Genomic DNA, 69,192 nt, shown 5'->3' with positions numbered 1-69,192 from the left:
CTAAATCTCTCGGGATCGTAACCCAGCTAGAGTCTAACCTTAGAAAAACCGAAACCCTCTGACTGGTGGCGCTGGTCCTCCTTTTATACTCAAGGGGATACCACAGGTGCCACGGTCTGCATGGAGACGCGCTTTTGGACATGCGCCGAACAAGGACCCTAGGCAGCTTGCCCTTGCTGCGCTGGCATGCATGCACGGTACCAAGCACTGTAGCTAGGGCTATACGTGCCCTAGATTCGCTGCAAGCTACTCGCAGTAGGTTGGCTAGACAGGAAACCACTCCCTTGTCGGAGCATTTAATGCTCGGCTTGGGCCACACTCCATGCTCCGACCAGCTCTGCGCAAAAGGAGCCTGCCGGGCGGCCACGTGGCGTCGATACTCTGCCTGCACTGGGCACCGGCCCTGTTGTAAGCGCCTGCGTCAGGAGACACCCTCCCTGACAAGTGAGCTTCCCGCAGGGTGTCCTGACGGGGATCTTCACGCTGTCATCCGGGGTAACACTCGCAGCCCGGCAAGTCCTGCTCCAGGACAACCCCTTCCCAGGCTCCTGCCGGGCTGGTGGCTTCCCGGACAGCTCGCGCTGTGCTGCCCAGGGTGCCGTCCTTGCGGGGAGCAAATGAGGCAAACCACGCGTTGAGCAACGGTGATACCCCGGGTGCCACTGGTGCGACAAGTTTCCAGCAATGGCCTCTTCGTCCCGTGACGTCGCCGCCGTCGACCCTGTTTCTCAGCACACCGAGGAGGAGATGGGACCGGAGCGAGCTGGCTGGGAAGGCTCTGATGTCTCCCCGGCGGACATCGAGTGGCTTCGCCGCTCCAGGCGGATCCCGGAGGAGGTGGAGTGCCGGATCCCCAATGATGAAACCGTGCCGACACCTGAACCTGGTGAGCGTGTCGTCTTCCTCGCTCATTTCGAACGCGACTTTACTCTGCTGGCTAGTGATTTCACTAGGAAATTTCTAGACTTCTTTGGCCTCCAGCCACACCACCTTCCGGCAAATGCCATCCTCACTCTCTCTGCATTTCTTACTTGCTATGAGGCCTATCTCGGCCTCTGGCCTTCCACCGACTTGTGGGCCAAATACTTCATGTTTCGGCCCCAAGTTCTTCCCGACAAGGACAATCCCGGCACCGCCAAGCCTATGAACCAATGTGGCGCTGCCACTGTCATACCCCACCGGGGTTCAGCCTTCCCTAGGGTAGAAGGTCTCGAGTCCTGTAAAAAGTGGCTCAAGACCTTTTTCTATGTCAAGAACTCCTTTGAAACCGACAAGATCAACTTGCCGGGATTCGTAGTTGGCCTCCCGGAGGGGAAGAAGAATTGGAAGTGATCCGAAGGACACGCTTCCCGAGATAAACGAGATTCATGCCGGCCTCCTCGAGCTCAAGGCAGAAGGGATGACGGCTGATGATTTGCTGGCAACCTTTGTGTACCGGCGATTGTGCCCGCTCCAAACCCGGACACACAAGATGTGTTTTTACGGTGGGCAGTTCGACCCGAACCGGGTGTCAACCGTCCGGCTTGAGTGGCTGAAGTCCGGCGCCGGGTTCAGGCAATCGCGAAGACCAGTATGCCGGAGCGTTGGGACTGGGGTATGCCGGCATACAGCCGGAAGCACCGTCCGCCCCCGGTAAGTTTTTGTTTATATATGTCTTCTGTTCTTATCCGACATATGGTTATGCCGGCTTTTATCTGACAAAGAGTTATCTCGGCGCAACTTGATTCCTTTGGGAGCCAATGCATAACCATCGACCATGAGGATCCAGACTCAGAGGATCACATGCCGATCGCCCATGCCGGCCCCCGTCGCACTGAAGGTAACAATCCCCGACATCTTCTCTTAGTCAGTATAACACTTAGTATTAGATTGCTCACGCCTGCATTTCTCCGGTAACAGCCGACTAGGCTGATCTTGCTACTGCTGCCGAGGCTTCGGATCCAGTTGCAGCTACAGTGCCGGTCCGTGAAAAGTGTGGAGCCGAGAAAGATCTTCCGAGAACTGTGAAGCGGAAGAAAACCGCCTGTCGTGGACCCAAGCCGAAGCCCATGACGGTTGGGTAAGGCTCACGACACTTCAATCCTTGACGTCGGTTTTCTTCTTTACTGTCATGAAAATAATCAACTTTCATTTCTGCAGGGCGGCTCTGACGGCCACACAATCTCAGACATGCATCGCGTCTGAGATCCCGGCGGCTCCATCTCCCCGTGCCGAGCCTCGCAACTCAGGCCACGGGTGAGACCAAGACTGCTGCAGATCTGACATCTCCCGTCTGGGATGTCGGCCCGAGCATCGACGTTTCGAGCGTCGCCCAAGCCGGGACATCCACGGCCGGGGCTGCTCCTTCGTCGGCGGCAGCCAAGACGCAAACGGAGCCGCTGACCACGGAGACTCCACAGCAGCCGGCTACGGGGCCCCAAGAACCCCAAGGACCGCAGACGACTCCGACACCGCCATCATCACCGCCGCAGCCGCAGCCGCAAGCTACTCAACTTGCGGCTGCGCAATCTATGGGATTGTTGTTTGAACCAAGAGCACATGCTCCCAAGCATCACTTTAAATTTCTGAGTTACAATGTACTAATTAAATTTTCATTGGCAGGTCTTGCAGTTATGCAGCCTGCCCATCTGGGTTTATTGGGTGTGGCACCTTCACATCTATGTGTGCTCAATGCTAAACCATGTGTCCGGCATGTCTGCAGAGGTATAAGATAAATTTTAAAATTATTCGGGGAACCTTCTTTCTTGTTTAGTATTTTCGGCAGGGTGTGTTATGTATTTGAATGTGCGTGGGTATGAGCTTAAATCTCAGAGAAATAAAAAGCAAAAACTCACCCGAGCATTGACTCTACCCCGCGGGCCTCTGGCCGGTGAGCAACCCCCGCGAGAGCACGTGTCGGCGGGCGCCAAATCAGGTGCGCGGATCTAGGTCAATGGCGAGCCAGCACGCGTTGGCGGGCGCCGGATTTGGCGTGCAGATATAGGTCAATGGCGGCGTGAGCCAAGGAGAAGGGTGGCGTAGCGGCACGAGGGTTAGTTGGGAGGAGAGGTGAGGGCGACGGCGAGGAGAGTGGGTAGGGACAGGATGCATGTGGGGAGGAGAAGGAAGATAGGAGTATAGCTGGCCAACGGACCAGGATTTTTCAGGGTCGGCCCGGCACGGACTCAAACGGGCCCGTGACCCGCCTTGGGCCATGCCTAGACCTCGGACTCCAGCCCACAAGCCGGCCCAGCCCGTTTAATTTTTTTCTTTTTTTTTTACTCCTCCACACCAGGAAGAGGTAAATATACTCGCGGTCCTACTTTTATTGCCGCGGTGTTAGTTTGGTTCTAAAACTAAAAATGAACACTTAAGTCCTAATTTTATTATAACTAGCTTTGTGCCCGTGCTTTGCTATGGGATCATCAAAAAAAGAAAATTTACAACTTAAGAAAAACATGATAGTCAGCTTATGAACCGTCATGAAGCCTAATGATAGGTTTTGCTGAATTTGAACTCTGAACTCAAACTCATGGAGATTGGAGAGGAGAGGAAGCAGCAGAGACTATGTACGGAAGGATTATGACTTGAAGTTTTAACTAGTGGGTTTCACAATCTACTTGTCATGACAAGAGAAAGGTTAGGAAGAAGTGAACTGACGACCACCAACTCCAAACTTTATAAGTAGGAAAGATTGGTTCACGCGAGGTCCTAAGCGCGCTCTGGCCAATTTGACCCCTCTACGCGGCAGGTTGACCGTGCACACATCGGATGAGGGGCGTTTGGCGGGAGTTTTGCCACCGCGGATGGGAAGTTTTGCAAAAAAAAAAAAACCTATAAAAACCTGGTCATCTTCCTCTCTTCTCAGTCGGGAGTTTTCTGTTCTTTATGTTTCCTCGTCTTCTCTTCTTAGTCGCCGCTGCCGCCATGACAACGAGGTCGATGGCCAACTCCTCCGCGTCAGGGAAAGGGAAGAAGGCGAATTCAGCCCCTCTTGCATCAGATTCGAGGCCTTCTGCCCTTCCTCTGGTGAAGTGCCTGTGCTGCCATTCGACGACGGTGGTTGCCACTCTAGGGGTTTTCTGGAAAAATTTCCAACCACCGCGGCGGCAGAACTCCCGCCAAACTCCCCTCATCCGACATGTACGCGATCAACCTGTCACGTAGGCGGGTCAAACCGGCCAGAGCGCGCTTAGGACCTCGCATGAACCAATTATAGTTAAATTAGGACTTAAGTGTTTAGTTTTCATAGTTTTATACTAAACTGACACCGGGACAATAAAAATAGGACCGCAGGTGTATTTACACCCACCAGGAAATAGCACGGCCCATGTAAAAATACTCCCTCTGTTTTTAAAATTAAGGCATATATTGTTTCCTTTAACCGAGCCTTTGGCCAAGAATTAGTTTATTACTCCCTCCGTCCTGAATTAACTGACGTGGTTTTGCATAAGAATTTATACAAATCCACGTCAGTTAATTCAGAACGGTGGGAGCAATATATAACTTTTATGAAATAAAATTGATATCATTGTATTCGTATTCAAAAGTATTGCTTATTATTATGATTTGTATCACATAAGTCACCCGTTGATGAAGTAATCTTGATCAAAAGTTTGTTAAAAAACAATATACGTCCTAATTTAATATGAACGGAGTGAGCACGGAGGAGTCAAACTCCTGACATCCAGCACACGGACAGGACCTGACCATCTGATCCATTGAGTATTTGTGTCTAACACTGTTCGGTTGCTCTTTTGTCTCGACCTCCGATGGATAAAATAAGAAAAAGGCTCACCTGGGTTGCTTCTGCCGGTGAGGCCTGTCAGGCTAACGGGTTCGAGCCGGCCTGGCTGGGTTCGTGTGCTGTGGCTGGGCCTGGGGTTCATCGGAGTGAGCCGGCACGGGTAGGTGGGCCATGCTGTGCCGGGCCCGGGCCGCTCCGTTGGCCAAAGAGAGGGATGACACGGCACGGGTGACTGCCAAAGAGGGATTTTTCCTAAACATGCCTCCCAGGATGAGAGAGATAGATTAATATTCTCTTGCATCTCCTGGTTTTGAGCTCTACTGTTTACCTCTTTCTACCCCATATTCTTGTGTGATCTATTCAGAGAGAGAGAGAGATTTTGAGTGGATTTGGTTAATCGCCTCCCAAAGCTGATATCAAGTCCTGTTACTCCCGGAGGTTGGCGCCTCCTATATAGTTAAGCATCACTTGAAAGTCTTCGAGGTTGTAAAAGAGGGAGTCTTTTGTTTTTCCCACTGGAAGTGAAGGTTTCTTGAAAAAACAAATTGATGGTTTTACGCAATTTATTCTTGGCTACTGTCTTAAAAACTTTACTTTTGCACTCTTTGAAACCTTCACCTACCGTACATAGCAGAACCATAACTAGGGACATACTTCTTCTCTCAAACTTGTTAGCACACAAGACTAGTTGGCACATGTATAATGTATTGCTACTGCTCACTTGGTTCCATAATTATTGTCGTGATTTTAGTTTAAATTTAAGCTAAAACCACGATAAGAATTATGACACGAAGAGATTACATATGTACTGAGTTAATACTCTTGGCCACTGAAATTAAGAAAAAAGGTCATTCAGACTTGGGCATGGGATATGTCCATCCGAGGTTACTACCAAAATACGTACTCACAGACGGTCGTTGGCCGCTTCGTTCAAGTATGTATATGAATTAGGTTACATGCACTAGAATTTTTTACTGCCACGTGGTATAGTATGACGTTGGAGGGAGGCTTGTCCCTACTGCTATGTTCAAATGTAAGGTGCGTCGTGGCATTCAAAAGTGGTTAACATACGCCATGAGATAAGATCCATATACGTGGGAAGCAAAGGAGTGACATGTCCGAGGGTTTGTTCGGTTTACAGGATTTTGAAATCTCTGAAATAGAAAAGGTAGAAGATTAAACTGTCCTGCACATTTCAATCTTTAGAAAATTTCCATGATGTCTCTCGCCTAATGCTAAGAGAATCTTTAGGAATTAGATCGATTTGGACATAATTCTTAGAAACGAGCATATATATTCTTGTGAAATTAATGGTACGGATAGGAAAAAATTCATAAGAGTTAAAATCCTGTAAAGATTCTGCAAATTGAATGAGTGCTGAGCAAGCCCGAGTGCATTTTACTCTGTGTACGACAACCAGCACAAGCCTAGGTCTGCATAATTGTCTGAAGTAGAAAACCAATTGACAGAAGGCCACACACTGTGTTTCCAAACTCTGTAAAGGACTCCGTACAACACATGCCGGTGCATTGCCAGCTCCCTCATAAGTTGAGGACAATTTATACAAGAGTAAAAAGGTCCTAAGCCTCCCAATTAGCACAAGACAATAATGAATGTTCTGGACTGAAATAAGGGACAATGGCCGATACAAGCTATGAAATACAAGATATGCATAATAAGCACGAGCGATCTCAAGTGCAGGTCGTGCAGAATTTGGGTGAAATATGGGGCAGCTAATTAGATTCTAATTCCAAGGTGTTCTGTTAAAACACTTTCCTCTTCAGTCTGTTTTCTGAATGCAGCTGTTCGTCTGCACTTGAATCAGCATCCGAGTCATCGTCAGGGTCTTCCAAACCAAGGTTCAAATTTAGCTCAGTGCTGCCACTTTTCTTGGTAGGATTTTGTGGCACGCCTGAAGCCTGAAAGAGGATATGTGTCTTATCACTCCGCAAGGATTGTATTAATAAACAGAAAGTTGAAATGATGTTGCAATAGAAGAAGAAGAAGAAATTAAGAGACACATTCTGTTTTTATTTACGGAAATGACAAATGGGATCTTTTCTCAGTTAATTGGCACAAGGGTTTACCACAATAGATATAAGAATGAATGTAACTGTATGCTGTGGCTAGGAGCTTCCAATTGAAATGATTGAAGAACTAAAACTTTATGTATCAACTCAGTTCAGCATCTGTTAGGTCTGTTCATGGTTCGGGGTCGAACCTGCTAAACCTGCTGAACTTACCTGGCTAACCCGAGCAGGCAGTGGCTGGTTTGGGTTAATGTGAGCACACACCTTGTGGAAAAATCAGATTGATCTTTGATAGGAAGCAACACGAATGATTCAGCTGATGGTAGCGGCCTACACTTTGTAGATCGCTCTGGAGGAATTTCCAAGCCAATGCCACCTGACTCAAGCTCAAAAGCGGGAGCATTGTAACCTCATCTTCAATGCAGTAGCCTTCTGGCAACCACACCGCTCGCATTTGTTGGAATTTAGTGTCCCTTTCTTGGCGGTGATGGGCTGCCGTTGCTTCAGAGTGCCAGTACTGGCGACAGACAAGGACAGCGAGGCAGAGCTCCTGCTCCTACTTGGCTTGCCACAATGCGTTCTAAACCAGCTAAACCAAACCGCTGTAAACCTTACATGTGTGGGCTCTGTAGGGCTTTAGTCTTTAGACTTAAACTGGCTAAACCCAGCAATGACCTTCTTAGGGTGAGTTTGGCATTGAGGTGGATTATGATAATCCAGCTTTTCCAACCAGCTTTTGTCTATTTTCGTTTTTGACTAACCAACTTCTCCCTACTTTCGTGTTTATTTTTCCAAAATAGATTATAAAATAAGTTCAGCGCAGCACAGTTCAGCAATGCCAAACTGAGCCTTAATACTTGTCCCCCAAATAAAATCCTAACTAATCCAATGTAGCTGAAATGACTGAAATTGTATATTATTTTGGCTCTGTCAGGTTAATTTTCATGCCAACATCAGCTCTTTAGGCTATATGCATCCTAGATGCAGAGGCCTGGGGTAATAAACCTTCCATTTTCTATAGAAAAAACTAGCATCAGCTCTAAGCCACTACCTAGATTGTCCAGGCTCGTCCATTATTTTTGCAATTTTGTGCACCTACAATGAAAGGCATAAACATAACATAGGGCTATATTGATTGCCTAATCTTTTTAGTGACACACACTTCTGGGAAAATTGAGTGCAACATACCTGATTACAGGTGACGAACTATGTATAAAAAGAGCATTTGGTAACCAATAGCCCAGATATTCAGTCTAACCATCAATTCAACTACTAAATGTTTAATATAGCCTCGAGGTAGATGCGGAAAACTGGCAATCCCTTGAGATTTCCACAATCCATGAACCACGACGACTCATCTTGAACGAGTTTTACTAAAATTGCATGGCATAGTACTACCATCAACTCAAATCTAGCAAACCACACAATGATTAAGCAGCAAAACCCTAGCGCAACCCAGGTGGAAGCAGAAGGCCAAATGTTTTGCATTTGCCATGTGCCAGACCCTACTTGCTGAGATTAACATCAAATTCATTCAAGAAGAACCTGCAAGACCCTATTTCCTGCTACATTGTGCCCAAAATTATGACCAGGAAGAAGGCATGAACGGCAAAATGTCCGACCTCTGAAGTAAATCGAGCCCGCCAGAGCGTAACAAAGAAACCACAGAAGGGAGGAAACCCAATGTTTGGAGCCAAGAGGCCTTACAGGAACGAAACGCCGCCTGCCGGCGGCCGCGGGCACCTGCTTGCCGTTGCCGTCGCCGTCACCTGCCCCTCGAGCGGCGCCATTCACCGGCGCCCACTTGAGCAGCACCACCTTGTTCCCCCTGGGGCACCCCATGGGACCCATACCGGCGGAGGCGGATCCCGCGCCGCCGTTGCCGCCGCCGGCGAGGGGAGCCCAGGCCTTGCGCCACTTCCTGACGGGCCCGCTGAAGGAAGCGTTGCTGCTGCTGGATGGGCCGTACCGCGTGGAGGAGCGGCTCAGACGGGCTCCCACGGTGTCCATGTTCCGGGCGCGAGCGGCGAGGGCGGCTGTCCTCCGGCGAGGCGGGCGAAGAGTGGGGAGTCTGCAGGGGACGAGGGGAGTGGGAACTGGGGAGTGCGTACGCCGGCCGACTCGTGGTCTGTCTAGTGCTGCGTTGCTGTTTCTTTTTTCTTTAGATTACGAACTGTCTGCATTTATTAGTTTCACTGTTAAATCCAAAACACTTAATACATCTCTCCGAAAAAAGATGTTTTAAGTTTGTCGAAATTTAGACGTATGTAGAAATGACTTTTAATATATAAATACATTCAAGTTTAATTAAAATTAAGACATCTTTTGTTGGACAGAGAAAATAACAATATTATAGATCGGACTGAGTACTATCTTGTTTTTCTAATGAAATTAGTCAAACTTTTGTTGACATCGATTTTGACCAAAATTAATATGAGTATCGAAACTACGTCGAAAATCATAATAAACTACTTTGAGCCGCAGAATCCCTTTGTAGCAATAATAATAATTGAAATAATTTATAATGGGTATCGTCTGAAATATATGTTTATTAATCCACAAATATCAGTTCACGATGAAGTGCGAATCAAATACTTTCCTCGCGCACGAAACCTTTCATAGAAATTTAGTATACAGAAATAAAATTACTTTTATTAGACAATAGTAAGCAAAAATTATATATACAAATATTTCCATCCGACGAAGATAAACACACGCATATGTGCAAGTATAAACTCTTGCTTGCAATAATTGAACAAAATATTTAAATAATAATAATCACCATGGTTGTGCACACGTACAAAGCTGAGCATGTACATGCCACTTCAAATCAGATCGTGTAGTACTAAAGGCTGGCCCATGCATGTGGTTAGAGACTAATTAGAAAGTGTTAAGCTAATACAAGGCCCATGCATGCATTTAGGGACTGATTAAAAGGCCCATGACCAAAGAAAATCCACGCAGACAAGTCCACAGGCGGAAACTTGGAGCACGCTCTGCTGCAACCGGCCACGCGCCCACGTCCTGTGCACGTCGCGGGAGTTGGCGCAAAATCGCCGGAGAAGCAACGCCCTGCCCAGCTCTATAAATAGGAGACCAGGCAGAAGCAGCCCCAGACTCATATACGACAAACCTGCCCGGCTCTCTCATACGCGCAAACCTTCCCCTATTCTCCTAAGCATAGACCCTCAACACATACACACATACTGCTGCTGCTTCCCTCGGTAAGTTCACAAAAGCAGGAACATCCGTGAGAGAGAGTAGAAGAGGGAAATCAAGGAGTAGCTCGGTGCTTCAAGAGGGGAGAAGGTAGAAAATCATGCCGTCCTTTTGCCCTTAGGCTCGGCCTTTTGGTTCAAGTAAAGGAGCATCCTCATCTTTTTCATGTCATGCCCTTCGTTTCGGTCTTTTGGTTCGAATAAGGAATATGTTATTGTCTCTTCATGATACCATGCCCTTAGGTTCGGCCTTTTGGTTCGGATCAAGGAAATTTGCATAGTCCCATGTCATATATTGTGCATGCCTTCTTTTTGGCCTTCGCGGTTCAGGACAAGGATCATATATTTTGCACCCCTTCGTTTTGGCCTTCGCGGTTCAGAACAAAGATCATATATTTGCACACCTTCGTTTTGGCCTTCGTGGTTCAGAACAAGGATCATATATTTTGCATACTTTCGTTTTGGCATTCGCGGTTCACGACAAGGACAATGTTCGGGGAAACACCTAAAATTGATATGTTAATAACAAAAATCTTAATATACGCTCCGCGCATGGGTTCTTCGCGAATTCCATGATATGAGCCGTTAAAAATCTTGAAATCATAAATCGAAGCTCCGTTCATGAGTTCTTCGCGAATTCCATGATATGAGCCATGAAAATCCCAAAATTATAACTTGACGCTCTGCGCATGGGTTCTCAATAAGAATTCCATGATATGAGTTTATTTCGCCAAAATAATAAGTCATGTTTTTATGGTCAAGGATAGTCAAATTATCTTCGGCTTCAAATCTGCATTTGCATCTCGTCCAAAATAAATTGTATGCATCTTTCATATGGGTGCACATATGATAAGTAAAAAATGAATGGCGATTAGGAACATAGCATGTGTCGCTTGTACCACAATCATATAGTGCATTTAAATATTTTATTCACATAGTTTGAGCCGTAAAAATGCTAAAATGATAATAGATGCCCTGCGCATGGGTTCCCATCGGAATTCCATGATATAAGGCTGATGCTAAATTATAAGTTACGCTCCACACGTGGCTTTTCCAAAATAATAAAATGAATCAGGCATATTAGCAAAATATATTACAAGATACCAAATATAATGATGAAAATATAACTCATAAAACATCATTTTGATTATGATGCTTATAGGCATCATAGTCATACATGTGCCACTAAACTATGTCAAATTAATATACATGCCCAATATATAAATATGGAGTCTGTTTAGAGATTCGACTGCATGAGGTAGTCGGCGGCCAAAAGAGTCAACATCGTGAGCTCCACGCATAGCCAAAACTATATATTCGCACTTGATATCATACTAGTGCAAATCAAATCTAGAAATCTAATCCACAATGCGAATATACGCTCCAAAATTCTAAACACAATTACATGAACAAACTTCAAGTTCCCTGAGCAGGCGTCCGTCGTCATCGACAAGCGAGGAGGACTTCATTTTATTTTTATCTTTTGTAATAGTCATAGGCATATGTTGTAATCCTTTAGAGATGTTGGAATTCTTAATCAGGAGTTTTCTCGTGAGAGATGTAATTAACAGAGTTTTTATGTAAATGTAAGAATTCTGGAAGTGAAGAGCCTGCAATGTTTGATGTTATTTGTCTCATTTACATTCATGCACTTTACATTTTATTTAATTTAATCTGTATCTATGATGTGGACGTGTAGTGTATTTGCTCGCCCCATTTTCCCGTCATCAACTTTTGACTTAGGACAAAGTTAAATGTATACTACTCCATCCGACCTGTATTATTTGTCTCAAATTTGCCCAAATACGGGTGTATCTATGTGTAAAAAGTGTCTAGATACATGTAATATTTTGACAAATAATTCCGGCCGGAAGGAGTAACTATTTTGAAACAGCCTGTAAATACTCACTCTGTAAATGTTCCATCTTTATAAATACAAAATGATGCAGTAAGGACCTTTCCTACTTTTTTTCGAAAAAAAGACTATTTTGAAACAGAGGAACCACTTAACAGTGAGACTGTCCAAGTTTTACTTAACCGTACTCTTTCATTCATACTTGTACCGTTCTAAAATATAAGTTTTATGATGTATCATAAATTTATCCAAACTTGATCAAGTTTGTTAAAAAATAATCAATGTCTACTATGCTAAATCAAACCACTACATCCATTAAAAATATTCGATGCTACATTAATTTGGTATAATAGATGTCAATATCTGTTTGCTATAAGCTCGGTCATGTTTCAAAAAGTTTGACAGGTAACATTATTTTATGCACCATGTATTTGTGCGTCATGTATTGTGGAACAGATACATTAATAAAGTGTAGTCCAACAAATCACACATGTCAGACCAAGGCTCAAGCCTAGAGTAGTTTTAGCTTAGTTGTGATCCTATAAAAAAGAGTAAATTACAAAAAAAAAACACCACATGAGAGGCTATAATTTCATTTCGGTACCAATTTACGTTTTCGTTACTAAAAACCACCGGATTTACATAGCCGCTCTGTCGCTAGCTTCTAAATCCGAAACTGATAGCGATGGCCCACTGTCGGGCCAATGTAGCTTGCCACCGTGTCTCCAGCGTGGCTAGTGCGCCCCGGTGCCACAGCGTTCTTCTCCAAGTCCGGCCCTCGACGGCGTCACGGCGCGGAGGAAGTGGAGTCCTGCGGTGATGTCGAAGAAGCACAAGGCCATCGAGGGCGTCGGAGCGCATCCTTGCTCGATCTAAAGGCACAGCTCTATCGCACCCAGGAGGAAGCTCGCACTTCCGCGGCCCACAACACCACCGGCGAGTTCCGCCGCACCAAGAAGTGCTCCGGCCCCGCTGACCCACTAGGCGCCAAGAACTCCGGTCTCTCCTCCCCTGTCCAAGCCCAGCGCAGCAGTCCTCCTTCCCTCCTGAGCGCCGCTGCATCTCCCTTGCACCATGCACTTATCTCGAATCGATCTCATGGCGACTTCATCTTGTCGGCGAAGCAGGAGGTGGCGCGCTTGCAGGAGAGGAGAGGTCGTAGGGGTCGGCGCCGGACCTGCAGAGGAGCGAGGGCGGGAGCGGGAGGGGCTTCTTGCCGCCGCTGCCGGCCTCGGAGGAGGAGCGGACGGGGATCTTGGGGATGCCCGGGCGTTGCTTCCAGGAGAAGGGCACGGAGGAGAAACAGAGTGGGGAGGGGACAAAGCGGTGGAAGGGGGACGGGGAACGGGGGACTGCGAGCGGCGGCGGCAGGTCGCGGGCGCGTGCGTAGCGACAGCCGCGGCGCAGCGATGCCTCGCGCGCCGGACGGAACGGCAGCAACGGGCGCGTGCAGAGGCGGTGCTGCGTGCGTGCGGTGGGACCTCGTGGACGAGCGGCATCTGGCTGGCCGGGGCGAACGCATCTGGGGCGTCGTTGCCCAGGGAGAGGAGCGTGACGGCGGCCATGGACGGGGAGAGGCGGAGGCGGGCGGCTAGGCGGGAGACGGCTGGGGAGAAGTGGGCGCCCCCGAGTTGTAGAACTTGTCGCTCTGCGATGTCTTCCCGCCGGAGATGGAAACGAAGACCCCCGCGCAGTGGTGTCCAGGCGGAGCGGCTGCAGCCTCGCGCGGGCTTCGTCGCGTGGGCAGCCAGGGCGGCGGTGCGGTCGTCGTCTCTGGTGGCGAGGACGCCGGTTCATGGCCAGACGAGGAGCTCGCTGGCTAACGAACGATGATAATGGCCACACTGGCGATCCAGCTGGCAAGACAGGTAGGGCTGACAGTGGGCCATCCTTGTCAGTTTTGATCTTAGACGGTAGATACCGAGTGATTAAGAAAATCCGGTGGTTTTCAGTAAAGAAATCGTATAGTGGTACCGAACTGAAACTCTAGCCACTAATGTGGTGGTTTTTTTAATTTACTCCCTAAAAAAACTGTAATTCTCGTCTCTCGTATTTGGTTGCCTGCATCACCGACAAATCTGATCCACTAAATGTAGAATTAGGTGTTTGGATGCTTGCATGTGACCTCAGGCCAAGCTAATTAATAACACACAGCTTTAAGAACCACTTTCTTGGGTCCGCTAGAAACGCTCGATTCATCCATTCTCACAACATCAAGGCCCACTCGGGCACAAAGAAAACCAAGGTTGCATGCATTGAGAAGAGCGGGAGACACCGCATCCCTTTGAAAACACACACCATTTATATCGTCACGGTCTCTCCCACCCTTTGTTCTCTCTCACCTCCCCCTCATGCCACAATGATCACTTGAATGAATTGCTCGCCTCCCTCTCAGCAAGAAGTTGTTCAGGTAGGCTACGATGGCCCTGGATGGCGACCCGATGCCGGCAACCCAAGCGGGCCTAAAATGAGTGCCGTGCAACATTGCCCCCTCCCCCTTGCGTCCCTCTCCCCTCCCCCTTGCGCCGGCAGCCACCTTCCTCTGCTCCCCGGTCACCCTTCCCCACGGACTCCCTCCCTGTTCGTCTGCTAGCAGGGTTGCTCTGAGCGCCTCGTCAGATGGGGACTCTCGTTCCTATTCGGAGGTCGCGAGAGAAGTGGGGTGCTCGCCGGCTTCCGTTGGCCAACCGGCTGTTGTGCGCCTCGCTTCTGTGGTCGTCGCGCCTCCTCGTGCGGCGGTTCCTCCGCCGCCGGTCCGCCCCGCGGTCTCGCATCGTCTGGGCCCCCGAGTCGCGCCGGACGAAGAGAGCTGGTGCCCGGGAGGTAGGAAACGGCCGCGCTGTCAGCGGCTTAGCCTCAGCCCGATCTTCCCCTCTCTCCACGTTGCGAAGGATATCCTTAAGGCTATGGCGGGCAGGTGCTTCAACTGCCTGGAGGATGACCATGTGGCTGCCCTCTACCCCAACGAGAGGCGCTGCCGCAGGTGTGGACAAGAGGGACACGTCGCCAGGGCTTGCCGCGCGGCGAGCTCGGTGGATTTGGCGACGGTTGTGCCGTCCCGCTCCCGTTCGCCGCTGACTTCCCGCCCGGCCTTACGCCCCCTCCTCTTTGCCGGGTCTTCTCCCTCGTCCTTCCACGCGCCGGCTGTCGTCCCCGCGCAGCCGCCTTCTCCTGGTTTTGCGCCCCCTCACACTGCGCCAACCCCCCCCCCCCCCCCGGTTGCGTCGGTCACTTCTCCGACTCTGGCCGTCCGGGTGCCTGAGATTCTCTTTTTGGTGCGGCCTTCGGTGGAACGCGTCATTATCACCCGTTCGCGCGCCATCCAAGAGGCGGAGGACTCCTTTGTCTGGAGCCTGACGGTCTCAGTGGTTGGAGAGCGCTGTCGGGTTCCTGTTTTTGAGGCACGAGGAGTGATCTGCAGGCTATGCCCGGCGGTGACGGACCACTTTGTTCTTCGCCTGTTCTGGCCGACAGACTTCCAGTGCGTGCTTAACTCTCGCGTCCGGATGGCAATGGGTACCCGATACCCGCATACCCGACGGGTATGTACTCGTTTAAAATACGGGTATGGTAAAAAAAATACTCGCGGGTATGTAAATGGTAAAATTCTGTACCCGACGGGTATGGCGGGTACGGGTATCGTATTGGGGTACCCGACCCGTATACCCGCACCTGTGGCAGCCCATTACAAAAGCCCTGCAAATCTTGCCTTGGCCCAGTAACTTTGGTATATATTTCCGGAATCTCTCCAAACCTAACCCTAATCAATTCACCCCATCCATCCGCATCCTCCACCAGCCGCCCTGGGGTCGCGCCGCCGCCTCCTCCCTCGGTCCCTCCCACTCCCTCCGCCCCGCTCCACCTCCTTCATCCCCGGCTCCCTCCGCCAGTCCGCCGACGCCCCGCACATCCTCCCTCCTCCACTGCTCCCTGACGCCCCGACGCCTCGCCTCCTTCCTCCTCCACTGCTCCGGTCCTCCTCCAGTCCGCGCCGGCCAACGCCCCCGCCTCCTCCACCCTCCACTCCGTCTTGCGCCCCTGCCTCCTCCTAGCCTCCAGCAGCGGCGGCGCATCAGGACGAGGGAAGCGGTGGCAATGCACCCGATGCCGTGGCCTGTGGGATCCGGCCGATGGTGCCCCCGCCACTGCCGGATCGGGACCCGACGCCATGGGATCCGGCCGACCCTACCCCCGCTGCCATCGGATCAAGCCCCGCCGCCGTGGATACAGCACGCCGCCGCCTTTCCTATCGCGGCATGGAGACGATGAGGGGTTTCGAGGATTTTTTTTCTGCGATTTCCTCCTGTGCTTTTTTTCTGTGTTTTTTTCGCGACTTACTGTTGGTGGCGGGTCGGGTAAAAATACCCGCGGGTTAACTGTACCCATGACGGGTGGCGGGTGTGGTAAAGTTTCATACCCGACCACGGGTACGGGTAGCGGTTGAGGGTCGGGTTGTCGGGTACGGGTATGGTAGAGATGTACCCGTACCCGAACCCGTCGGGTGCCATCCGGACTCTCGCGGGGCACGGGACGCCCTTCTTGCCGCCGGGCAGCTTGATGGTTGCAACTTTTCCCTCCGCTTCGGCATCTGGAACCGGCAGCTTCAAGCCCGTCTTCGTCGTCTCCGTTTCCGGGTGGAAATGGACGGGGTCCCGCCTCACACCTGGGACAAGGAGACGGCAGCCGCCATCCTCGGCCCTGCTTGCTGGATCGAGCGCCTAGGGACGAAGACGGCCCGGAAGGAGGATCTTGGCCGTTTCTCGGCCTATGTCTGGACCGACGACCCAGGCCTGATCGCTAAAGAGAAGATCTTGGGGATCCCGGAGCCCCCTTCCCCCCTGGATCAGGAGATCAACCCTGCTCTCTGTCACACCGTGGAAGACCTCATTCCCGAGGAAGTTCAGATTCTCGACTGCCCCGTCTTCATCCACGTGCTTTGCATTGAAGATCAGGAGTTGTCTATGGACAGATCCGAAGGCGGCCTTCCGGATCACTCGACGACAGTGATGACTTCGACATCGATCCGTGCAGTGGCCCCTCTCGCCGCGGTCCCAAGAGTCGTTTCTTCGCCTGTCGCCGGGGCGTTGCGGACGATGACACTGTCCACGGCGGCTCGCCTAAGTAGTCCAGTGGCGGCGTCGCTCCGGCAAGGGGCTTAGAGTGGCGTGCCCGGTCAGCGATTCAAATTCCTAAGCCGGTGGGACCGGGTACCGCGCTGACGTCCAAAAGGGCGATTCCGTCTGCCCCTGCTGCTGCTTTGTCGGTCAAAAGCGACAATCCAGTGCTTTTGGACTTGTCGCCACATGGTTCTTCCTGCCCTTCGGTGCACCCTGGAGAGAAGGCTGCAGATCCCATGTGGTTGGAGGCCAGCCTGGGTTGCTCCTTGATCCTTTCCTGAGGCAGGGTGTGGGGCCGGTGCTTGACTCAGCCCTAGAGCTGGCTCCTTCTCCACCTGTCGAACCCTGCGCTCTCTCTTTGGCGACGGTCTTGGGCCCAGACTCGCATTCGGCCCAGGGACCCGGAAAGGGCTTCGGCTCCCCAGCCTCGGCGATCCCTTCGCCGGCCCAATCCCAGGAGGCTTCCTTCGGCCCAGAGATGCATTTCTTCAGAGTGAGTCTCTCTCCACGCGGAAGTTACCTCTCAACCGACGCAGAGCCTTTCACTCCGAGGCGTCCCAGCTCGCCGACCCCTTCGCCGGTGGATTCCTTCCGCTCGCGTCTCCGCAAGAAAACGTTGTCGCTTCTCCCTCTCCCTGCTCCACGCCCTAAACGTGGATGCGGCGGCCCGGTACATCGCAGCCAACGAATCGCCCAGAGGAAGCGGCCTGGTTCTTCCATCAAGCGTCAGCAACAATTCCTGATCTCTCGGCTAGGGATTGCCCACGAAGGAGAGCGCATAGGGGAGGACGTGTTACAGGCATACCTCAAGGTCTTTGAGAAGCCGCTCTCACAGGAACATATTTCCGCCATTCTTGCACTCTTCGGTTGGGACACCGGTGCCATCCCGCTTTTGGATGACGCTCAGGCGGGCGTCGGGTTTTAAGCCCTCGTGTCTGAGGTGAACGGTGTTTTGTCCCATGTCGCAAAACACTAAGATTCCCGTGTGGAAAGTGCGAGGCTTGAACTCCCTGGCCAAGCGCGCAGCTGTTCTCCAAGTTGTCTTAGGTTGTGCTCCATCTATAGTCTGTTTCCAAGAAACAAAACTTGAAGTTGTGGATCAAATTGTAGTCATTGACTGCCTCGGCAATAACTTTAACGATTTTGCCTATCTTCCTGCTGCGGGTACTCGAGGGGGCATTCTTGTGGCCTGGAACTCTCTCCGTGTCAATTTGTCTAACGCCCATTTTGCTGATCACTCTATAACCCTCTACGTGGACTCCTCCGAGGGGAATTGGTGGATTACCTCTGTCTACGGACCTCACCGACATCAAGATCGGCCTTCTTTCTTCCAAGAGCTCCGGGACGTGCGAGATTTACATGCAGGTCCTTGGGCAATCATGGGCGATTTCAATGCCATTGTTAATGCGGCGGATAAAAGCAACGCCCGTCTCCACCGTGCTTCCATGTCTCGCTTCAGATGTCTGCTCACGGATCTCAATCTTAAGGAAATTTATCTCGCGGGGCGACGATACACGTGGTTGAGAGAGATTCCCCTACACTTGAGAAACTCGACCGCCTCTTCACCTCCGTGGACTGGGATGCTTCTCGTCCCAACTCTTTCCTTTCTGCCCTCGCCACTACGGTATCAGACCACGCTCCTCTTTTGCTAGACCTGGACGCCAATCTTCGCCTGGGCAGAAGGTTTCATTTTGAAGCACACTGGGTCAAAATCGACGGGTTTTACAATGTGGTTCAGGAGGCCTGGTAATCCATTGTCAACGTGGCTAATCCCTTTATACGATTCTCGGCTAAGTTGAGGGCATGCGCGAAGGCGTTGCGGAGCTGGAGCGACAAGAGGATCGGCAATATCAAACTCCAAATCTTGGTTTGCTCTGAGATCATCCTCCGTCTTGACGTGGCTATGGAGCACCGCTCTCTCTCGGTCGACGAACGCTTGCTCGGTAGGCAGCTGAAGCATAAATTCCTTGGGCTCTCTTCTCTGGAGAGAACCATCGCTCGGCAGCGTTCAAGGCTCCTGTGGCTATCGGAGGGTGATGCCAACACTCGATTCTTCCATTCCCATGCTAGTTTCAGACGGCGCAAGAACTTCATTGCTAAGCTTGAAGATGAGGGTCGCTTCGTTTCTGATCACGTGGACAAAGCTCATGTGGCCGAGAAATTCTTCCAGTCTATGATCGGATCAGCAGCACACAGAGACTTCTCGTTAGACTTGGATTTTCTCAACATCCAGGCCAGGGATTTCTCCGATTTGGAGAGCCCTTTCTCCGACGAAGAGATTCTCACGGCGATACGCACCTCCCCCCACGACAAAATCCCAGGCCCAGACGGCTTCTCGTGCATTTTCTTCTCGAGTTGCTGGCCCATCATCAAACAAGATATGGTCGAATGCTTTAACTTTTTCCATCAAATGCGATTCCGTGGTCCGGAATCGGTCAATCAAGCCTATCTGTGCCTTCTCCCAAAGAAGGAGGACGCAAGGACCATCAGGGATTACAGGCCCATCACCCTAAATCACGCCTTGGGGAAATTCATCGCTAAGGTCCTTGCGAATAGATTGGCCTCTCGCCTGCCGGATATCGTGGGCATCCAACAAAGCGCGTTTATTAAAGGACGCTGTCTCCACGACAATTTCTCTCTGGTTCAAAATTCTGTTCGGAAACTTCATTCCGCAGGCCGCGCCTCGATCCTTCTTAAGCTTGACATCTCTAAAGCTTTCGACTCTCTTCATTGGTCCTTACTTTTTGACGTTCTCGTCCAACGTGGTTTCAGAAGAAGAGGGATCACCTGGATTGGTGGACTGTTGGGTACTGCCATGACTAAAATTCTTCTCAACGGCATTCCAGGGGAGTCGATCGCCCATCTTCGCAGCCTTTGCCAGGGAGATCCCCTCTCTCCTATGCTTTTCATCATAGCAATGGACATCTTCAATTCTTTGCTTCTGCAAGCCCATGAGGAGGGTGTCTTGACGGACTGTGGCCTACGTCATCGCACTTCCATTTTTGCGGCTGATATCGTCACGTTCCTGGCACCCAATGCAGGAGACTTTCTTGCTTGTTCTTCCATTTTGGAAGACTTTGGCGAAGCCTCTGGTTCTGAAAGTCAACCTATCCAGATCTTCTGCTCACGCTATACGTTGCACCGAGGAACAGGTCAATCTCCTTGAAGAACAGCTTTGTTGCAATGACGGCTTCCCTTGCACATATTTGGGCCTTCCCCTCCATACCCGCAAGATCTCCCCCACCCAGCTGCCTTTGCTGGATAGGATTGGCTCCAAGCTCCAGAGTTGGCGGGCTTCTATGCTCTCTATGGGCGGTCGTCTCACCCTGATCAAATCTACCCTCTCCGCTATCCCAGTGTATGCTATGCTTTCCCTCGATCTCCCTTCCAAAGCCATTTCTAGCATTGAGAGGATTTGCCGAGGGTTCCTATGGAAAGGGAAGAAGGAAGTTAGCGGTGGTAACTGCTTGGTTGCTTGGAATGTGGTCTGCGCTCCTTGCAAGTTCGGTGGCCTTGGCATCCCTAATCTGCGATTTCTCAACATGGCGCTGCAGACTAAATGGCTTTGGCTTCAAAGAACCTACAGGAACTCGCCTTGGCAGGATCTCTCTCTGCGTCTTCCGCCTCTAGCTGTTGATATATTTGAAGCTGCTACCTCTGCTCTGGCTTTGGATGGGAACACCACGGCGTTTTGGACCGATCCGTGGTTCTTCTGCTCACGCTTCAAAGACCTTGCCCCTAACATCTTTGCTGCTGCTCATAGAGGCGAGAGGCGGCTCTCTGTCAAGGATGCCCTCATCGACAATCGATGGGCTCGCTTCCTCAACCTAGACACTGTCGCTAATCATTGGCAGGAGTTTCTTCTAATGTGGGACTGCGTCAACAACGTTGTCCTGCCTGGCGAAAGAGGCGATCTTTTCTTCTGGAACTGGTCTGCTTCTGGTAGATACTCTACGAAATCTGCCTACGGTGCTTTCTTCGGGGGCCGAGAAGTTATGCCAGGATACGACCTCATCTAGAAATCGAAAGCTCCCAATAAATGCAAGATCTTCATGTGGCTTGTCGGACGACAGTGCTGCTGGACTGCCGATCGTCTGGCAAGGAGAGGCCTGGATCACCCTGCCTACTGTCCACTCTGCGATCAAGAAGGGGAAACCATCAACCATTTGCTGATGGGGTGTTCTTTTTCCAGGTCCATATGGTTTGACATCTTCTCTTCCTGGCATAAGGCGGATTGGACTCCGTCTCAGAACTCGACACTCGTCGACTGGTGGGACAGTCTTCTAATCGCAGGTAACGAAATGAGGGACTTGGCCACAGGCATCAGTGTCGTTTGCTGTTCTATATGGAAGCACAGAAATGGCATCGTTTTCGACAGCAAACGCCCCTGTAAACCCTCCCTCATTGCTGAAATTTCTTCTGAATGGCGGAACTGGAGAGATGCCAAACTCTTCTGTAATCCCTTTTTCTTTTTTCCCTTCGAGAGAGACTCAGGTATTCCGTGGAGAGACACGGGCTAAAGACGATTGTAATTTTTTATTCTGCTTCTTAGCAGCTTCTATCTATAAACGATGATACGCCTACCTAGGCGTATTCTAGAAAAAAAAACATTGCCCAACATTCTACGTTCTCTCAATGGATGGTGTTGTAGTTACAAGAACTAGCAATGGATATTGTTAACGAAGCCTTGACAATCTAAAGCAACCACAGACCTGTCAAGGAGAACATAGCTAGCTAAAGCTAAGGTTTTCAACATGACATGGCCTCCAAGCAAGTTAGATGTAAGCTGCTAATTCATTATGCCCTTTTTGCTTAATCTATTCCTATCTACTCCCTCCGTTCCATAATTCTTGTCTCAAATTTACCCAAAAATGGATGTATCTATTCTTAAAAAACGTCTAGATACATGTAATATTCCAACAAGAATTATGGAACGGAGAGAGTATTAAATTGCAGTTGGTGGTGAGAACCGTGTGCGTTGCCTGTGCATCGTCTCTATGGCCCAAAATCTTGCCCCCTCTCTGCCTCCTCACATCCCATCCAAGTCAAACACGAACTACCCCCTCTCTGCCTCCTCACATCCCATCCAAGTCAAACACGAACTACCCCCTCTCTGCCTCCTCACATCCCATCTCCAACACGAACTCGAGCATCGCCTCCCTGGCCCAAAATCCCGCCCCTCTCTGCCTCCTCACATCTCATCCAAGTCAAACACGAACTACCCCCTCTCTGCCTCCTCACATCCCATCTCCAAAACGAACTCTAGCAATGGGATCCAAATCCAAATTCCCGATCTCTTCCCCACCCCGCCTCCTCATCCTCGTCGCCCGCCCCGATCCACCTCCTCCTCACACACGGCACTTGCCCCGATCCGCCTCATCACCGATCGTAGCACCCCGTCCCCCGCTTCGGATCCAAATCAAGAGAGCGAGAGAACCAAATCTCGCGATGGTCGTGCTACTCCTCTATCCCCCCATCTTCATCCTGACCGACTCCGCTCTGGCCGCCACAATTTTTCCATGGCTGCTGCTACTCCTCCCATGCTCCCCACCTCTGTCCCGACCGCCAACGTTGACAGCCGGCGGCGCTGCATGACATCGACGGCGTCTTCAGGCCCACCGAGTTGTAACAACAGCATCTTGCCAGTGCCATCTGCACACACGCCTAGAGCTCTTTGCCGGCGCAACATTGACCATTGGGGCGGAGGACGAAGTAGAGCAAGGTAGGACTTTTGCCCCGGTTACGAGTCGGGGGAGATTCATAAATCGGAAAAATTAAGGAGATGAAACTTGGAATTAAAAGTCAGACTCGGTTTGTGGGGTGATGAGGGATAATTCGGAGGCTTCAATTTTAGGAGAAACATCCAGACGAGAGAGAATCGAAGGCGAGATCAACGGGCGCTGCGGCGGGCGTTACTGGAGTCCACCATGCGCAGCGAGGAAGACGAGGCTGGGTCGATTGGCAGGAAGATGGGCAAGGAAAAAAAATGGTGCTAACCAGGAAGAAAAAAGAAAATACAGAGGTGGGCTGAAAAGGGAGGGGAGGAAAGAAAATGAAAAAGAATATATGATAAAGAACCCAAGAATAGCGATGCAGAATGAATATAGAGAGAAAATGAAAATTGTGGGCATATTTTTCTGTACATTAGCATGATTTGTACTTACATTTTATTATTTCTCTCCCGTAACAACGCACGGGTTTTCAACTAGTGTTTTCCCGTGAAACAAAGGGGCCCTGAAAACGTTTGGTGTGTTCAAGAAAAAAGGTTTTGACTCCGAAGTTACTTTACAAAAAGTTCAAAAGGGTTTCAAAACAATATACAGTTGTACGTACACGTGATAACATGTTGCACACCTGGTTTTCTTCGAAGGGTCAATATAATAATGTACACGTGAGAACATATATATCCTGAATTTGTTCTTTTTTTTTAATCTACATGTGCAGTTACATATACATCTACATGTACGCTTGTGAAGTTCTCCGATCTCATTGAACGTGTAAAAAGAAAGAAAATGGGGGAGTACGATATGAACCATCAAGCTATGGACGTAGGGTGTGAGATCGACGGCCGCACAAAGCATGCAAACATAGTGCTACAGATGTTGGTCCCAGCCTTTGAAACAGGGTTCAACTAACTGAAAATCATTAGGCTGAGCTGTTCGAACGCATTGCTACAAGTATCATCTCAACCCCAAACTCAACCAAGTGCTCTCATGAAAAATTACAAGCTACAACATAAGAGCTGGCAAAGAGTCAGATCTCGTCTTTCTCAGAAAAAAGAGTCAGATCTCGTCTATAGGAGTATAGGGTACAACACTTCCCCAACTTGGCAACCGTTGCACATTTTCAGAACAGCTTCAATCATGATACCATACAATATGCTTTCTTGACAGTTTCACGCAAACACGAAAACTACAAAATTTCCTACAACTCCAGTGCAACAACAGATTAACTCAAGGTACACATTTTGCATACCATTTTACATTCTAGCAAATGGATTTCCTGGGGATGAAGAGACTGGTATCAAAATTTTACATCATGTGCCCAGAGGCTTCATCTACACCACTCCCTTTACAGAGGCATTTTCTCAAAAGCTCAAATTGGAGCTAATTTGGGAGGCAGTGGATACCGACATCAACTTCATTACAAAAAATCGACCTGGATGGGCACATAACAACCAATTTATACATCCCGAAAGCACCTCTTGGCTAGTCTCTTGTAAAGCCTGAGATCATCTCATCTACCAGCATGGTATGCCTGCAATACCTATCTGCCAGTACTCAGGAGCATGGAAGAGCAGGGTATCACACGTCATGTCTGCACTGTCAAAGAAAGTAATCTGGCGCAGGCCTCTTTGCAGGAACGCCTCTTGATTCCTACAGGCACAAACGGACAAATTAGGCACCAGGTGTAACATATTACAAAGGTAATGGTATAGCTCATGAGCACAAACATGTGGAGCAGCTTCAAATACGCGGAACTGCTTATTCAGGTTCTCGTCAAGCTCTAGAATTGCAGCGACGTTGCCACACCTATAATTCAGATAATGGAAAGAGGTAAGAACTTTGTTTAGTGAAAAATACAGCATACATATCATAATATGCTGACCATGGAAAATATTCAAAGTAATATATCTCTCTTACATAAATTCTGGAATCCAAAACCATGGCAATAATTTTATATATAGATAATACACTGGAGCTACTAGAAGATTTTTAAATTTCATTACTTGTACTAAATATACAGTGTACAGGGTTAGTTGAACATAATTTGCATACAAAGCAGCACCATGATCAGTTGATAACAGAAAATAAATAGCTGTGCTAAAAGGAACTAAGGTTCGAACTAGTGGGAAAATGTAGAACGTCTTATGCTATCAATATTTTATGGCTTCAATACAGGCCCTACACCCAGTGGCGGTGCTTGGTGTCACACCATGTGCGGTCAAAGCAATACATATATGTTACATATCCATGGAAACCCATTATATACATAGCTAGGGGCCCTTTGTTTTGCCAAATCCTGCAATGTCATCACAGCTACTGTGTAGCTTCACCACTGCCTACACCCACTTCCATTCCCTCAGTTCCCACTTCCCCCAGTCAATCTTATTCCAGCCCATTTGGGTAGTAACAGCAATACTCTACACAAGAACCATCTCAATACTGCCAACAGCTAAAATCTAAAGATCATTACATAAGTTGAACCTTCAAGTACCTGTAGCAATAATTAGGAGCGGACCATACAGTAACAATCTTGTTATTGAACATCCACTTGAATCCTTCCATGACTAGTTGGTGAGCACGACAAATATAATCTATGTTGTTCGAGTGGTTAAATGAAGTAACAATATTTCCGCCAAAGAGATATCCAGCACCCCGAGGACTTAAACCCCAACCATCTACAGCATCCTCTGGATCAGACCAAAGAAGGTCACACATGGCCCCATCATGAGGTACTTCTTGCTTGCGATCTATTACTCTTATCTGTTGAGGGCACATTATAATCAACAATAGAAATGGAATATTTTGAACTACAAAAGTAACAGTGGAAAATGAGTTGCCTGATCCAGTGTCGAAATAGCAGGGGAAAGGCCTCCATGGACACTGAAGATTTTGTTCTCAATAAGTGCAGACAAACTGAAAAGGACAAATCGAGGTAACAACAGCTTTCAGATCTTTGTATATTTTATTTAATTCAAAGAAACACATAGCAGCCAGGTTGTACAACCATGTGCAAACAAAAACAAAAATATTACCTTAAGTAGTCAAATATTTCTGTGCAATATCTCCAGACATTCACCGAGCCATATTTACGAAGACACTCATCATAGAAGCCATAAACCTGGAGCAATGCATGAGACCAAAGAATAAATGGCAATTTTCATAACATCAATGTAGGATATCCGGTTTGAAAAGGTTCCTCACTTGTGTGATCTGCCTGCTCTCATGATTTCCTCGTATTAGCGTTATACGATCAGGATACCTAACCTTTAGACATTTTGATCATAACAGTTAGCATGGTCAATGAAATTGCACGGAATAAAACTTAAAAGATACGAACTCCAAATATTTTAACTACTGAAGCGGGATTAGGAAATTAGAATGCAAGGGAGAAGATAAACAGCATGAGAAATCACGAATGGGCATATGGCCTCTCAAAAAAAAACAAATAAAGGGTTTATTGAAGATGCACAATTCCCGTATTAACCATCTCAGTCATCCAGTAAGATGTAGTGTTATTGTTCTTGACGTTAGTAGTTTGCATGTGGCCGGCTGGCCGGCAAAACACCACGTTGATCCTATTGCAGCAGTGGTGGTCATATGTTTGGCAAGGACTTGAAGCAGCAACACACAGCAAGGAGGAGAGTCTTTTTGGAAAGTATAGGATTAGGAAAGAGTCCTATTATATAAGGAAAGGTCTAATAAAGCCAATCCTATTAGGAGATGTCAAGAACCTGAGCATCCACTATATAAGGATTCCGTGTATTCATGTGTGAAGAATCAATCTATACCAAAGTTATTGTCATGTCTATACCAAAGTTTTTAAAGCGGTATGGCGAGCTGTGGCGACCGCACACCTTCACAACACTAAAACGCTTAAGGCAAGTGGCGAGACGACTTCATGGACACATACTAACTTAGTGTGACAGGCAAATTAAATCACAACAGTACAACACCAACTAGTATGATGGCATATTAGATGACATCACACACCCACTACCAAATTAAGTCACGACACACAACTTGGCCTAGTATACCCCGTGCAATACAGAGAAAACAGCCACAGAAAATCTCAGCCTCGCACGAAATGGAAAAAAAGAAAAAAAGAGGATGATGCAAAGCACAGCCCAGTGAACTCATCCTCACTGTAATAATATTATCACATGCCTTCCTTTCTTTCTTCTCCACCAGCACTTCACTTCCCTTCTCTGCCTGCACGCTGCATTTATTGAGAGAGGGGGGGGGGATACAGAACAGAGCTGCTCATGGGGGTGGCGACGCTGCAGGCAAAACAAAACAGAGAGAAGAGGAGAAGCTGCGTGTAGGTGGAACAGGAATATCTGCTGCTGAGGGGGCCAGCTTCGCCACACTCGCTGGCGCTGGAGCAGTGGGAGAAGGTGCCGCTGGCTTGTTTTGCCATGTAAAAAAAAACTTTTCTTAATTAATGAATCAACACAAATCTGTTGCCTCAATTTCAAAAATAATGTTTGGTAGCATTAATGGCTATGATGTCAACTTGGAGGACAGCGAAAAGGCATGGCTTTAAGAAGGATATACCCAGGCGGCAACTTTCAGGAGAGAAGACTAAATTATCGTTCTAATACTTCCATACTAGCTTTAAAATTAACTTCCTATTCCTTCTCGACTCTCCTAACAAATTCTCCCAGGACTACAACTTAGATGGCAATTTCCCAGGGTTCAAAAAAGCGTCGCGTAAGCGGGGAAAAGCTCTGATCAATGAGAAAACGCCTTGCTTAGGCCCTAAGTGCCTACTTAAGCGCTGATAAGGCCCATTAGCAAAATTCTCTTCTGCAGGGCGGCTTCTCTATCTCTCCCGCCTGATTCCCACCAAGGATCCCTCAATTTCTCCAATTCCCCTTGATTTCCTCCAAGGATCCCGCTAATTTCTCCTGGGCGAACAACAGAATCCTGCCAAATTCTCCAATTCCACTAGATTTCCTCCAAGAATCCCGCCAATTTCTCAAAAACAGAGTCCGTACGGAACGCTTAAGCTTCAAATCCTCTGAGCGGTGCCTCGCCGCTCGCGTAACGCTTAGCACTTTTTTGAACCATGCAATTTCCTCTGAACGCGTCGCTGGCCAGCCAGCAATATTTGTCTCATCTTGCCCAACACATGAGTGCCTATGTTCACAATGGGCTAACTAGGAGTTCAAAATTAACAACAGCAAGCTGGTAGTTTACCACTCTGTAAACAAATCAGATGCAAAATAACTTGTTGAAATGTGCTACCAATTCTAGCTAGGAGTCGTTGAAAAATGGCGAGTCATGTATACTCATGTGCAATAAAATCCAACAAAAAAGGGTATATAGACACCATTAATGTGAATTAGTTCATGGTATTAAGCTGTCCATTGTTATACAAGTTCCATAGAATCGAATGCATGTACACATCATGACAGAAAGCTAAGCACCAGCCATTGACTACTGTTCATATACAGGGCTGTACACAAGGATCAGGTACCTTCCTCATACCCGTAAAATCGGCCAGTTAGGCAATATAATCAAAGTCACTGCTAGGTTGGTCAACAGAACAAATCATGGTTACCGTTTTCGGAACAAAGTTATCAGTATCCAAACATTGAAAGATATACATTAGCAGATATGTCAAAATAATCTTAATGTTATGAAAAGCATTTACCTTTAAGGCCAAAAGAAGCAAAAATGTTTCGACAGAATAAAATCCTCGGTCAACAAAATCCCCAAGGAACAAGTAGTTTGTCTTTGGGCAGTCACCTCCAACTTTAAATAGTTCTTTCATATCGTAGAACTGACCATGAATGTCTCCACATATCTGAGTGCAAAAGGCAAACTTTATTTTCTGCGATCACAATGATCTGAACACATGTTTATATATCAATCTAACAAAAAGGAAAGTATTGCTGACCATGAACAAACTGAATGTATGAAGTTGAAATAACAATTTATGGCCCTAAAGCAAACACGAGAAGATAACTTATCGTGTATGGCAAAACGAAAACGTTCACATAACAGGTCATTACAGAGTCTAGACCTCATGTTGCTTAACATTAAAGACACTTTACCTAATTCATTTAATATCCCTCAGTCCCTCACTTAACTGTAACATGTATCTGCCGCTTTATGGTCTGCAGGTACATCTTAAGAGGTTATTTTAGTCATGTTGCATACATATAATATAATCCTTGTGCCAGGAGCTTGATTGACTTGATACGAAATGGAATGTCTACTAGCTTTACAGAAGTAATCCTCCACACTTACAGAAAAGATCTTGTTGTCTGTCTGGTATACTAGGCAATTAACATATCAACAGACAATATCACCTTCAAGTTTCAATAGTAGCAGTGGGATCAACCATTCCAGCAGTTCAACACCCACAAAAAAAAGAGTACATGCACAATAACATAAATCATGACACCTAATTCCCTATTTCCTCTGTAGACGAAAGAAAGAAAGAAGATGCACACTTTCTTCCAAGAACAAACTATAGGGAATCAGATAACACCAGGGCACCCCACGTGGCAGAAGGTGAAAAGAATCACCTTGCGTATCGATGGACAATTAATTTGACGGCTATACAAACAAACAAGTACATAGAAGACACAAACTACCCAAACCATGTTGTTGCCTACTCAATACCTGCCATTCGACAAATACTACCAAAAAACAGAATAATTGGACCTCCCAATAAAATGTCTTAAACAATGCCTAGGCAGAACCAGTGAAGTACACGCATTACATCATTTTCCTTGAAAAAACCCCGACAAGAATGAGAACTATTCCCCCCAAGCCACCTCAAGAAGATGACCATACAGGACATCTAACATCATCACCTCACCAACCAGACCCTAGAACCGTAATTCGAACACTAGTTAATCTCAATCACAACGGGCTAAACTTTGGCTGCCAGAATAAACGGAATCGAAGCCTTCAACCCATCAGCACAGTCTTAACGACCCGCAATCTTCAGTGCGACCTCGAGGTGCGAGTCGCATCGAGAGCGCAACATTGCCCCTATCGAATCGCGTCCAAACGGCACCCAATCGAGAAGAGGAAGGAGGAAGCTTGAGGAGGTGCGCGTGGACACGTACTGTGACGGGAGCGTCGACGCGCTGGACGTTGCTCTCCTCGACGAGGATCTCCATGGCCTTGAGGCACAGGGCCTTCACCTCCCCCTCCGCTAGCGGCTCGCACCGCTTCAGCTGCTCGATCTGCCGGTCCAGATCCGACGTCCCCATCGCGCCTCCTTCGTTCCTCAAGCTTCTAGAAGCTTCTGGAAGCGCAGCGCGCTCGGCGCCCTCCCCGCTGCTTCGCGCTGCTTCTGGAAGATTCTAGGGTTAGGAGGGGGAGGAGGGAGGAGGCGCGTGTGGTGCGGGCCGTGGTGACATGTGGGAGCGAGCGTTTAGGGTCCGGTAAGGTTACCTCAATTTCGGTCCTAATTTCTTTCCCTTTAGCTTGGGAGCTGGGAGTTGGGACCAGAGGTATCGAGCTAGTGGCGATGAGCTTATCGTAATTTCACCGTGTCATTTTAGCATGCGACAGAAACTTTAACGGATAGTTGCATAATTCTTATCTCAAATTTGCTAAAAATTTGCTAAAAAATGGATGTATCTGTTTCTAAAAAATGTGTAGATACATGTAAGATTTTGACATGTAGATACATGTAAAAATATGAAACGGAGGTAGTAGCGTATACCGTGCAACTAGCAAATAGCAGACAGTTTTCGGTTTTTGGAAGAAAAAAAAGGCTCCGAATAGATACCGTATATGCTACCGATCTACCAAATTTTTTTCGGATCAACTAATTTCCTCCTCCCAAATCCTTACATCTTCAGTGTCCCAAGCGAACCGAACAACCAATCCGAACTGCTAAAAATGGTTTAAAAAACGTTTGGCTCCATCTTCTCCGTCAATTCTACACCGACCGCCTCCGCTCCTTCTTCTTCCCCGCCTCCGGCCGCCGCAACCGCGTCCTTCCCCACCTCCGTGGTCGGCCCCCAGAATCGCCAGGCCCTCCTCTGACTGTAGCAGCCGTCGCCGCACCGCCGCCGACTCTGCCCCTGCCCGCAGCCGCCTCTGCCGGCCCCGCCCGCGCCCACAGCCCCTGCCCGAGCAAGCAAAACGGCAGGTTCTCCAAGGAGCAGCACAGAGACGCAAGTCACGCGAGGGAGGAAGATGATGAACAGTAGGTAGGTTGGGCTGGGCTAGGTGGGCCAGGGGAGAGATTCGATTTTACGGATTAGGTATTTGGGATCTATTCCGCGGGTGTCAAGTTGAAACCGAAGAAAACGAGATCGGTAGACCGAATACTCATTTTTTTGGGGTCAAATTTTTCGGCAACTGCTAGAGATGCTCTGATCTCTTCGCAAGAGTACTCCGGATTGAACCTCTACTGCTGCAGATGTTTGGATCTGGGCTCTAGTGAGCTTTGTATTTCAAATAAAATGAATTTACGTTTATATGATTCAAAAGAATGCCGAAAAAACTCCACAAATATCTCTTACCACTATATATTTTTGCATTTATGAAATGTATATGAATTTGTGATCTGCACAAAAATGGTAAAATTTGTGGAATTATAGTAATAAGAAATAGTCAAATAGTACATCTATTTAAGATTCATGATTCATGTGTTCTTCTTTCGTGTAGCTCACGAATAATAGTATTTCGTATTAATAAAATTTTATAGGCATGTAACAAGCATGACATGTGAATTTGTTTTGAAAAAAAATTTAACGGGACTGCTTGAGCTTGGATGCAAAATGAGTTTCATGGAGTTCTATCTACTAATCTAACTTGATTTTTATAGCTATTATGTTTATTTTCTCGAAATTTATAGTCCATCAAATCTTATACTTCCTCTATAACATCCTATGAATTCCACGACAAATCTCATGCACTTATGACATTTTCTTTAAATCTAATTATAAAAATCAACACTAATGTTAAGTTAATTGACGTTGCATCCATGCTGAATTGTATGATATCATATCATGACACAGATCATATACAGCGAAAAGCATTCATTGCATGTGTAAGTTACTATGATGAAATAAGGTATCAATAGACCAAAATATTTTACTACTATATAACGAGTCAATCGGTGGCAACGTCCCATTAATATCTCAATTCCTTGTATTGTAAAAAAAAACTTCTCACCTCCTTTTAATACAAAACAGTAAATTCTATTACAAAATACTAAAAGGATAATGATGTTTGCCATAAAATTGCTTAGGGAATTGTTTTTTTTAGGAAGTTATTAGGGAATTGTTAGTTCAATTGCTTCCCTCGGGATTTGGAGATTGAAATAGAAGCGGAACATTTGCAGGATTCCCTTGCTTCCCTATCCGTGGCAGCGGTGTTTGGTTTTTTTTCTATCCTTCTGTTAAGAAGTCCTAGGTAGGGTGTGGATTTATTTTTTTCTGCTAGAGAATTCAAAAATTTAGCCAGCGTCTTGGTTGATAATTTCAATCATTTGAAGCAATGATCATGTGCTCAATAAAATCTAGGCTCCTCCCCTCGCTACAAATACTCTTTGGAGTGGTGAACTGGCGTAACATGCGGATCACCGCTCTTTTTCTGGTCGGGGCTTGCGGTACGGCGGATCATATTGAATTGCGCAAGCGCAGAGCGGAGCGAGGAATGGCGGGAGAGGGAAGCAAGCATGGTGTTGCGGATGCTGAGCGGGGCGACGCGGAAGGGAGAGCGGAGAGGAAGTAGTCGGCGACGGAAGGGGACGCGAGAGCGTCGCAGGCGGGGGCGAAGCACGCGAGGAGGGCGTGGTGGTTATGGAGGCTAAGGCGAACGATGATGCGTGCGTGGAGCTGGGTGAGACAGCGCGCAGTGCGGCAGCGTCCGAGGAGGGTAGCGACCGGAGGGGATGGGCGACCGGCGGCGAGGGTCATGCGGGTGCTGGCTTTTGGAGCAGCCTTGGGGCCTGGGGTGTTCTGATTTCAGCCTTTTGGTTCTCCCCTTTTTCGCAGTCTTGGGCTACCATTCGGAGTAAGTGGGCCGGTCCAGTAGAGCTCTTTGTCTTAAACAAATACCACGGCCGCCGCTGCCAATGCACCCACCCCCACCCACCCCAAAGTCGCCGTTGGGCGTCGCACGTATGCGGCAAAGCAGGAGCGTGGAGTATCCATAATTCTGTATCATGCTTTTGTCCCTCTTCGATAGCTCCGTATTTTCGAAGTACTCCCTGTCTTGATGTATCTATTTATAAAAAATGTCTAAATACATGCAATATTTCGACAGAAATTATGAGACGGAGGGAGTACTATGAAAATAATTGATCGTGTTGCTCGAAAACAGGGAAACATAAATTTCTAAATCTAGATCTCTAATACGAAAGATGTCGTGCCTTTGTCCAGTTGCGTGGATTTCGATTGCATATACTCCCTCCGTTTCAAATCAAGTAACTGTCGTGGTGGTGTCACGACAGATGCCATGTGATGGCTTATCTTGGAGCTGATGGACGAAGAAGGATCCGGAGGAGGGAGGACGTGAAGGGAAAACGCGCGAATACTCAAGTACACACAGATTTACCCAGGTTCGGAACCCTCTTACCGAGGTAAAACTCATACTCCTATTTTGTTGTATTAGCCGAAATAGCAAGCTCTGCAATGGCGCTCCTTGAGCTGTATCTTGAGGAAGAAGAAGAAGAAGGGGAAAACCCTAGATGTCTAAATGATCGCCCCCTCTCCTGGGAGGGGTAGCGCTCTATTTATGGACTGCCCATTTCACACTGACATGCGGGCCGGAACTTAACGTTATCTTCTTTGGGCCACGCTGGGCACGCGTTTTGGTTTCCTCCGGGTGACGCCGCAGGGGGCAAGACAACTTTACTTTTCCTGGCGCTCTGCAACAAGTACAACAGTCATCTGTCGGCTTCCATCAGAAATTCTCTTTCGGTGCTTCTTTGCGCAGTCGCTTGGCACCGCAACGCAAGCGGCGGCTGTTTTTCTGTGATAAAGATAGCGTTGCTTTACTTTACGCCATGTGGTGAGGATAAGACCGTTGAGACATCTCGGCGCTGGCCGAGATCAGACTATTCGCCCTTATCCTGCAATTTCATAAGACAAGATAGTCATGCCGGCATACACTTGGTATTCCGGCTTAGTATTAGTTTGACTTAACGATGCCGGCATACGTGACTATGCCAACTTTGCCTTTGTCATCTAGGCTAAAGCGTGTCGACAGTGACTCAAATTTGTCTAAATATAGATGTATGTATATACTAAAATACGTATAGATACATGTAATATTTCGACATTTAATATGGGACAGAAGGAGTAGACGGTTTGCGTTTTTTGTCCGGTTGACTCGTGTTGCGGCTCTCCGATCGAGTCGTGGCATCCTTCATTGGTGCCACCGCTGACGACGTAAGTCGTTCTGATAGTCCTTGTGCCTCCATTCGCTTCGGCGGCTGTACCCTGGCAGGATTTATGGTCATCCTCCTCGTCATCGTCCTCATGTTCGTCTAGTACTCTCTCCATTCCTAAATACTACTAGCAAATCGAATTGTTGACAGCAATTAAGTATTGGCCTTCTAAATATCACACACAATATGCCATGCAATGCATGCGTTTCTGTCACATTTGTGGTTTGTATTAGCATTATCAGAAAAACCATGTCTGCCTATGTCGTGCGGATTTATATATCCATCGGAACCCAAGACCAGATCAGAATTAAAGATACTCTTTTTTTTGTGTGTGAAACGGCTTTATACATATCCCTCGCAACCAAATCAAAATCCTACTCCGTAGATTAAAATTATCGCCGTCTCCTCCCTCGTGCACCAAACAAAACCCAAAATCGAAGCCCGTTAATTAGCTCTCTCCCCCTTTTCATTTTCTTCATTGCCACCGCCGCCGCCCGCGGACCGACGGTTGTTTATGCTGGGGATGGGAGAGGCAGAGGCGGCGCCGCTGCTGCTGGCCGCGCGGGAGGATGGGGCCAAGACCGGGAGAGCTGGCGGCGGCGGGGCCACGTGGGCGCAGACGCTGGGCAACGTGGTGGTGTCCATCGTCGGGACGGGGGTGCTCGGCCTGCCCTACGCCTTCCGCACCGCCGGCTGGCTCGCGGGGTCCCTGGGAGTCGCCGCCGCCGGCTGCGCCACGCTCTACTGCATGCTCCTCCTCGTCAGTACAGTACAGTACCCCCTACGCTGCGTGCACATCCTTTTTTCTCTCTTGCTCTTTCTTCTTTGTGTATGTCTGGCTGTGCCGGTTCTCATTGATTGTGTGTTCTGGTTTTGCTCGGAAAATACTTTTCGGAATTCTCAGTCTGCACAGATTAAGCTGTTATTTTCATGAAAATTGGATAGTTTAAACTTCTAAGTATTGTGATCAATTAAATATAGCCGGTCTGGAGAGGGGGGCCCCTGACATGCTGCACCCAAACGTGGGAGGAGGGGGAGTTTTGCCGCTTTCTCTATCTTTTAAGCAATTTCAGTATACTGAAATTGCTTAAAAGATAGAGAAAGCGGCAAAACTCCCCCTCTGCATTTATCTTTGGCATTTGGTTAAAAGCTGCATATATTTTGAGCCGAGTGTCTCCATCTGTTTGAACCACATATCGTACGGAGTATGTCTTATGACGATACATCCAAAACAAGACTGATATAACTAAAAAAACAAGACTGATAAAGATGTGTTATATTTGGAGCTAATTTTCATTCCTTATGGTTATTGTTTGTTCCACTAGTAAACTTGTGTATTTGTTTGTATAAACCTTTTATTCCAATACTAAGTTCGTATTTGTTCCAGTTGTTTTATTTGTTCGTAAGGCCAATATGAAGTATTGCAACAATATGTGATGTTTGTATACTTGTTGAACAATATTCGTGATCTCCAAAACAAGAGTCATAGGCTCATAGCATACGTCATAACATCGACCATGTGAGATAGAATATTGTGAATTATTTTCCTTCAAAATACAGAGCAAACAAACTGTTTGAAAGCATGATGTTTGTAAAAACACAAAGAAAATGTTAAGTATCACCCTGTCTTATTTCTAGGTCTGCAGTCATATCAACTGCTATTATTAATTGATCTTATTGTGTGTTAACCTATTATTAGTATTATGTTTATGTAAACATGAAGCTTTTTTTAGTTATGTTGGGCGGAAAAACTTGTTTAGTTCTTATATTTATTTTTTATTGCTTCTTGAGCATGTCCAGTACTTTTGGTTGGACCCTAAGAGTTTTATCGGGCACACATCACATTAATTGACAAACCTTTAAATGGTAAACAAAGGTATTTGTTTGTGTCCTATGCCATATCTCTTACTTTTACTGATTGTCTTCGGTTTTCATAACATTACTACTTTCTAGTTGTGTATTTAATTGATATAGGTTTTCAATCTGAAGGTGGACTGTAGAGATAAACTGGAAGAGGAAGAAACAGAAGAGCCATGTGATGTTCTCTACACATATGGAGATTTGGGAGACAAGTGCTTTGGTACTCTTGGTAGATGCTTGACAGAAATCCTAATCTTTGTCTCGCAAGCCGGTGGGTCTGTTGCTTACCTAATATTCATTGCTCAGAATCTCCATTCCATGTTTACCCAGTTGATGTCGCCAGCCGGCTTCATCTTTGCCATCCTCCTGCCTGTGCAAACTGCGCTGTCCTTCGTCTGCTCGATGTCCTCGCTTTCACCATTCAGCATAGTTGCAGATGCATGCAATGTCTTAGCGATGGCCATAGTTATCAAAGATGACGTTCAACTTTTCGATCATCCTTTTGCAAATAGAAGTGCTTTCAATGGTCTTTGGGCGATACCTTTCACTTTCGGGGTCGCAGTTTTCTGCTTTGAAGGATTTAGTATGACTCTGGCGCTGGAGGCATCAATGGCAGAACGAAGAAAGTTCCGCTGGGTGCTTTCTCAAGCAGTTGTCTGCATCATATTTGTGTATGCGTGTTTTGGAGTGTGTGGGTACTTGGCCTATGGTGAAGCCACCAAGGACATCATAACACTTAATCTTCCCAATACCTGGTCTTCTTCTGCAGTTAAGGTTGGTATACTTCTTCTTCAAGTAGTCTGGACTTTTCAGACCCGACATTAAATATCCGTCAACCTCGGCGCTATTACACTTTCTAGTAAAATATTTTGTAGTCTCGTTATGTATGGAGTCTTAGTACAATATAATAATTAGAGATGAAGTATGAACCCAGTGTGAAATCTTTAGTTGTCAAATGCGTTTCACATCCTGGAATAGTGACGTTATATCCTATTAACGGTTTGAATAATCTATGGACAGGTTGGCTTATGCTTCGCACTGGCATTCACATTCCCAGTTATGATGCACCCGATCCATGAGATTGTTGAGATGAGAATCAGATCAATCGGATGCTTCCATAAGCTTTCCCACAATGTCCATGGTGCCGAATGGTTGGGCTTGCACTCAAGCCGCATCGCTGTGGTGATCATCCTGGCAGTGGTGGCCTCCTTTGTGCCTGCATTTGGGTCTTTCATCTCCTTTGTTGGGAGCACGGTGAGTGCGCTGCTCGCTTTCGTGCTGCCTACCGCCTTCCATCTCCGCATAGTGGGGTCATCAATGAGCTTGTGGCAGCGGCTGCTTGACTATGGTTTCCTTCTCTTTGGCCTGGTTTTCGCTGGCTATGGAATGTTCACGGCTCTCTAGCCTGTCAAATTGATTGAGGAATTCAAGATTAAATGTCCACTATGTTGAAGTACAGAAGTCAAGTGTTCATAGAAAAAAAAAAGGAAAAGAAAGGTGTGTAAAGGGACTGTTAAATGTATATCAGGGTTGAAGGAAGCCGTGACTTTTTTTCCTCCTGAGACTTTGTTCCGTTAATCCCACCACCTGGGGATCAAGAGGGCTCGAAGGGATTGCTGTTTAATTTTCCTCCAACCCCCGTCAATCCTCTTCACTCCTTGCAGGTAATTTTGAAAAAGATTGATAGGAAAATCAACTAGTCCCTTCGTCAGGACATAAGCGACATGTCCACACGTCACTTATTTCGGGACGGAGGGAGTGACAGAGTCTCTTCCATTCCCCTTGGATAAAGCAGGCATGGGATTAAACGAACAAGTTATAAGTCATAAGGCCTTGTTCGGTTCCACCATTTCTTGGGGGAGTTGGAGATGATTGGAAGAGATTTGAACTAAAATACAAATAATATCTGCTAATCTCACCGGTAACTACAAAACCGAACGAGCCATTTAATGTGGTGTTCGTTTCAAAACTAATTCCTTTGAATTTGAGGGGATTGGGAGGGATTGAGGTGAAAGTGATGAATAAATGCCTCAATCTAATTCCTTGCTATTTGGTGAGCACCCGCTCGAGTGGGTAACCTCCGCACCGAACTTTGCAGGCTTCTGTCGAGCAGAGCAGAGGAGGTTGAACTATTTGAACAAGGGCAACATTTGTCTGAAACTTCTCACTGACCAGGGAGAATAGACATTAATGCAATATGCAATAAACTATCAGAGGCCCTCAATGTTCTAAAGGCGACTCCAGCGGACGCGAAACAAACACAAAAAGCATCCATTTAGGTCCGTTTGGGTGGCGGGACGGACACAAAAAAGGCCCTTGTCCATTTGAGTCGCAGGGTGCGCCCAAAGGAGCGACCCATTTAAATTTAAATTTTATAATTTCCATTCATAATTCAAACTAATACATAAATTTAAAACTACTGTTACTAATGCCATCTACTCGGATTTGGAATCAAGCAGACGGCTAGGAGCCTTGAGATGTAGAGCGTCGACGCCTCCTCGGCCGTCTTCACCATTGCCTCCTCCTCCTCGACGGTAAGCGGTTCAGGCGCTGCCTCTACCTTGAACTCTCGTTGTTGTTTCCTATCAGCTCGTTTGTTGAAGGGAATTAGGGAGAGGGAATGGGCGTTGAAGGTGATGTGTGATGTTAAATCATTTGTTTGGTAAGAGGGATTGGAAGTTTAAGAGAGATTGAGAATGGGAGATGAGGAACCAATTACCACCTTTTTAATAAGAGGGGGAGGGGTGGGAATTGAGAGGGAATTACTTTGTAGGGATGATTTCAACCGTTCATCGTAATTTATTTTATCAATTTCTTACGAACTCCCATCAACCAAACACCGGAATAGATCTTGCTCGCTAATTCTCAGGTGTATTTCCTACTCCATACCAAACAAGAGATTGAGACTAAAAATCAATTTCCCATTTCTCTTCCCACATGTTGCCAAACACGCTGTATGGGTTCCCAGTACTCGAATTCTCTGTTTCCCTGAAAATCGAGAATGAAATATCGAAGTCCTGAAAATAACCCCGAAAATAACCCCCACACCCCGTGTCTCTCCCTCGAATTCCCTCTCTGACCATCCGTTCACCGCCCGCAACCTCGAACGCCAACACTTCGAATCCGCTCTCCTCCGCCTACTTCCTCCCTGCTACCACTTCGCCGGAGCCACTCCCGGTCCGCGGCGGTCTCTCGCCAGAGGAGAAGACCTGGTCCAGTGTCGCGCTGAATGGAAGACGACGCTTTCGTCGTCGCCCAGCCGCCGCCGCCGCCGCCGTCCTCCCACTTCTAACGCCTTTCCGCTTTAAGGCCGAGGAATTCCTCGCCCTCGCAGTCCTCCGGCCCTCGCTTCGCCTACAGCTTCTCTCAGAGCAGCCAGCGAAACCCCAGGTCTCCCAAATTGCCTGAGCAAGCGGGATCTGCGTCTCCGAGGCTCCGTTAGAGGCTAGGGTTTACGGAATTTGGGGGAGCGAGGACAGAGGTAGGAGGATGAGCATCGTGCCCAAGGAGACAATTGAGGTGATCGCCCAGAGCGTCGGCATCGCAACCCTCCCGGCCGATGTCTCCGCCGCGCTCGCCCCGGACGTCGAGTACCGCCTCCGGGAGATCATGCAGGTCCGTGGCCACTGCCCTGTCCCGAATCGCCTCTGCATTCTTTACCGTGGGTTCGTTTGGGATTGGTTGCTGCTTCTCAGGATTGTGTGGCCCTCTCCTTAGGGTCTAATACTGCCTGGAGACGAGCAGTGGGGCGATTCTCTATGATTCACTGGTTGTGCGATGGGGGCTTGTCAAGTGATTATTTTGATATACCTATCCCCTAAATTGGTTGCAGTTATAGTGATTGTGCAGGCCAGTGTTGTTGGAAATTGGATGCCGACTGCAATCATTTATTTTGCATAAATCACTCACTAGATTTGCTTCTATATTACAGTCTAATGGAGAAAGTTGGGCATTCTCTTACCCTTTTCTTAAAGTATCAAAGTAAGGTCTTGCAAAACTAGCTGACTGTATTAATATAGTTCTAAGGACTACAGCTTAGTTGGTTACTATGCTATTGAGGTTTTCAGTCCTTCCAATGTTTTAGAGGAAACAAAGCCTCAATTTCGAGTTGGATAATTAGCCAGTGAGTTCCCCTATTTGTTGTTGTACTAGATGATAGCTGCACGTTACTGTGGGATATTTCTCAGATAGTTGCACTATAAAAAATGTGCTATATTGCATTGCTAATGTCAGTTAAACAATAAGGGAAAAATGGCATCCTGGAACCAGTGTACTCTGACACTGGTACATGTATCCTAAAAATGTAGTAAATGCATAGTCATACTCATATAACCCTACAGAACAGGGGAGCAGTATCTTTGGATGGATAACACATAACATTAGAACAATAGTTTCATGATTATTTGCACAAACTACAACTTAACAAGTGACAACTAAAGAATACATGACCAACATTAACTGCAAGCCGGAAAAATTATGGACATGGTGCCTATTGGAACTCCATTCTCCATCTGTCCAAATATTTGTCACACATATTTGGACAAAGGCACTTCATGGAAGCATGGCAAAAAGTTGCCAATTGAAGATTCAGATCCATGAATTATATAAGTAATGAATCGAACATAAACAGCATTGCACACATGCATATGTAATATTTTTTTCTTGATGATGGAGTTGTAGCTAGCAGCCGGCTAGGTGGCCATGGTTGGTATGTGGTAGCAGCAATGATCCTAGCACTCGCTTGGCTTGCAGTATGTCTGGAAGTTCACCATGGAGCAATAAAATCTTGCATGTCGTCGCATTCACAGCATGATCTGACGGCAGTAATCGTCTGCAAATTCACATCAACGATCGTGTCCTTATATGTAAACACAAATCAAATTTTCAAATCAATACACTTTAAGTAATAAAGTGATCAAGCCAAACTCCGCCCAGCGAGTCTTCATCATTTGACAAGTTTTCATGGAACCCCTACAATATGATTTTACCGCCCTTTTGTTATTCGCAGTTCACTTGTTCAAAATCTATTTCATTTGCTCCTTGGTGTTATATCAGTTTCAGTTTTGTGTGGATTGTTCCAGGAGGCCATCAAGTGTATGCGGCATGCAAAGAGGACAGTTCTGACTGCCGACGATGTTGACAGTGCTCTCAGCCTCAGGAATGTTGAGGTGCCTTCCCTTTCTAGCAATTAAAATTCAGGATGATAAGAATGCAGTTTTTTGGGGAAGTAATATCCATTTTTATGTGTTGAGTAGCTAAATAAACCCGGTACATTTTCCCTTGATTTCTTATTGAAATGTTGTTCAGCATTTTGCTAAGTCTGACTGATGTGAGAATGCTTAAGAAGTTCAGAGTTTGACAAGTGCGCTTATGGTAAAAAACTATAGATCAATCAATGCACTGGAGCTGTTTCTTTGGTTGGTTATACTCTAGGGCTTTTGGTTCCCACCCTAGAATGTGGATTGTATAGGTGCTAACTTCAGCATCAGTATTGAGTGTTACTTTGTAAGGTTATGGTGAGAAAATGTTGACGTATAGTTTAGCTAGGCAGAACTTCTGTACTGTAGATGAGATGCTGGCTGTCGAGTCTGGTGTGTGGTGATTGCTGATTCAGAAAACCCCCTCACAGAACTTAAGAGGAAACCACCCCCAAGCAAACAAACAAATAATTCCCTGCCGCCAACTGAATGAGGCTGCAACAAACCCCACTACTGATAGGAAATCATCATGGCAATCAGAGGAGGCCTATCTTATTCGGTGGTCAACAGTGAAATGTGAGTACAAAGCGGCTGTACTGGTGGATCTGAGGGTGCAATGTATGCCTATCCTATGAACAAATTAGTATATAACTATATAGTTTGACTTTGGGGTTACAAACTTCCTTCTGTTCTATTTCAAGGAACGTAATGGCTTCTTTGGAATTTGTGCTCTCATAGTCATTGATTCTTGTTGACATTCTCAATCTTTTGCCTGGGAAGATGTGGAATTGGTTAGTATGTTTGATTGTTAGGTCCTCGTGCTATATAACTACCTTACGTTCGAATTAATTTGTAATTATTTAGTTCCCAGTACAGTTGGGATATGATGGCATTGCAGTTTCTGTGGACGCAATCTAATAGATCCTCATATGAACTAGTTTGATCATAGTCTCCTAAAAATAGTTGCACGTGCAGCAGTATCAGATATTACAATTCCACTGAATGTATTTTTTTATAGCGCCTATAATACCCATCATCTGTGTGCACTGACTGTCATGTCATTTGCTGTACTGCTTCGAATTTCCACTCAGCCTGTATACGGATTTGCTTCTGGTGACCCCTTGCGGTTTAAGAGAGCTGTGGGTCATAAGGATCTCTTCTATATTGATGACAGGGAGGTAGACTTTAAAGAGGTAAGGTAATTGTGATGAATGAATCAAATAAGTTTATACTCGCTTTGTTTTGATAATCATTTGGAATGTGTCCTCTTTATTGGTCTCGAGCAGATTATCGAAGCTCCTCTGCCTAAAGCTCCTCTTGACACAGCAGTTGTAGCTCACTGGTTAGCTATTGAGGGCGTCCAGCCTGCAATTCCAGAGAATCCTCCTATCGATGGTTAGCTCTTATATTCATAATACGTCTACTTCTTACTTTACATCTTCACAATATTAGTTCATATTGTTATATTCTTTCTTTTCTATTTTTTGGAGAGAGAATGTGAGACAGATCAACTATGAAATAGAAATGGCCATTTTACAGCATTTTGCACCCTCAACTTTCCCCCTCGACTCTAAGACTGGACACAACCTTCAGGACAATCCCCCTCCACTCCTGCCCCAAGGCAAGTCAGCCTGTTTTTGGCACTCAAACAGTCAAACCATCAAATATTTTTTCCCAGAACTGTCCATAATACGAGGGGCCACACGTCGACCCCTATCTCCTCTTCTTCCAACTCCACTTTTCTCCCTCTCTTGTGGCCATTCCTCCAATCATGCAGACCGAGACTGGGTTAGAGCGGCACTGTTGATGGAGCGATTGGCAGGTTGTTGTGGTGTTGAGGCTCCTGTTGAGCAGGCTGAACTCAAACACTCCGCTGCTGCATCGGGCGCTGAGGAGCTCAACGTGTCTGTACTCTGAGTGCAATTAGGAGGGAGGGAGGGGGAGGGAGGGAGAGACTTAGACCTTGGCAATACTTGAGGCGTGTGAAATGGAGGATTGACTTCTCCCTATGGAATTTATCAACAGTCCTTAGTTCCGTGCTTGGTTAAATGTATGCATAAGTCGTTACAAACTAGTTTACCATGTGTAGCTTGTTTATATACATTGAAATATGTTCTATTCCTTATTATTTTTTCCTTTTTAAAATTTAAACATGTCATCATTTATTCTAGATTTTTATTTAACAATTATTATTTGCCCCAGTAATTTTAGCACCAACAGAAAGTAAAAGAACTGAGCATGTGAAGGATGACGGACTACCAGTTGACATCAAGCTTCCTGTTAAGCATATATTATCTAGAGAACTCCAGGTATTCTGATTATGATATGTAATAACTAATAACCATCTCTTCATTTAGATCTTTACATGGAATTTGTGTTCCTCTTTACTTGTCGATTTTGCAGATGTACTTCGATAAAATAGCAGAGCTTACTATGAGTAGATCAAACACCTCAGTGTTTAGAGAAGCATTAGTGAGCTTGTCAAAAGATTCAGGCCTTCATCCATTGGTTCCATACTTTTCATACTTCATTGCAGATGAGGTTCTTGTCTTACTTTCACAGCCAACTATCTGTACTGGCATTACCTTAAACTGCATACCTGTAAATTTCAGGTTACTAGGAGTTTGGCCGACCTTCCTGTTCTATTTGCTCTTATGCGTGTTGTGCAGAGCCTTCTCCGCAATCCGCATGTTCATATTGAACCATATGTATGTGGTTGACCGCCAAGTTTTGGCACTTCTGCCTGCCAGTTGTTTCTTTTAAAGCACTGTTTGCAGCATATTTATACTTCTAAAAAAACAATACTTGTCTTCATTATCAGTTGCATCAGTTGATGCCACCAATGATCACTTGCATCGTTGCGAAAAGGCTAGGGCATAGGCTTTCAGACAACCACTGGGAGCTTAGAGATTTCTCTGCTAATTTGGTTGCTTCAGTATGTCGGAGGTGAGTGTATGCTGAGATTCTCAATAGATTATTGGTATGGCAATCAACAATTTTTCTACCCAGATTTAAATGTGTGCATTTAGAATGCATGCAAGTGCTTTATAGTTACATCTTGCAGAATTTGATCTTTAGGATCAGTTCTGCTGTAGTTCTTTATGTAACCTACTAAATCGTGTACATTTTATAAAATATGCTAGTGTCTTTTGTACAACAAGTTAAGGATGAGTGCCAAGTTGGTGGCAAGTCAGTAGAGTTTCGACCTCCATTCCCTACTATTCCTCCGTCTATTTTTCATTTCTTGTTCTTGGAGCCATCTTAGGTATGCCTTTAACTTCGACGAGACATGAACAGTTTCTGTTTGGCAATGTCTTACTTAAACGGTAGAAGTTAAACCACTTCCTTATTGCATAGTTCTGCTACAGAAGACTACATTTGTACAAGTATCTCATAACCCCACAGGTGGTAGAAAACGTGTACTATTTTTTGTCTCCGATAACAAAATACTATAATTGTATAATTATTATGAAAGATCACCTGAAATGTATGTCGCGGTGGCAGTGATGTCCTCATCAACTGTTTTCATATACTTCTATGGGTCATGTGAAGCAAAGCTTTACTCCATTTAACATCAGCGCATTTTCTGTTGTCCTCAATTAGGTTGAAATGATTTTTTGTAGGTATGGTCACGTGTATCACAATCTCCAAATCCGGTTGACAAAGACGTTGATCCATGCATTTCTTGATCCTCATAAAGCATTGACACAACATTATGGTGCTGTTCAAGGGATATCTGCATTAGGACCCAGTGCGGTAGGTCCTGTTCTATCTTCTGTTAGGTTAAACTTAAGAGCAATACTGAAGTATTTGCTGACATTTTTTGTTGATTACCAGATTAGGCTTCTGCTATTGCCCAACCTGGAGACATACATGCAACTTTTGGAGCCTGAATTGCAACTCGAGAAACAGAAAAATGAAATGAAAAGAAAGGAAGCATGGCGTGTTTATGGAGCCCTGCTGGTTAGTTTTGTAGTTCTAAATAAAAATAGAGTAATTTTAGGAACCTGCGTTGATTTAATTTTTGCACTGACCTAGATTTACTAAGACAAATGGATAACACAAAGCAAAAGGTTTGCCCTAGTTTATCCCCGCCGCCCCCCCAATAGTATATGATAACTGGGAGTCTGGGACCCATCTTTCTATTGGTGTAGTCCGTGGTCCTGCATCCAGATCCTTGCTGCAGTTGCCCTTTGTGCCAACAGCGGCAGTGTCATTCTCCCATGTACATATGAATCCCCTGCCCCCTGTGCACAGACATCACACCTACCCCATGTCCTCTCCCCCTCAATCTGGTTCTCGAGAAATAGATATTCCTGAATGCCATCTGATAGCCAGAGCTGGGGAAGCCTTAAGTCCTGAGGGAGCGGTATGTTTGGTTTGAGCCCAAACTTTCCCTACCAAAAATTTGTCTAACCAAATAATTGGTGTGGTTTTGTCAGCCCATGAGTTGGCCAACTTTGGCCAAAAAGTTGAACTAGAATTGGCTAAGAGATAGTTGGCAACCAACCAAACAAATGCCAAATTTTGGTCAATGACCAAAAAATTGGCATGGCATAACTTGGCACCCAAACCAAACATACCCTTATTGTCACCATAGTTGAACATGAAAGTGGTACACTCTGGTGGAGAGTGTGGTTCAAGCAGTTGCTGCAGCACGGGTGTGATTTTGGGCAAGAATTGGCGGTTTGGTTGGCAGATTTTGGGGTGTGGCGTCGAGCGTTAGGGTGGGTTGACGAGGATGTTAGTGATTGGCAACGGTTAGAGGAACATGATAGCAAATGCTAGGCAGATGGTGAAGTTGGGAAGGTGTAGCCCCACCTATCTGGCCCACCTGACATGTGGGCTCCCCTCTTGTCAGATATTAGGAGTAATGAGAACGGATGGAGATAGTTCTTTTGGTTACATTTAGCCTCAATGCATGCGGGCTAGTAAAGAAAAAACTGTCCTTTTTTATGCCCGTGCCCCCTATGAATGTATGTTGACTATGCTCATGGAGTTATGTGCTTATGGCGCACTTGCCAATGGCTATTTATGTTGCTTACTACTAGACCTATTTTTTCAGTGTGCTGCAGGCAAATGCTTGTACGAGCGGCTTAAGTTATTCCCTGGTTTACTCTCTCCATCTACTCGGCCACTTTTGAGGAGTAACAAAAGGGTTGCAACTAACAATTCAAGTAAGTGCTGATTATATTTACCATAGATGTATGGCTCGGTGTTAAATCGAAATAAAGTTGTCCTCGTGCAATGTAGTTTCCAATTCCTGCATTATGTACTATTTTATCTTGGATGCATAATATATGCAAACAACTGAACTTGTCGAAATGCAAAAGTGATAGTTCATCCATCTGCAAATTTCAGATAAACGGAAGTCTAGTACAGATCACTCCGCATCCCAGCCACCTCTGAAGAAGATGGCAACAGATGTATCAATGAATTCCATGGCTTCAGCTCCAATTGTAGGAACCATGGTAGGAACCATGGATGGGTTCTCTGCTCAGTTACCCAACCCCGGCATGATGCAAGCTTTATCCTCTGGACAAATGGTAGAAAGCATCACACAAGTTCCGATCCGGAGAGATCAGGGAAATAACCATGCACAACGAGTTTCCGCGGTGCTGAGGCAAGCCTGGAAGGAGGATCAAGATGCCGGGCACCTCCTGGAGTCACTGTACGAGGTGTTCGGTGAAGCCATCTTCTCGTTTATCCAACCACCAGAGATATCCATCTTCGTGTAGAAAGCAAAATGCACGGCTAAGGGAGATGTAGCCTCCACTGCTGTACTATTAGTAATGTCCCGCGGATTGTGGAGACGCAAGTTGACGTGAAGAAATCTAGTAATGTAATGCTAAGGTATAATTTATTAGCGGCTCAGTGTCAGTGTAACATTTTTTTCTTAGACTAGGCATAATTTGCTAGCGGTTCAATGTCCCAGTGTAACATTTCTTCTTCTTTGGGACTGCTGATCTGTTGTGTCGTTCTACTATTTCTTCTATTCAGTTTAGCAATGTATACATATATCATTGGTACTCTTTCCGACTCATATTACTTGTCCCAAATTTGTCCAAATATGAATTTATCTATGTTTAAAAAACGTATAAATACATGTAATATTTTAACATGTAATTCCGGTCGGACGGAGTATTAGCTTTGCTGACCACAAAACATGATTGCATGATCGGCTCGATTGCCTCCTGACTAGCTTTGGCTAATGAGCCTGCTCAGCTCGGTTCGTTAAGATCGCTATCTGAAAGAATAGTTCGGCTGGCTCGGTTCGTTACGTGAGCGCTCGTTAAGATGTTATGGATTGGTGGTCGCGGTCTCCCATCCCGGACGTCCAGTTTGCTGAAGTGCTGGACTGCAGCCGCCGCCGTCGGTCTGCGGCCGGGATTTGGAGAGTTGCTGCCGACCTACGCCTGGATTTGCAGAGTTACCGCCGACGGCCTGCGCCTAGATTGGGAGAGCCGCCGCCTGAGGTTGGGATAGTCGCAGTCGGCGTGCACTTGGGATTGGGAGAACTGCCGCCTGCTGGACTGCAGCAGCCGCCGTCGGTCTGCGGCCGGGATTTGGAGAGTTGCCGCCGACCTACGCCTGGATTTGCAGAGTTACCGCCGACGGCCTGCGCCTAGATTGGGAGAGCCGCCGCCTGAGGTTGGGATAGCCGCAGCCGGGTGCGCTTGGGATCGGGAGAACTGCCGCCAGCCTGCGCGTGAGATCGGGAGAACGAAGAGACGAAGAGGATGGGAGAGGCCGAGAGGGGCACAACATCATAAGTTAAACTGGTTTGATCTCCTTCTCATGATCCACACACCCTAACTTGACGTTCTGATACCACTTGTTACGAAATTAGGCATAGGATACTCCGAAAACATTGCAGAAAGTAGAAACGGCAAGGCAATGTTTGTTGACGGAGTTCGGATGAAGCCTACATATCCGCAAGCTTCACCCCATTTATGAAATTGACATAATAGAAGCGTGACGACAAACCCGTCGAGAACCTTGACAACCTATTGGTGGTCATGCCTTGCAGCAGACCACCCTTATGTGTCTATGCCTACTAGTTTGTCTAGTCTATTTGGTTACCCGGCGGTGCATTTATATATTAAGTCCGGATTACAAGTGTTCGACTCCAACACCTAACCTCTACTATTACCAAGCCCAATTGTATGGTAACTCTACTCATACACGTATCCGATACATATATCAACATTTGACTTCCACCAAAAGACATTCATGGTCATTTATCGTGAACTCTGAGGTTACAAATACTCTAACTCGGTTCATCCCGTCTTGAATTCAAGTGGAGAGCACTCTCAAATAGACCTTGGAGGGGCCGAGAATCGAGAGCTTCACACCCACTTCCTGATTCGAGCATAGAGAGGTTCGTGCCCTCCGTTCGGCTCGATGGTCGAGAGCTTTGCGCCCTGCACTCGAATCTCTCCTAGCATAGGGGTAGGTCGTGCTCAACGAGGCGATCAAGCCTATGTAAAAACATGGACATGTTGCTCTTATTAGTGTATGATGGCCTTCTCTAACAAGGGGCACACACCCACTAACATTTACACCTGACCCATTGGTGGGACCCCTAATTCGGGCGTTGTTCGTCGATGGTTACAGTGGGGAACCTTCGCCCCGCTTGGAGCATTTGAGCCAGTACAAGCATGTTCTGTTATTTTAATCGTTCGATGGCTAACCTATAACGTCGTGAAGTAGAATGTGACTAAACGTGTTGAAGAGACATCTACACTGTCTGTTTGTTAGCGGGCGGTGCCGCTGAGCAAGTTTGCCGGTAAGGATTTAGGGAAAGTATGCTATGTGCTTTATACTACTGCTGATTTCAAATCTACTAATCTCACTGAGAGTATGGTTAATCAAACTCACTATCTATATTTATTTTTCTGATACGCGAAGATGGTGAGGAAAATAGGCAAGTTGAGGACTTGGAAAGGAGTGAGGAAAATAGGCAAGTTACTGGGCTAGTTTTAATCAATAAGGCCCAGATGGCTACAACAGTGGATTTTCTTTGATGCTAGCTAGCCTGATCATAACTTCTGTAACACGGTTTGTATGATGACATAAAATGAACCTTAACTCCTTTGTGCTTCCTTATAAGAAAGAAAAGTACTACCTTTCCCTTGTGTGTTTATGTGATAGAGATCACTAAGATCATGGCAGACTGACACAGAAATAATCCCTCCTTGAGGGTAACATAGAAAATCAACACGTCAATTAACATGTCAAATCAAGAAGACACAAATCAAGAGAGGACCTTGTCACCTAGACGAAGGGAAAAGACCGGAAGAAAGAACTCAAATAATCTCTCAGTCCCATGTTAAGTAATGTATCTAGACATATTTTAGTATATACTTTCTCCATTCAAAATAGAAAGTTACATAACTTCTTGCACAGAGACCAAGGTAGGGAATCCCAAGTGAACCTGTACCCGTTTTACCCCTCTGTTCATATGCCAACGGAACTGAACATGGTAGAAAACAAAAGAACCATGAACTACAAGTACTTTCGGGAAAATTGATGTTCCGTATGGCACTGCTCAAAGTAGCACCGCAGAAATCTAAGACAGAAAAATATCCAAAAAGCGGGAGATCAATTTTTTTTTCCAATATCTGCTCCTATTAGTGCACCCGCACAGAATCTGGATGGATTGGGAAAAAAAGAAGCAAAAAAAAGCTACTAGCACGCAGCAACAAGCTTCAAGAGATTGCGAACTGGGTTTGGTGGGGCCTGAGGGAGCTTGCCGGTAAGGTAGCTCAGCTCGCCGGATCTCTCCGGTCGGTGAGGGATCTCGCCAGCCGGTGAGAGATTGCGTCTCGCACAGAGGGAGGAGGGAGGCGGCGCCCGGATCCAGAAGCGAGGGCCGAGGTGGCGGTGGCGTGACGCGTCGCCGGCGAACGGGGCGGGGCGCGGAGGCTCTGAGCAGGAGGAGAGCCGGAAGAAGGAGAGGCGCAGTTGAGTTGCGAGGGAGTACAATTATTTCTCTTTCCGGGGCTCATGTGCAAAATAAACAGAGTAAGCAGGCATTTTATCATCTTCCGGAAGCGACATCCAACGAGGCAAAGGGGAGGAGATTTTCCTTATCCTCCTAATGCCGCTTCTCCTGCGCCTCCGACCTCCGGCGGCGGCGCCGTCGCCGCCGTACCGGCGAAGCTCCGGCTGTTCTGTCAGCAGAGCCCATCTCGTCTTCTCCGAGACCTCCGGTGAGTGCTCCCCTCATCCTCCCCACGTGCATTGTTTGTATTTCCCTCTCGTTGCATGTGGCGTATGGTGGAACTTCCCTGAGCAATGGCGACTCGCCGCGAGGCCTTCGCGCCTGTACTGATTTTCCGCAGTATATTGGTGATAATTTTTACAATATTATTTGATTTTGGTGTGTAAGCCATATCTGTACCCTTTTTAGTGAAAAAATGTGTGTAAAATCAGTAGTGACTAATTTGACTTCTTACAAATGCTTGAGGAGCGAAAATTGTGGTCTCAAATCTTGTCACTGGATCAAATTGTTACTAGATTAAGTGATGTCTTCTGTAATAGAAAATGGGACTTAGTGCCTCCAAAGAGCGAATGCTGCTTCTTGTACAAATTCTTGACATGTGGTATTTCTCCTGCAGAGCGAATGTTTCTTGTTCCATCACTCGTTGACCAAGTTGCAAGGCTTTCCTCGTGTGCCCAGTGTTCTGCAGCTCGATGTGTATCGTCAACAATGGATTCTGCTCGTCCTACGAGTGATGGTGTTCATATCGCTAATGTGCACGGTCATTTTCTTATCAAGTCTACATCTGATCTGCAGGTATGATGGTGAGTCCCTTGGTCTATTATTATTGAGTATCACCTAATAATTGAAACAAGCCTTTGATGAAATGTAGGACTGAAATAGTCCTTGGTTTTCAGTTGGATCAAATGTGTTTACAACAGATAGTACTGTCTTATTTCAATTCTCAGTACATCTAGATAGTTATTGCCTGCCGACATAGTAATGTTGATGTCCCAGCTATAATGTTATACATTCGTTTTTTCCTTTGCAGAAAGCTGTATCTTCTTGTTTCGGGAAAGCATTTGTTGTCAGCAGTGCTGCCATGCTTGCTCTGCCACCCAGCTGTTTTGCAGAATCGTGTGAACAAGGGTACTCTCTTCCTAACATGCCTTTGCTGTTTGCGATTGCCATGGTCGGTGCTACTGTTGGAGGTATGATCTTGTGTTCACATATTCAAAGTCATTATTTATGTATGAAGAAAATGTGTATGTAGTCTACGGTTAGATCATTAGTTAAAAAAGCATCAACTGCAAGAAGTCATTTTTTCAGCATGGTGCAGTTTTCTTTTGCCCGTAAAGGTTTTATGCCAATGCAGTTTCTTTTGTGATGGAAGTTTGCCATGCTGGTCTTGTTTGTATTAATAATAAGATACTCCAGTCTGTAGTTCATACAACTTATCCCCCCTTTAGTTAGTTGGTTATTGGGTAATTTCTGTAATAATCGAAGAGGTCCTACTTTATACTGAACAAGAAATCATGTAGGGCTCCTTGCGAGACAAAGGAAAGGGGAGCTTAAAAAGCTGAATGATCAGCTACGTCAAATAAATGCTTCACTGAGGAGACAAGCCAAGATTGAATCTTATGCTCCTGCTTTGAGCTATGCACCGGCTGCTAGTAAGATACCAGAATCAGAAGTCATTGTTGATCCACAAAAACAGCGCTTAATTTCATATCTGAGGACTGGGAAGAACTACCTGAGAAACCAAGCCCCTGACAAAGCATTTCCTGAGTTTAAGGCAGCTCTTGATCTCGCACAATCTTTGGGTGATCATGTTGAAGAGAAGAAGGCAGCACGAGGATTAGGTATGTTATTCGTTCTTGGTCATGTATTTCATTTATGGTTTACTTGCACACACATTTGAAATTGAATGTGCTATGATGCGTTCTTCATTGTCTGAGAGCCCTCTATGAAATATGTATAAATGCTCAACAGGGCAATGGTAGTTCAGTCATGATAATGAAGGAAACAATTTTCTCTTCGTGTCTAGTAATAAGCTGAATCATGTAGTAGTGACTATGTTACCAGAACAGTGCTAACTCTTAACACTGCGATGCCCACTTAATCTAATTCTTCGGGAGTTGCTCTGCGTTCATCAGGAGCATCATTGCAAAGACAAGGAAATTACAAGGAAGCAATAAAGTACCACTCCATGGTGCTTAGCATCTCCAAGATGACTGGGGAGGATTCGGGTGTCACGGAGGCGTACGGGGCAATAGCCGATTGCTACACTGAACTTGGTGAGCTCGAGAAGGCAGGCAAGTTCTATGACGAGTACATCGCAAGATTGGAGAATGACTGAAACCAAGACTTTCTAACTTGTAGCAGCTGTGAGATGGCACGTTGTTCGCTAGTCATGTAATGTTTTGTAGATGTGCAGTTCCTGGTCGTAAACTCAGTTTTATCATATCTATGAAGTTGTTTATGCGCAAAACTAATAATATCTATGAAGTTCTTTTGCTGAGATCAGATGATCAGTACCATGCTCTGTGGTTATTTCTGTAGTGATAGCCTAATGTTCAGCCAGATACAAGGACAAAAAAAAAACGATTCGCAAACTCATCCCGTTTTCCCCACCATGCCACCGATTTAGCGACCTGGATACCGTCGCCGGCGACCCATCCTCTGCTCGTTTCGGAGGCCGACGACCACCGCAGTATCTGTTCCTTCCGTTTCATAATTTTTGTCAAAATATTACATGTATCTAGACATTTTTTAAGAACATATATATTCATTTTTAGACAAATTTAAGACGAGAATTATGGAATGGGAGGAGCATCGCAATGTTAAGAACCGAGAGGCTCCGGGAAGCCGCGCAACGGTATGTAGGTCCGGAGAAGGTGGAGGTCGAGTTCGACGGCGTCAGCGTCCACGCACAGGTCACTGCTAATTGCCATATGCACAATGGAATCCAAAACAATGTTCCTTTGGTTCCTTCTACCAAACTGCGGGGCCAATTACTGTAAAAAAAAAATGCAGGGCCAAGTTACTGCTGACTGCATTTCCTCAAGCTTTTACCTTCTCACAGTACTTTTCCATGATTTCTCTTTGTAAAAATAAAATAAAGTTGGTAGCTTGAATAACATTTCAAAGTGTCACCACATTTAGCAACGAAAATTACTGACAGGTCCAACCAATTCAGATCTGCAGGATCTTGCCTGAGTGCCGCAACGTGGTAATTTTTTCAAAAAAAAGAAAAAACTTGGTCAACCTGTCATGGGTAACAAAACACATGTCAAGCTTTCTTCTTGCTTCCACTGTCACAACTCAAGGTGTAAAAGTCATAAATTATGCATTGTATTATTCATCTATATATCCCAATGAATACAATTATGATATACCGTACAGTGTAATGTGAATTGATGGAAATTCTATATTGTCTTACAATTGCGGTTGCCACCAAAGTATCTAGCTCACAACTGGTTTCCAAACCATCCATTTCGCATAAGGGTACAAGCGGGATCCCACTTATCCCACTTTTTCTGAACCACTTATCCCACTTAGACTTGCAAGTTCAAAAATTTGCTCAAAATTTGACTTGAAGATTTAGAGGCGGGCCTAGAAGCAAGACATATGCGGGGTCCTGCTTGCATCCCTCATTTAACATAAGCTTGACCACATGAAAAATAACTATATCAAATTGCAGGATCATCACAAGATCAATTTTTTGAACAACAGACTGAATATTTAAAATAAAGCACATTAGAAAACTGTGGAAAAATAAAGCTCCAAAGGCCTGTCTTATTAATGGCAAGCTGCCAATATAGGTATTCATAAAGTTTTGGCTAAAAATATGCCCATTTGTGTTCAATAGTAGTGTCGCTGGGGAGAGCAGAGCACTGAATTTTTTTTCAGAAAATACACATAGAAGATTCAAAATTTGAGAATTATGAATCTGCAAACTTTTGGCTCAAAATATGTCCATTTGTGTTCTTCAAAAAAATAACAATCTTAAGGGTCTTAAATCAGCAAGTGTAAAACTTAGTTTCTTTTTTTTTTAAATAAAGGGACGTTGTTGGACAAAAATTTCCAGGTTGCATTTCATAGAACAATGCAAATGTACAATGTTTGGAATCCTTCAAATATTAACATCTTTCTAACGTATATTTTTAAGCATCTTGCCTTATTACAGGAATTCTATTTTTGAAAATGCTAAGACTGTTGGAAAAGCTATCCAGAAGGTCAGGGGCTTACTCAGCAGATGGCAATGGTACTGGATTTGTGTAGGAGTTTTATTCGGATTCTCACTTGTCTTCAACATCCTGAGCATATTGGCATTAGAGTTCTTAGACTGCAAGTACATTGAACAAAGACAGATCTTATGATTGATAATGAAAACATATACTTATCACAAGTTCAAAACCACTTGCAGCTCCACATAAACACCAAGGTAAAATCAAGTCACAAGAGAGACAGAGTTCAGAGTATGATGATGATGTAGTACTTGGTAGGAAAGCTTCAACTCTTCAAGCAAGCATTCCGTTCCAGCCACTGTCTTTCGTTTTAAAAAATATCAACTATTTCGTTGACATGCCTAAAGTAAAGTACCTATTCCTGCCTTGTATGCCAATTTCTTTTGTATAAAATTTTATCTTAAGTGTGCCAATTTTGTGTCGGGAGATGAAAAAACATGGAGTAACTGAAACAAGGCTTCAACTGTTACGGGATGTTAGTGGTTCTTTCAGACCCGGAGTTCTAACAGGATTGATGGGGGTCACTGGTGCTGGGAAAACAACATTACTTGATGTTTTGGCCGGAAGAAGAATTGGAGGTTACATAGAAGGCACTATTCTCATAGGTGGCAGTTGAGATATGTGTCGAATATGTGTACTAGTAGGATTACAATTGGACTTGGAATTAGCGGAGGGTTAGGTGTTGGAGTCGAACACGTGTAACCCGAACCTAATATATAAAGGCTCCGCGGGGTAGTTCAAAGAGACCATGAAAACATAATAGCAATAAGCTCATAGGGGGAGCCGGCGGCTTGTGCCGGCACCCAAGGTGGCCGGTGATGCGGTATTATGGGGGAGAAGCGTCTGTAGTCATGCCCCGGTGATGTAGGCTTCGGCCGAACCTTGTTAACAAATATCGTGACTCGGTGTCATCCTTGATCATGCATCCATCGAATTTCGTAACAAGTTTGAGGGATGCATAAGATCTCTTTGGAGCTGCGAGGATTATGCGCAACAGGTGCCGGAAACCTCCGGTTCGGCGCAAGGTGGAGCATGGCGGCGATCGGAATCCGATCGGTGGTGTCGGACACTTCGGGTAGGAGGCCTGAACCGTTCGATGGGCTGCAGTTGGTAAGGACTGACCAGGCATGGTGATCAGGCCTACACAGTGGCCGGGAAGATGTCGCGGATCGAACAATGGTTTCGGCTCGCGATCAGACTGGTGGGATCGCCAGATAGATCGGAGCATGGTGCATCGCGGTATAGCGGTGTGATCGGTTCAAGTCGAAGGTACACAAAGGTTCGTGCATGACGACTTCAAGGTGGCGAGGGACATATTCGCCAAGGTGGAGTTTGTTGAGATATGTGTCGAATATGTGTACGAGTAGGGTTCAATTGGACTTGAAATTAGCGGAGGGTTAGGTGTTGGAGTCGAGCACGTGTAATCCGGGCCTAATATATAAAGACGCCGCGGGATAGCCCAAAGAGACCATGACAAATAATAGCAATGGGCTCGCAGTGGGAGCCGGCGGTTTGTGCCGGCGCCCAGGATGGCCGGTGACGCGGTATTATGGGGGAAGAGCGCACATAGTCATGTCTCGGGGATGTAGACTTCGCGCGGCCAAACCTTGTTAACAAATATCATGCCTCGGTGTCATCCTTGATCGTGCATCCGTCGAATTTCTTAACAGTGGCTACCAAAAGAAGCAAAATACATGCAAGAATCATGGGTTACTGTGAGCAGACATGAAAAATCAGTATGGTCGACTAGAGGGGGGGGGGGGTTGAATAGGCGATTAACAATTTTACTTTTTCTTTTCACTTTTAAGAATACAAGCATCAATACATGGGTTCACTAAAACATCTAAATGATGGACACCCCTAGTATGATGCAATAGCCGAAGCATGAGCACAAGCAATAGATAATCAATTGAAACTTGCTTGATAGTCGAAGCACAAGATAAACAATTAAGTTTTGCAAGTAAGTAAAGGGGCAAGAATGATACACACGGGGAGACGAAGATTTCACCAGAGTTCCATCTATTGGAGTCGGTGTACGTCTCCGTTTGGAGGAGTGCTGCGCCACAAAGACTCACTCTATTCTCCAATTCACCACACCACAAAGGTGGGATGAGCTCTCACAACACCACAAAGGTGAGGTGAGTTCCACTAAGTGGCTTCCTTGAGGGCGAATGCCAACCCTTACAAACTTGACCGAGGCTCTCTCCACAACTTAATTGGAAGCTCCCAATCCGAGGAGAAAGACACGTCTCCACAACTTAATTGGAGGCTCCTTCTTGAATCCACAAGCACCACCTCACAAGATTAGTGGCCTTGAGGAGACACCTTCCGGCTAGAGATCCCAAAATCCCAAGAGTAACAAAATCCATAAAGGAAACAAGCGGAATCAACGTTTTGCTTTGGTGAAATCCTAGATCTAAATCTCCTCCTCCAATTCTCAAAGAATCAAAAAGGGGGGAGCTCTGTGGAGAGAGATATAGCACTTTGAAGCTTTAGAAATGGTGTGGAGAGAGTTGGGCTTCGGATAAGTTCATCCCGAGGTAGGGGATGACTATTTATGAGGGTCCCGAAATCTAACCGTTATGCACTAAGTCTGCCAGGAGAGGAAGTTCCGGTCATACCCGAAACTCCCACCCTTGTTCCGGTCCAACCTCCGCCAAACACAAATGATTTCCAGTAGCATCACGGAGGTAGGCCGGACGTTGGGTGGAAGTTCTGCCCTACCGGAGGTAGGCCGAAAGTTCCGGGCCTGGAACAGACCTGGCAACACAGTTAGACTTTGGGTGGCTCTCTCTCGCACGGGTAGGCTTTATGTGGGTGCAAATATGGTAGTTTGTGTACGTGAAGTTGATTCACCCATTACCTTCCCTTGTGGACTCCCTCTTAATAGTACGGAGTTCTTACGACTCAATATAAATAAAAAGTCGCTAAACACCGCTACGTTTTTTTCCTTTTTGAGAGCAACGAACCGTCTTGTGCCATATGATTTCAAATCTGAAACACTCGAGCACACAGTTAGTCCACGAGTCATGTTATCATTAACACCAAAACACTTAGATGCCCTTTCAAGACCGACATACATTCTCCTTATCTAACAGTATACCGTACACGAGTCGCTGCAGTTCTCTGTATGGCTTCGCCTGCCTTCGGATCTGTAACCTTATCAAAGAGACGTAAGATCTTTCTAACGTTATTATTTCATATTTCACCACGAGTAACACTAACACCCAGATTTTAGGACAGGGTCTCATAGCCTCATAGGTTTCTTGTGTCAAACTTGCCAGATGTTTGTAGAAGAAATTATGGGACTAGTAGAGCTAACCAGTTTGAGGAATGCAATGGTGGGCATTTCTGGGGTGACTGGTCTATCAGCTGAACAACGTAAAAGACTTACAATAGCGGTGGAACTTGTGGCTAGCCCTTCTGTCCTGTTTATGGATGAGCCAACAACTGGTCTAGATGCTCGTGCTGCAGCAATTATCTTGCATACTGTACGAAAGTTGGTGAACACCGCGCGTACTATTTTTTTTATTTTTTTGAAAGATCTAGCAAATGCTGGCTTTTCATATATTAGTAAAGGAGAACATGTACACGATGCCAGAAGTCAAAGGGAAAAACAAAACCAAAACAAAAACCCCACGGCCAGGCCCTACTCGGCTAGACTCAAGGTGGTTCCCAGAGCAAACGCCTAAGGGCCTTAGCACCGGCGAAGGCCCATTCTTGCGCCTCATCTCCGATGAAGATCGAGAGCTGGTGGGGATTCGTCGCTTTGTCATTGAAGACCCTAGCATTTCGCTCCCGCCAAATGGAGTAGCAGACGAGGATGAGGGAGGCAACTCCTTTTCTGTGCCCCGCAAAGGTGTCGAGCATGAGTCGATCCCGAAACCGAAGGATGGACTTTGGCAGGCCGCGAAGCGCCATCGCGAAACCGCCTCAATTGGGCCACTGCGCGATCAATCCCCAAAGCCGCCCGACCACGGGGCACTCGATGAAAAGATGAAGCGAGGTCTCCAAGTTGCGGTGGCAAAGCGGGCAGAAGTAGCAGTTCGGCCATCCCCGGCGTTGAAGGCGATCGGCGCACCAAAGACGGTCGAGGAGAAAGAGCCACGTGAAGAACTTCTGCTTGGGAGGCACCCAGACTCGCCAAACAGCCTGGGGAGATCCGAAAGGGTACACCCCATAAAGTGGAGACTATACGCACAGCGCCGAATAGTTGCCGTCCGCGGAGAGGATCCACACGATGGAATCCGGCACGCCCGGGCGGAGGAGCGTCTCAGCCGAATGAAGCTCGCTCCAAGCCTGAAGGAATTCGGCGATCAGCGGCATAGAGAGATCGCGCAAGATCAAGCACCCAGCGGTGTCCGGCGAGAGCCATGGCCACTGTCCGCTGCTTGCGTCGAGAGCAAGCAAAGAGCAATGGATAGGCGACGCAAAGAGGCCGCCCGCCGAGCCAGTTGGAGTGCCAGAAGGTGGCCGTGGCGCCGTCGCCGATGGAGACGCGGGTGACCAAGTTGAACATGACGCGATCGGTGTCGTCGCAAGGCGTTGGGGTTCCAACCCATGGCCTGTCCGGCGCTCGCCACTCGAACCACAACCATCGGAGCCAAATTAGGGAGGCCTAGCCCGCCGCAGGCCAAAGGAGAGCAGACCGTAGACCAGTTGATCTTGCACTTGCCGCCCGCGCACTCGTCCTCCTCGATGCCCCAAATGAAGCGCCGGCGAATCTTGTTGAAGGAGGAGATGAAGGCCTTGGGGAGCTTGAGGGCAGTCATGGAGAAGACCGGGAGCGCGCCGAGGACCGCGATGGACAAGGCTCGACGCCCGCCAACGCTAAGCCAACGACCCCGCCAGCCGGCCAGCTTAGCACGGGCGCGGTCCAGGATGTGCTGTAGATGCGCCAGCTTGACACGCCCGAGCGAGAGGGGAAGACCGAGCTGGCGTATCGGGAACGCGACGCGCTCGCCGGCGAAAGGAGACAGAACGTTGTCGAGGTCGACCCCATCGCAGCGAATGGGGGCGACGGCGGATTTGGCAACATTGATGCGAAGGCCACTGGCATGGCCAAAGTCCTCAAGGATACGCAGCAGGAGGTGAAGATCCTCGCGGCTCGGGTTGGAGAAAATGATGTCGTCGTCGGCGTAGAGGCTGGCCCTCAGGGCAGCGTGGCGCATCGGGAGCGGCGACAACCTGCCCAGCTTGGTAGCACGATGAAGGAGCCGCTGCAGAGGATCGATGGCGAGGATGAAGAGAAGAGGGGACAGCAGGTCCCCTTGCCGCAGCCCGCGCCTGTGCAGGATCGGCTCGCCGGCCGTTCCGTTCAGGAGCACCGAGGAGGAGGCCGTATACAGCAGCAACGCGATCCAGTCGCGCCATCTTGCCGGGAAGCCTTGACGTTGCATCAGCTCGAGCAGGTACTCCCAGGAGACAGAATCAAATGCCTTGGCGAAGTCGATCTTAACAAGGAGAGCAGGCTGTTTCTAATGATGGAAGTCGCGTGCAACATTCCGGACAAAGAGAAAATTAACATGGATGCAACGGGTCTTGAGAAAAGCGCTTTGTGCAGGCGAGATGAGACCGCCCATCAACGGCGCGAGGCGGCGGGCGAGCACTTTGGCGAACAGCTTGGCAAACGAATGAATCAGACCAATGGGGCGCATGTCGTCATAGTGGACAGATGATCTTTCTTTGGGAGGAGGAGCACGAACGCAGAGTTGAGGGCGCTGAAATTGCCGCCGGCCAGGCGGAACAGATGGTCGAAGGCGGCGAGCACATCATGCTTGATCAGCGGCCAGCAGGCGCGATAGAACGTGCCGGTGAAGCCGTCTGGTCCGGGGGCCTTCTCCGCCGGGGAGGCCGCGATGGCGTCCCAGATCTCTCCCAAGGAGAAGGGGTTGTCAAGCTCCTGCCAGGCGAGCGAACGGGTCCGTGGGGCCGTGGTGCCGAGGACGCCAGAGAAGTGTTGCAGAAGCGCGAGGGCTTTATCCTCGTGCGCGACGTGCACGCCGGAGTCGGTAGTGATCTGGTGCAGGAAGTTCTTGCGCCGTCGCGAATTGATCTTGATGTGGAAAAAGCGGGTGTTGGCGTCACCATCCTTGAGCCAGACCTGCCGAGAGGCCTGCCGCCGTCTCGTGCCGGGCGTACTATTGTTTGCACAATCCATCAGCCAAATATTCATTTGTTCGAATCTTTTGACGAGTTATGAGTTCGTCAATGTGGATACATCTAGTGCTATCACAAACAGCACAATAAGGCTCAACTAGGACATGATCAATTATCTGTACCCATATGCCAGAAAGCATGTCTCTTTTCCAGGGACTCATTTGACAAAACGTTTCTTAACACTTAGCTGATGATCTAGTCTCATGCAGAAAATCTAGTTAGTATGATGACTTGAGTTCCTTTTGACTAATTGCAGCTGCTACTTATGAAGCAAGGAGGTCAACTCATTTACAGTGGATCTATAGGCCCACTGTCTAGAAATTTGATAAAATATTTTGAGGTGAGACATTTTGAGATGAACATACTCATAATATTGCGATAAAAAAAACTCGATGACTTCTTTTCAGGCTATTCCTGGAGTTTCCTAGAATTAAGGATGGTCAGAATCCTGCTTCGTGGGTTCTAGACATTAGCTCACATGCCATGGAGTACATGATTGGAGTCGACTTTAGAAATTTACCTTAACTCCAACTTATACAAGTAAGCTAATTACAAACTCTATTGGTTATGACGTAATATACTTGTTAACTTGGAATTAAGAAGACGAATTTCTCTGGATTATGTATGTATCCACAGTGAGAACATGGCTCTGGTTGAAGAGCTAAGAAAACCAAAGACAAACCAAGAAGATCTACAATTCGCTCCAAGATATTGGCAGGACACTAAAGCTCAATGCATGGCATGTATATGGAAGCAATATCACTCTTACAGGAAAAACTCAGAGCTAAATATTTTTCGCTTCATAAATACGTTTGTGATCTCAGGTTATCCTTCCTCATCTTCATGGTATGGAATTTCTTCTCGGGCTTCATCATTACAAGGAAGGTAGTTAATTCCTTTACTTATCAAAGTCTCTCACCCTCTGTCACATTCCCATGCCTAGAAATTCTGGCAGTAGAATGGATGTTAGTGTACATAACGCACTGCCACTCACCTCTACAGGCAAATTGGCAATGCCGGTATGGTGGAGGTGGATGTACTGGGCAGACCCCGCGGCATGGACTCTTTATGGGCTTGTGTCCTCTCAGCTTGGTGACCACACGGTGTGCTGGGCCAGCCAGAACAGCCAGTGATCAAGTTCTTGGAGGAGTATCTAGGGCTGCAAAAGGGCTACTTCCCCCTGGTCACAGCTCTTCACTTGATGCTAAGCGCACTCTTTGCTTTTGTCTTCTGTGTTGGCATCAAGTATCTCAAGTTTCAAACAAAATAGACGCGTGAATAATTATGGGGCGTCACTACAAGTGTATAATCTATATTTGGATGATTGTGTACGAATTATGCTTGTTGCCACATGGTGGATATGGAAGCAGCGTAATCCTGCCCTGCTGTCTTCAAAAGGAGAGAAGCCGAATTTCTCCGCTTGGCTAATTCTCTCGCTCCATCCGGGTCAGAAGGATGTTCTCCTCTGGACCTGGTCGTCGGCGGGCGTTTACTCTGCTAAATCGGCATTTCTACACTTCTTTGCCGATCGCCCGAGCTTCGCCCCTTGGTCCCAAATTTGGCGATGTTGGTCGCCCCTGAAGTGTCGTATCTGGGTTTGGCTCGCTTGTGCCAATCGCTGTTGGACAGCTGATCGCCTCGAGCATCGGAATCTTCCCTCCAATGTGCGATGCCCTCTGTGTGATCAGGTGCCGGAATCCATGGCCCATCTTCTCCTCGGCTGTTCCTTCTCGAAGGCGGTTCTCCATGCCGTCCTGTCCAGAGTTGGGGCTCTCTGCTGCTTGCCTCGCCCCTCGGAAAGCCTGGTCGGTTGTCTTTCGGATGGGGCTCGTAGGCTTCGGAGGAACGTGAAGGCCAGGACGCTAATCAATCTCTCCCTCTGGCGGATTTGGAAGCTCCGAGACGCTTGCGTCTTCGAGGAGGCCTCTCCAGTGGTCGCTCGTCTTGTTGAGGATATCTTCGTGGAGGCGGATCTTTGGCATGCTGCCAGCGCTCGACAGCTCGACCGTCTCCCCCTTCACTCCCCCTATGCCGGGCTTAGTCCTTCTGTATAGGGGCCTGGAGCCCATCCTGCTTTTCTTCTTCTTCTTTTTTCGCTTTCTTTTTGCTGTTTTTGAGCATTTTGCTCTTTGGGCTGCCTTTGTACTTGCGCTTCTTGCGCCTTCTTCTTAATGAAAATGACACGCCGCTCGGCGTGTTAGAGAAAAAAAGGAGAAAGAGACCGAACTGTTCAGCACAAAGATGGTTTTGTGGGTTAGGGCTAAGGTGGACAGGCTTCAGGTGTCACCAATGGAGGCAGTGCTTAGGGGGTGTGAGGTGTGTTGTAATCGCCTATTTGTAGGCTTGTAAATAAATTTTCCTTCTAATCAATGCACCGAGACGCAATACTTCTGTGTTCGAACGACAAACAATTATCGGTGTAACTAATAAATGCAGATTAGATAACCAGAGTGGACATGTGAACCAAACTGAAACGAATATTTGAGAAACTATAACCCATCGGAGATAACTTGGGCCTAGAGAAACTTGTAGAAGAAAGCACAGAAACTAGATGCTCACAGTTTTGTTAGACAAACAGCTAGCTAGCGGAGATGTACCTAGCTAGGGAGCAGGCAAGCAGCTAGCGGAGATGTCTGGGCGATGGAGGCATTTCGCCGAGCAGCTGGGGGCGCGCCAGCCGGATCAAACCGTCCAAGCAAGGCCAAGGTTATGCAACACCAACACAAACACAAACACAAAACAGAAAGGAGGGAAGCTAAGAACCTGATGAGACGTTAGGCCAAGCGAGAGAGCCTCCGGGGACCTGACTAGACGCGTCCAGCCGACCAGCCGGCCGGTGGTGAGATAGGGCCACCGGCACAGACTCCCGTATCGGCTGTCATCACAACCAAACCTGCCCACGGATTGAACGGATGCGTTCAACATGTACAGGGTCCAGGGGCCAAACCTCCCTGTAACCCCGCTATTTGCACCCACCATGGTACCAACTATAGGTGGCTATTGGGCTGGCCCGGCCCTGACTAAACGGGCCTAGCCTGGGCAGAAACCCGACAATAAAGGGGCCGGGCCAGGCCGGCACCAAATGGCTGCCTCAAGGCCTAGGCGCGGCACCAAGCGCAATTGGGCCAGCCCTGGCCCCCTAAGCCCGACGGGCCTGAAAAAAGCCCCTTTGAAAACGGGCCAGTCTGGCGGCCTTTTTTCCCGTCGCAGCCAAATGCTGGCTAAAAAAGGCCATGCGCTGCAGATTGACAAAGAAACTAACGTGGTTTCGTGGTCAGCTAGTGGGTGGATCGACCGTCAGGTCTCGTGCCTCCCTATTTTTATTCCAACGGCAGCATTTTCTTCCGCCAAGGTTAATCGGGCCACCGTGCCTAGCTGGGCCGCCTTCCCCCACGCTTATTCGGGCCAGCGTGTCGTGCCGGACTTACGGGCCGAATTTAATCGGGCCGGTGCCGAGCTAGCCCGAGGGCTTGAGGTCGAGGCCCAGGCACGGCACAGGCCTTCGGGCCGGCCCGGCCTGATTAACTTGGTGTTGGGCCAAGCCCGCCAGGCTTTCGGGCTTTCCGAAAAGCCCAGCCCGATAGCCACCTATTGTATCAACCACGTGTCCCAAGCTACTCTCTCTCGTCGCTTCTTAATCTTAATTAGCACATGGTGGTGGGTCCCAGTAGTACCCTCTCGTCAGAAGCCTGCAATCCTGCACACACCTTCTCTCTCGTCCTCTCTCTCAGACCCGAGTGGATCCAGGTGCCCCCGTCCCGACCCGCGTCGGCCCCCGCCCCAGCCCGTACTGGCCCTCAAGTCGAGCTCCACCATCGCCCGTCCCGGGTTCCACCGCCGCCCCATCCCGCGCCGGCTGGCTTTTGATTTTTGTGCTCTGATTTTTTATTTTGACTTTTGATGTACCATGTGATTTTTTATTTTGGATTCATCATGTACCATGATTTTGTGCTGTGATTTTGGAGTACCATCATGTACCATGTGATTTTTTTAATGTTTTTGTTTCTTTTTTGAATGTTTGTGTTGTGATTTTTTAGTACATGGTACATGACGAGGTACTAGTTGGATTCACCATTATCATGATTTTGTGATGTGATTTTGGAGTACCATCATGTACCATGTGATTTTTTTGAATGTTTGTGGTTTCTTTTTGGAATGTTTGTGCTGTGATTTTTGAATACCATCATGTACCCATGGTACATGACGAGGTACTAGTTATTTATGAATGTTTTTTGTTCTAATTTTGTCCGGGTACATGATGTAATTTACCGTTGATGAGGTACTTGTTAATTGTATTTGTGATGTATCTTCATGTACTCGTCACGTGTACAAGGTAATTAAAAATTGTTAAGGTACGTGTGATGTACCATATGCTGTACTCGTATCATAAATTCATGTCCAGAAGATATTTAAAAACTGTTAAGGTACAATTCATATATGATAATGTACTAAATATATACTTGGAAATACGTCAAGTACCATAATGTACTTAGAAGTGGGAGAGAGAGAGAAAGAAAAAGAAAAGAGCAAAAGTTGTCAGTGGTCAGACGACGGGTCAACCAGATCCATATCCATGTCCATCGCCGAACCAACTATCCATCCACGAAAACATCCGTGAATGCAAAACCATATCCACATCCATATCCACCAGGTATACAGATATATACATGGATTATCCATATCCATGAAATATACAAAATAAACAACAACTATGGCCGGGAGCGGCAGGCAGGGAGTACGCGAGGGGCTGGCTCAGGCAGGGAGCACGAGCATCGGGGAAGAGGGAGAGGATCGGGGGTCAGGAAGAGGAAGGGGATCGGTGGGGAACCGGGAGTCGCGGACATATCGGGGGCGGCGACTCGTGAGGTGGGAGTGTGGGACTGAGGGAGAGGAGGGAGTTAGGTTAGAGTAGAGTGGGAAGAGGACTATTTATATGACTCACATAGCAAACTAAGGTCATCTCCAAGGGTCACTAGCTAAATAGACATGTCATCCTTCCGTTTGTCCATTGTCCGGACGATTTGGCAAGTGTTCATTTACTACATCACCCAATGGTCACAAGCTAAATGTCTGCATTCGAAATTGTCCACGCTTAATTTCTCAAAATCCATCTCAAATTCTATCATCACTAGGTCAAATCCTATCCCAAATTCTCAAATTCAATCCAAAATAATTGAAAATGATATGGTCCAAATATCTCGAATGACAATTTTCAAATTTCTCAAATGACATAGAACCAATATAAACACAAATCATGTCATAGTGCCAAAATAATCACAAATCATGCGGTGCATTATCACAAATTTGTCTCGAAGATTTTCATGCCACACTTTGTCTCGGTAAGGCCTTCCAAAGCCAAATTGATGATGTGGCATGTGTCCGCGGACAATGTCCGGCTTGCCAAACCAAGCCAAATTAGAATACTGAAATACATTGGGTGCAAATGCCACCGGGAGCACAGCGTCGCCTTTAGGGTCCGGGTGTGCCATTCATCTAACAGCCCGTTTGGCTCTCACCGTTTGGGATTAGAATACTGAAATACATTTTGGATTCTAATAACCAACTTGTTTGACTGACACAAAGTTAGATACAGAAATTCAATCTAAAATTTCATGAAATCACATCACATCTATACCTAACCTATTCAGGGAAAATCACGAGGTAAGTCCAACATCACAAACCGAAATGATTCACGAAATGATGCAAAACAGAATGCTGCTGATACCATAGGCAATAACTAGCATAAAAACCGGACATTCGTTTTCATAGTGCCAAGAGATAGTGCATATATGGTTTCAGACCATACGAGTCAAGTCATATTACAATGATCTTTCCCATCTTCTGTACAATCCGCGCTAGCTAGACTGACGAGGGACGAATGAAACCGGGTGCCAAAAGGTATGGCAGAGATTTTCACCTAGCAGACATTGGCACGAGTCATCATCCACATTCTGTGACAACCTCCATCGGTAAACTACGTTGAAGTTTCAGTGATCAAGTATAAGGCAGACCCCCGCCAGAAGATCCTGGCCCTCGGTATGGGTACTGTGGAGGCATTTCCCTTCCATATCCAGGCATATCGATGACACTTTGTGTTGCGTAGTTTGTTCCATTGAGGGGTGCAGCATAGTTGTCTATTACCGAGCTTCCTGGTGCACTTGGACCTAAGAAACCAGGAGCATACTTGTCCGTGACCGAGGCTCCAGATCCACTTGGACCAAACAACCCCGGACCATACTTGTCCGTGATTGAGCTTTGTGGTGCAGTTGTACCAGATAGCCCGTAATACGATCTTAAAGAGGGTTGGTCATATCTAGCGCCTGAAGAACCAAGGGAATGTCGACTCATCGGAAGGTAATCATCTCCCTGAGCTTGCATACTGTACCCATCGCCAGCTGGGTTAGCAGCATACCGCATGGTCAGTTCTTCAAAACTGGGGCTGTACTTTGATCCATCAACAGCATGGGTATACAACATAGGATCATTCTTCACTCCAAGTGCATCATTGTGCCTATCACTGCGTGCCAAATAACTTCCCTGATAAGTAGCACTACTGAATGCAGAAACGTGGGGTTCTTTCACAGGATAGCTCATATTACCATCCAGGTATGCTGTTGGCCTAAATTCAGAGGGTTGTTCAGTTGGCATATAAGGGGAATAACTTGTAGATCTGTTTGGAGCGTTGCTGGTGTCAGGGGATGACATATTCATGTCTGAACTCCCTCTACTGGGTTCCTTTATATGATCATTTCTTAAATTCTCACAGAAAGCATCTCTTTGTTCTCGCTGAATACTCATTTTGATTGGAGCTCGTCTTTCCTCAAAGGCAACTTCTACTTGCTTTTCTGGAGGGAGGCTGTCTACCTCATCAGGGGTCCTCTTTCTGCTCCTGTCATCAGAGCTCTTGCTTCCATCCCTGCTATTATGTTTCCCTGATCGACACATTTGTTGAAGGGCAGCTTCAGCTTGATTCTTCGCAGACAGGCCGCCTGCTAGATTAGAATATTTGTCTTCTCCAGATCTAGCTTGTTTCTTCACAAGGCGGTTACGCTCTTTGTCTTTCTCTTCTCCAAATCTAGCTTGTTTCTTCACAAGGCGGTTAGGCTCTTTGGCTTTGTCTTCTCCAGATCTAGATTGTTTCTGCACAAGGTGGTTAGGCTCTTTGGCTTGGTCTTCTCCAGATCTATCTTGTTTCTTCGCAAGGGTTTCATCTGATGGAATAACATCTCTGACATCACATGAAGTCCTCTCTTTAGTCCATTTAGCTTTTCCTGATCTAGCATTTTGTTTGCTCTTAGGTTCAGCTTGTCTCTGCACAGGTACAACATTTGACAGACTGGCCTCCTCCAGATGGCAAGAGGTCCTTCCTGTATTCTCGTCTTCCTTCCTAGGTCTAGAATTATGCACATCAGAAGATTCAGCTTCTTTCTTCATAGGTACATCATCGGATAGATTACCCTCTTCAATACGGCAAGCAATCTTCGCTAAACTTGTGTGATTATGCTCCTCCGCTACTTTCTTATGCTTCTTTGTCCAATCAGGATGACTCCACAAATAGAGGGGTGGTGCCGATGCATTCCACCCTTGAACTATTTTTTCATTCACATCAACAGAACCAGGCAAATAAAACGACTGCAAATTAAAAGAAAGACGTTAGACCAACAACTAAAACAATAAGGTTACTGAAGTTCTGAAGTTCTTTACCTTCCCAGCAAGACAGTCACCATCCTCCCAAACCAAATCATAAGGTGTCTTCTTTTGATCTAACCTGGTAAATAACAGAGCAAGAAGAAAGCAATGAGCGAGTTTCCAACTGCCAATCTAATAATCTCACAATTCAACACAACGGTTGACCAAAACAAATATGGCGGATACCTTTTAGTTTCTTTTGGGACAATTAGGATAATGAGCTTCGGATTAAAAGACAATGCTTTGTCAATAAATTTGTTCGCGAGAGCTGCCTTGACTCCAAAAGGAGGATTAAGCCCCATCACCTAATCAAGAATTAATCAGATGTTACCAGCTGCAGGAATTATTTTGGATAAACCAACTTGTGTCAACACTGAATAAAACATACTAGTCGCGAACCGCGAGGCAGTTCATTTCGCTGCACGGTCATCCAATCCCTCCTCTCAAAGCAAAAGGTGTTCTGAAAAAAGTATAGATGTTGGGAGTAAACATGACAGGAAGAAAGCAATTGAAACTCCAGTAGGGGCACTTTCTGGCCAAGTGGCCATAAAATAAAAAGATCACAACGTGTAGTATGATGCATTTACTTCAAATAGTTCCATTTGATGGGAAGAAATCAACAGCAGTGCAGAAATAAAGCAAGGATTTTATGTTCCAAAAGGACCTCAGACAAGATAAACAAGGGCTCAAATATCAATATTTTTTAAACGGACTTGGTAGTCTCCAGTTTCACCTGTGGTTGTATGAGATCATAATTCTTGAAATGACACTTCTTCTGAACTAGATCCAGTTTTTCTTTCATCAATCGACTGAAATCATTTGCACCACAGCAAAAATCCACTATCTGCAAGTTCAATGGAATTAAAGATGTCTCAGACTGTTCAAAATATTACATTAATCAGTGATGTTATGTGGGTGGTTATGATAAAGGAAAATGTTTTTTATGAGAACAGTACGGTGGAGCCGTACTGGTAAATATTATTTTTCATGGAAAGAATATTATG

At 46.6% G+C, this 69,192-nt stretch overlaps 6 protein-coding genes and 1 pseudogene across 12 annotated transcripts in view; 4 read left to right on the top strand and 3 right to left on the bottom strand.

Moving 5' to 3' along the window:
• Nucleotides 1-6,156: 6,156 nt before the first annotated feature.
• LOC100830977 lies at nt 6,157-8,903 on the bottom strand. The gene is made up of 2 exons (XM_003577884.4): nt 8,464-8,903; nt 6,157-6,645 (listed from the first exon to the last, which is right to left on the bottom strand). The coding sequence occupies exons 1-2, from the start codon at nt 8,764-8,766 to the stop codon at nt 6,490-6,492; spliced, it is 459 nt and encodes a 152-aa protein (XP_003577932.1). The 5' UTR covers nt 8,767-8,903; the 3' UTR covers nt 6,157-6,489.
• A 14,786-nt stretch (nt 8,904-23,689) lies between these two features.
• On the bottom strand, nt 23,690-30,092 carry LOC100830667 (serine/threonine-protein phosphatase PP-X isozyme 2). The gene is made up of 8 exons (XM_003577883.4): nt 29,758-30,092; nt 28,329-28,481; nt 25,874-25,936; nt 25,705-25,790; nt 25,510-25,585; nt 25,164-25,432; nt 24,400-24,478; nt 23,690-24,322 (listed from the first exon to the last, which is right to left on the bottom strand). The coding sequence occupies exons 1-8, from the start codon at nt 29,902-29,904 to the stop codon at nt 24,272-24,274; spliced, it is 924 nt and encodes a 307-aa protein (XP_003577931.1). The 5' UTR covers nt 29,905-30,092; the 3' UTR covers nt 23,690-24,271.
• A 4,321-nt stretch (nt 30,093-34,413) lies between these two features.
• On the top strand, nt 34,414-37,535 carry LOC100830361 (amino acid transporter ANT1). 2 transcript variants are annotated; one of them, XM_010239718.3, is made up of 3 exons: nt 34,414-34,815; nt 36,036-36,680; nt 36,927-37,535. In XM_010239718.3, exons 1-3 carry the CDS (start codon nt 34,561-34,563, stop codon nt 37,308-37,310), a joined length of 1,284 nt encoding a protein of 427 aa, XP_010238020.1. In that variant the 5' UTR covers nt 34,414-34,560; the 3' UTR covers nt 37,311-37,535. The 2 variants fall into 2 exon arrangements, with proteins under 2 accessions (XP_010238020.1, XP_003577930.2); XM_003577882.4 differs by having other exon boundaries at nt 34,416-34,806.
• Nucleotides 37,536-38,939: 1,404 nt separating this feature from the next.
• Nucleotides 38,940-47,173, top strand: LOC100830054 (transcription initiation factor TFIID subunit 6). Its single transcript, XM_003577881.4, has 12 exons — nt 38,940-39,521; nt 40,988-41,074; nt 42,196-42,297; nt 42,391-42,499; nt 43,307-43,413; nt 43,508-43,645; nt 43,717-43,812; nt 43,926-44,050; nt 44,728-44,860; nt 44,942-45,067; nt 46,170-46,281; nt 46,466-47,173. The coding sequence occupies exons 1-12, from the start codon at nt 39,396-39,398 to the stop codon at nt 46,840-46,842; spliced, it is 1,638 nt and encodes a 545-aa protein (XP_003577929.1). The 5' UTR covers nt 38,940-39,395; the 3' UTR covers nt 46,843-47,173.
• Nucleotides 47,174-50,140: 2,967 nt separating this feature from the next.
• Nucleotides 50,141-52,616, top strand: LOC100829743 (protein FLUORESCENT IN BLUE LIGHT, chloroplastic). Of its 2 annotated transcripts, none has more exons than XM_003577880.4 (5): nt 50,141-50,319; nt 50,728-50,906; nt 51,142-51,301; nt 51,632-51,952; nt 52,247-52,616. In XM_003577880.4, the coding sequence occupies exons 1-5, from the start codon at nt 50,208-50,210 to the stop codon at nt 52,447-52,449; spliced, it is 975 nt and encodes a 324-aa protein (XP_003577928.1). In that variant the 5' UTR covers nt 50,141-50,207; the 3' UTR covers nt 52,450-52,616. The 2 variants fall into 2 exon arrangements, with proteins under 2 accessions (XP_003577928.1, XP_010238019.1); XM_010239717.3 differs by having other exon boundaries at nt 50,160-50,319; nt 50,728-50,914.
• A 314-nt stretch (nt 52,617-52,930) lies between these two features.
• Nucleotides 52,931-61,632, top strand: LOC100821035 (annotated as a pseudogene).
• A 4,580-nt stretch (nt 61,633-66,212) lies between these two features.
• The window catches only part of LOC100846531 (protein ENHANCED DOWNY MILDEW 2), a 14,884-nt gene continuing 11,904 nt past the window's right edge, over nt 66,213-69,192 (bottom strand). For all 5 annotated transcript variants that reach the window (XM_014902854.2, XM_014902855.2, XM_024463122.1 and 2 more), the window contains 5 exons: nt 68,922-69,032; nt 68,577-68,648; nt 68,375-68,493; nt 68,204-68,267; nt 66,213-68,131 (listed from right to left, as the gene is read on the bottom strand). In XM_014902854.2, coding sequence (XP_014758340.1) covers nt 66,494-68,131; nt 68,204-68,267; nt 68,375-68,493; nt 68,577-68,648; nt 68,922-69,032 — 2,004 coding nt within the window. In that variant the 3' untranslated portion in view covers nt 66,213-66,493. The remainder of the gene's footprint in view (nt 68,132-68,203; nt 68,268-68,374; nt 68,494-68,576; nt 68,649-68,921; nt 69,033-69,192) is intronic.

This window comes from Brachypodium distachyon, chromosome 4 (assembly GCF_000005505.3).
Source record: "Brachypodium distachyon strain Bd21 chromosome 4, Brachypodium_distachyon_v3.0, whole genome shotgun sequence".
Classification (NCBI taxonomy): domain Eukaryota; kingdom Viridiplantae; phylum Streptophyta; class Magnoliopsida; order Poales; family Poaceae; genus Brachypodium; species Brachypodium distachyon.
The sequence above is the reverse complement of the archived record's forward strand: the minus strand, read 5'-3'. Positions and strand labels throughout refer to the sequence as shown.

Excerpts from the sequence above, each read along its gene's own strand:
- LOC100830977 (XM_003577884.4), bottom strand. The coding sequence starts at position 8,766 with ATGGACACCGTGGGAGCCCGTCTGAGCCGCTCCTCCACGCGGTACGGC. Across the intron at positions 6,646-8,463 it reads GCAGGCGGCGTTTCGTTCCT|GCTTCAGGCGTGCCACAAAA; the intron begins GTAAGGCCTCTT and ends ATCCTCTTTCAG.
- LOC100830667 (XM_003577883.4), bottom strand. The coding sequence starts at position 29,904 with ATGGGGACGTCGGATCTGGACCGGCAGATCGAGCAGCTGAAGCGGTGC. Across the intron at positions 28,482-29,757 it reads GCGTCGACGCTCCCGTCACA|ATATGTGGAGACATTCATGG; the intron begins GTACGTGTCCAC and ends TTTTGCACTCAG. Across the intron at positions 24,323-24,399 it reads TATTTGAAGCTGCTCCACAT|GAATCAAGAGGCGTTCCTGC; the intron begins GTTTGTGCTCAT and ends TTGTGCCTGTAG.
- LOC100830361 (XM_010239718.3), top strand. The coding sequence starts at position 34,561 with ATGCTGGGGATGGGAGAGGCAGAGGCGGCGCCGCTGCTGCTGGCCGCG. Across the intron at positions 34,816-36,035 it reads TGCTCCTCCTCGTCAGTACA|GTGGACTGTAGAGATAAACT; the intron begins GTACAGTACCCC and ends TTCAATCTGAAG. Across the intron at positions 36,681-36,926 it reads GGTCTTCTTCTGCAGTTAAG|GTTGGCTTATGCTTCGCACT; the intron begins GTTGGTATACTT and ends ATCTATGGACAG.
- LOC100830054 (XM_003577881.4), top strand. The coding sequence starts at position 39,396 with ATGAGCATCGTGCCCAAGGAGACAATTGAGGTGATCGCCCAGAGCGTC. Across the intron at positions 45,068-46,169 it reads GTGTTTATGGAGCCCTGCTG|TGTGCTGCAGGCAAATGCTT; the intron begins GTTAGTTTTGTA and ends CTATTTTTTCAG. Across the intron at positions 46,282-46,465 it reads GGTTGCAACTAACAATTCAA|ATAAACGGAAGTCTAGTACA; the intron begins GTAAGTGCTGAT and ends TGCAAATTTCAG.
- LOC100829743 (XM_003577880.4), top strand. The coding sequence starts at position 50,208 with ATGCCGCTTCTCCTGCGCCTCCGACCTCCGGCGGCGGCGCCGTCGCCG. Across the intron at positions 50,320-50,727 it reads CGTCTTCTCCGAGACCTCCG|AGCGAATGTTTCTTGTTCCA; the intron begins GTGAGTGCTCCC and ends TTTCTCCTGCAG. Across the intron at positions 51,302-51,631 it reads GGTCGGTGCTACTGTTGGAG|GGCTCCTTGCGAGACAAAGG; the intron begins GTATGATCTTGT and ends GAAATCATGTAG.